The 72,089-nt window shown below is 32.0% G+C and overlaps 3 protein-coding genes across 7 annotated transcripts; 2 read left to right on the top strand and 1 right to left on the bottom strand.

The window, feature by feature from the left end:
• The first annotated feature begins 15,926 nt into the window (after positions 1-15,926).
• On the top strand, positions 15,927-43,816 carry LOC139518875 (procollagen C-endopeptidase enhancer 2-like). Of its 3 annotated transcripts, none has more exons than XM_071310527.1 (9): positions 15,927-16,051; positions 22,437-22,524; positions 33,689-33,797; positions 34,986-35,095; positions 37,494-37,652; positions 40,814-40,904; positions 41,804-41,922; positions 42,545-42,763; positions 43,083-43,816. In XM_071310527.1, exons 2-9 carry the CDS (start codon positions 22,446-22,448, stop codon positions 43,349-43,351), a joined length of 1,155 nt encoding a protein of 384 aa, XP_071166628.1. In that variant the 5' UTR covers positions 15,927-16,051; positions 22,437-22,445; the 3' UTR covers positions 43,352-43,816. The 3 variants fall into 3 exon arrangements, with proteins under 3 accessions (XP_071166628.1, XP_071166626.1, XP_071166627.1); XM_071310525.1 differs by lacking the exon at positions 15,927-16,051 and adding an exon at positions 16,208-16,543; XM_071310526.1 differs by lacking the exon at positions 15,927-16,051 and adding an exon at positions 22,130-22,229.
• Positions 43,817-49,159: 5,343 nt separating this feature from the next.
• On the bottom strand, positions 49,160-60,721 carry LOC139518874 (uncharacterized). Of its 3 annotated transcripts, none has more exons than XM_071310521.1 (5): positions 60,426-60,721; positions 57,662-57,743; positions 51,271-51,891; positions 50,493-50,578; positions 49,160-49,725 (listed from the first exon to the last, which is right to left on the bottom strand). In XM_071310521.1, exons 3-5 carry the CDS (start codon positions 51,789-51,791, stop codon positions 49,502-49,504), a joined length of 831 nt encoding a protein of 276 aa, XP_071166622.1. In that variant the 5' UTR covers positions 51,792-51,891; positions 57,662-57,743; positions 60,426-60,721; the 3' UTR covers positions 49,160-49,501. The 3 variants fall into 3 exon arrangements, with proteins under 3 accessions (XP_071166622.1, XP_071166625.1, XP_071166623.1); XM_071310522.1 differs by having other exon boundaries at positions 49,296-49,725; positions 57,652-57,743; positions 60,426-60,566; XM_071310524.1 differs by lacking the exons at positions 57,662-57,743; positions 60,426-60,721 and adding an exon at positions 55,161-55,194.
• Positions 60,722-66,573: 5,852 nt separating this feature from the next.
• LOC139518873 (uncharacterized) lies at positions 66,574-68,996 on the top strand. Its single transcript, XM_071310520.1, has 2 exons — positions 66,574-67,692; positions 68,628-68,996. Exons 1-2 carry the CDS (start codon positions 66,622-66,624, stop codon positions 68,880-68,882), a joined length of 1,326 nt encoding a protein of 441 aa, XP_071166621.1. The 5' UTR covers positions 66,574-66,621; the 3' UTR covers positions 68,883-68,996.
• Positions 68,997-72,089: the final 3,093 nt, after the last annotated feature.

The following is a 72,089-nucleotide window of genomic DNA, read 5'->3' as shown; positions in this document are numbered from 1 at the left end:
AGGCAAACACATCAACTATAAGAGGAAAACAACGAGATGACAGAACACAAAAGCGCAACACAAAAACAAACAACAATGCAACATTCATAAAAAGGAACAATTAGATAACAACTGCCATATTCCTGAATTGGTACAGGACATTTAAAGAAAATATGGTGGGATGAACCTGGTTTTGGTGCAAGCCAAATATTCGCGCTTGATAGCAATGTTAAATATACTGCTAAATTGACAACATTACATGACAGGAACGGAGTACAAATAAATGCAAAAACACCTAAGACGACAGAGAAATACATGAATTTATAACATAATAGTACACGCTACATGTTTACCATAGAATAATAACGAATTACTAAAATAATTTAGGACAGTACTCAAAATCAGCTTAATAGAATAACGAAGTGCGTGTCTATAACACGAATGGATCAACTCCACAAAAAGTTTGATAGGATAGATGTATTCAACATAGTTCCCGAACTTTGAATTATTGAGTGCACGATCATCATTTGTTATAGCAGAAAATGAAGTTAAAGGGAACGTCTAACTTCTTTTGTTCTATCAAAGCACGTCCTAAGCCTCGTGTGAATAATAAAGAAACAAGTCTTCAAGAAGAGGAACACAGATGGATCCCAAACTGATACAGTCGCCAACAACTGACGTTTTCATCACGTTTTAAGTATAATCCTTGAATATATTACACTTATGCGTATAAAAATATTTTTTTCATTTTTCAAATGTAGGCGTGAATTTATATTTTTTCTAAAACTTGAAATTAAATAATAAAAATAATACAACACGCCTTTATAACGGAAATCCTGTATACCTTATTGGTAGTTCGTCTACAAGTAATTCTCTTAACAAAATGATTTCAAATCCCCACGATTTCACATTATTCTATTGGCTAAGAAACTGCTTTATGTAGCAATACTTGCGTAACTTAACTTTAAATATTTTATGTGAACAGCTGACTAGGTAAGAACTGTATATTTCAAATCGAGTGATATTATATTTTACATCAAATTGATTATGTCTATACGTAATAAGGTAGTTTGATAAACATAATTGATATTATCTGGTTAAAGAGGCAATCAGGAAAATAAAAATTACAAACTTTTAAGTTTAATGATAATCAAAGAGAACGTTGTCATAAAAAAGTGGTCACTGCATATACCGTGCAATTTTGTATAATCAAATTATGAAATGATTAATTTCTTATTTTAAATTTACTCAAGTAACGAAATCATTGATATTACTTTGGATCAGTTTCCATCGCATTCTAAGAAAATTGTATTCTGAGATAAATAACTTTGATTTGAAATTTCTTTTATATCTTTTGTATTCTTTGGAAGAGAGCACAAACGATTTTTTTTACTGATGTGTGCATCTTTAGCTTTTTCACTATGTGTATGTACAAAGTTTTTACATATGCATCCTACAGATTGCTAAATAAGCCCAGCAGAATGATACAGATTTATATAAGTATGTTTGGTTTTTTTTTCGTCAAGACTAACTTTGATAGTAACTGAATCCTTCTTTACAACCAATGACTGTCTGATAACACCCTTTACTTGAATTACACATTTTTAGAACAGCTAATTCTAATACAATTAGCTTTTTACAATGTATTATCTTATATATTAGATTTTTTATTGTTGTCATTGACATCTGCTTAATTTAATAAGGATTATTATGCTGACAATATTTATAGACCTTTCAAAATATCTTAAAATATCTCTCAAATTTTCAATATACAAATATAACACTTAGACAAAAAAAATATGTTTGAGAAAGTATTTTCTTTTTATTTGGGAAGTGGTTTGGTTACTCCATTTGGATTTTTGCTTTGTTTTTGTTTTCATTGATTTGTCATAATCGATAATTGATATTTTGAACATCGACAAACTTTTGTTGTCTGAATACTGATATATTCTGTTCATATAAAACGTTTCATATAACTTTTTGTACACTCAGATCATTGGTGTTGATCACGAATTTAGTCTCAGTTCAATTTTAGAAGCCGGGTACCTTTTATTAGAACAGGAGTTGATCGGGCTTCATCAGCTACTCAGCTGAATTGTTTTATTATCAGCAGGGTTTATGATTACCATTCTCAGTAAGGCGGATCAGCTTTTTGTTTCAAATATTAAATTTTTACTAGTTCATGGATGGTGTAATTTTGCGTTTTTTCTTTCTTTTTTTTCATATGTGGATGTCGCTTCTTCTTTAACACCACAGTTTGGGAATCGTGGTATCATCTTATATTTTATCTTTTTTTAACATGCTTTTAAATATATTAGAAATTAAAACCCTTGATTACAGATGTGTATAGTGAACTAAAAAGTTAAACCATATGATATGTAAATTTAAGAGAATGATACGATGCTTGCATAGTTATAAAGAGACACAACCGGTCTCGCCAGTTTTGAGTTCCATGTGATTACCTTAGTTTCCGTAAGCAACTTTGATTTGTTGCTTATTAATCGATTTGCGAGGATTGAAAATAGATAAACTAATGTCGCCCTAATGTATAGTGAATGCCATATTGTATATAAATTATAAGTTATGATAACAATTCTGGTATTAACTTATATTACATCAATACTTTCATGAACATATTGTCTAAAACGTTGAAACATGAATCTGTGTTTTTAAAAATTTCTCTTCGATATCGGCTAGGAAATGGAATCGGATATGACATTGCACAATTTACAGAACATATCACTGTCACGTTACATTAAAATTTGAAGCATGAACCTTATGGCTATACAATTTAACCTATACAATAATTTGAGTTTTGTTTATGTTTTGTTTAAAATTGAATAACATAATTCTTAAGTTGAAATTAAATGTCTACTTCATGCCTATCATGGTTAATTTTCTTTTTATATTGATTACTTTTGTTGTCACCTTTGCAAATATTATATAAAACAATTTATTAAGCATGGTATGTTATATTAAGTACAGAATACTGGTAAATCAATTATTGCATTTTGTATTTCTGGATATATGTAAGTATCTTATACTATTTGTGGTGGTTCTTCAATATGATTAGAATTACTAATTGGCAGGCAGATTGGTATTAATTTTTACTTTTCATAAATGTTTTCATAATGTTTTTATTTTTATTTTTATTGGTTTTGTTAATTTTGATGTCCTTTGCATTAAAATTTTTAAACTTTTGATTTTATTTGCAACTCGAATAATCTTAACTAACGATTTTTATGCTAAAACATTCCGCCTTTGGCCGCATTTTACGAACTCCATCACCGGATAGTTAATCGTTACAGAATATCTTTTTCACAAACGACGAGAGATACATTCCAATCGTCATAACAACAATCTAGCTCTTCTTTTGTGACATTAGAACTATCACCGGGGTTGTACTCACATAAGCAACACGACTGGTGTGGACCAGGATTTACTTATCTGCACCTGAGTTCGCCCCATTTTGAGTAGGGTTCGTATGGATTAGTCAATGTTGTGTTCTGTAATATCTGTTTTGATGGCAATTTCGTAGTTAAATTTTGGGATCTGTGTATATACTCTGGTGATATAGTATAAAAAGTAAATATAAAACATGTCATGCTCAAGAGTAGAATTTTTGAATATCCATGTTAATAAAATTGAGAATGGAAACGGAGAATGCGCCAAAGAGACAATAACCCGACCACAGAGTTATAAGTTGAACATGAAACCTTATGCATATTTCACGAAACTTTAGTATCGGATTTCGTATTTACTGGGTTATTTTCTAATGGAACACGTAACAGAATGATAACCTTTTTTAGATCACCAAGCCACTTTAAATCAAACGTGAAAAATATAACAGCAGTGTTTTAGCTTTTTTGAATACATATCCTTTCATGATATGCCATTTATACTTTAATGTCATGTTTTTGTTGCGCGCCAGTAAATACAATTTAGATAAATGGTAACAAAATACTTTTCTTAGTTAAAAAGGTACTAGCTGTCAAATTCGTGGTCACCGATTTGACTCAAATTTTCATATTTAAATTATAATAATGTAAAACATTTATCCTAACTACCAAAAGTCTAAAATAAACAGTTTACAGAGCATGGGGTAGATACTATGAAGGTTCGTTTCGTGTGTATTTTAGTCCAGACGCCATCTAATTAACTATCGATTTGATCTCAGATGACCATATAAGCGATGTAAACATAAATAAAGATATGAATAGAATAAACCAACACGTGCAATAGGATTTTTTTTAGGTCTGTTTGAGTTTATTTCATAGGTTAAAAATAGATGTTTCTCATTGTTTTTAACCTTATAAGAGTGATTTTATATGGATCTAATCAGTAATCAAATGATGTACCGTAGTTTCACTTTCATTATTGACATTCTTTTTCTTTAAATAACCAGTACACGTACAATGCAGGCGTTGTCAATCTCTAGCAAGGGGTTAAATTGAAGTTGTCATGAATACGGATTTGATGAGGTAGACTAATGCACTTGCAAGTGAATGAGTAATTATCAATGTTTCTTCGCTCAATTTGACAAAATTGAACCATTTTGGATGCTAAAAGTGAATTATTATTTCACTATTTCACTTTCATTATTGATTGAACAAAAAAAAATCTTACTTAAGTTTTTTTTTATATATCTCGTAGCTAGTGCCCCTTTAAGTCTTTTTCTGAAGTTGTGTTTTATGCACTATTGTTTGTGTGTGTTTTTTTTCTTTTTACGCAATGGCGGTGTCAGTTTATTTTGGAATTATGAGTTTGACTGTCCCTCTGGTACCTTTCGAACCTCTTTTATTCACAGCAAATTGGAATCAAACCCGTTTTGTTCGAATAGGTTGATTATTTAACAAATAAAACATATATGCCAACCATAATATAAATTATATTTATTAAAGCTAGACACGACAATTTTTTAAAGCAACCATATGATGTCTGCAATTATGTGCATTCCAACATCGTTTCAATTGAGACAAGATTATTTTGTTATCTTGTACATGTTTCGAACACTTTACTTATTTTAAATTGAGTTAAGGAAAACATTTCTAGGAAAGAATAGTATAGTTCATGTAACTGTACTATTCTAACCCTCTCTAAACCTGACAGGTAAACCTTTCTTAGACATTTTACTTCAAAACAGGAAACGACAAGTGTAACATGTCGGGCAGATTCTGATTATGCTTCAGGATCACCTGAGATTGTCCCTGTGTTTTAAGAGGTTAGTATTGCTGATTCATTAGTTTCCTGTTTTCTGTTTATTATATCGTAAATATAAAAAAAAATATTTGGTATGATTGCCAATGAGACAACTCTCCACAAGAGACCCAAATGACATAGAAATTAAAATCAACAATGAGCAAAGCCCACATCACATAGTCCGCTATAAAAGGCCCCGAAATGACAATGTAAATAATTCGAACGAGAAAACTAACAACGTAAGTTGTCTTTATGGTAGTTTTTCGTTGTGTGTCTGTCCTAGAACAGTTTTGAACAGTTCTATACTATATAGCAGATTTTAGCAGTTCTACACAAGAGCAATTCTTTATGAAAGGTCTTTTATTATGAAAGATCTGGACGGCTTTGCCAATTTATATAATAACGGAAATATTATTTAGACGAATAAATAATAAGTTGTTAAATTTATTCATTTATTTATTTTCAATCAAATTATTTTTATTTTTTGTCATTTTTATTCTTTAATATTTTTTTCAAAACAGTATTCTAGAATATCATTATTACTTAGTATAAATGTTCATAGTTTTGAAAAATCTTATTGTGTGATCATTAGTTTCATAATCTGCGGTCATTGGCATATCTCAAAATTTATTTATTATACTTACAGCTGTGAAATATAAAGAAATTGAGGTTGTGTTTATTCTTTCACTATTGAAAATGAAATAGTGAAAATTTAAATCTCTTTTAGAAACGTATTAAATTATAATCCTGGGGCCGGTTTCACGAAGCTATCCTAAGACATGTCATAAGACATATCTTAGGACATGTCTTATGATCCTCTTATGACTATCCTAGGACATATCTCAGACCTCGTCTCGAAACTGTCTTAGGATCATCTTAGCTAAGACATCCTAAACCTGTCGCAAGTTCTTTAAATTTTCAAATATAAATATGATCTACGGGGAAAAAATCATGTAAATGTAGTATGTCTTACCATAAATTATTCTAAACGTATTGATTAATATAATGACATAATTTGCAAAATAAATATAAAGAAATAAAAGTAATTTATATATAAATTATCTTTAAACAATACATCAATATAAATATGAAATTTTCAATGCAAAATTAAGAAAAAAGAATATAAAATTATGACATTGTTTTGGTACAAGTAAGTTGAATTCAATTTCGACTTTATTGGTTATAAAAGGTTAAGAGATAAAATCGTGCAATTTTTATATTAATACATCGAATTTTCATTGTTGACAAATCCTGATAATCCGTCAATGTATATATGTTTTAAGCAGGAACAGGAGAATAGATAATTAGATAATAATAAGATATTTTTTTTCAAAACTAATATAAAAAATGAGTGTAATTTATATAAATAAACGTATAACTATCCTAAGACCATCATAAGACACCTCTCGCGTTGTCCTAATTTTATGACCAACTTTAAGAGATGTCCTAATTTAGGACCACTTTGTGAAACCCACTTAGGACTAAGATATGTCGTAAGACCATCCTAAGACATGTCTTAGTCCTAAGACAGCTTCGTGAAACTGGGCCCTGGTAACTATTTACACCACTGGGTTGATGCCACTACTGGTGGACGTTTCGTCCCCGAAGGTATCACCAGCCCAGTAGTCAGACTTTCGGTGTTGACATACATATCAACTATATGGTCATTTTTTTTAATAAATTTCCTGTTACAAAACTTTGAATTTTCGAAAAACTAAGGTTTCTCTTATCCCAGGAATAGATTACCTTTACTGTATTTGGTACAACATTTTTGGAATTCTTCAATGCCCTTCAACTTTGTACTTGTTTGGCTTTATAACTATTTATATCTGAGCGTCACTGATGAGTCTTATGTAGACGAAACGTGCGTCTGGCGTATTGAATTATAACCCTGGTACCTTTAATAACCATTAGCAGCCAGTTTGGTTCTATTTTGTCACATCAAACAAGGAAAAATCACTGATGAATTATTCACTTGCAAATGAACAATCTATTTATATCTATATTTATATTTATGTCGGGTTGCACAACCGTCGGAGGTCTTAAGAAGTCATATCGATGATTGATTTGATTATCTTTAAACTAAAATACATATTAAATACTGATACATATTTCCGAATTTATGCATGGTAATTTTTTTATTTTAGTTTTGTTTTTAGATTTTTTTATATACCTTGAATTCTGTTTTCCATGAAACATGATAATTTAATTCAAATCAGTAAATATGTATTTAAAGTTGGGCCCGTTTAATCAAATATGCAGCTTTACCCATATTTTGACTATTTTACCTTTTTATGTCTGCTTTGTTCACGCATCGTTGCAAATATAATGGAATATGATGCGACTGTCATACATTTTAATAAGTTGATATATTAACATTGATTCATTTTCTTTTGCCTCTCAAATGTTCATTTTTTGTTATTAGTATCAATTTCTGCGAGTTATATCTTAATCAGTTTTCTTTTTAATCCGTTTGTGTGTATATCTGAAGGTTCAGACTTTCGACTCATGACTAACCGTGCGGTTTTGTGTGAAAAGAGATATGTTATTAGGACAAGCACCATATGAAACAAAGAAATTAAAGACATCCTGGTATATCCTATAAGTGCATGTTAGGAGTCAATGGAATAAAGTCGAGATAAACCATTGTGAGTTATCAAGTTCTTTGTTTTACGTTAAAGTGCGCTTTGTTTATTAGAAGAGCTGTTCATATAACATGTATAAGAACCGTTGAAATTGTGTTGGTTTATTTTTCAGTACTTTGGTGTTAAAGGTGATCATATTTGAAACGTGTATGTAGATTGAAATTAATTTAAATTTCATAAAGGAAATAAATACAACTTGATTTAATTGGTTTCAAGTAATTACTTCAAGTAGATTAGTGCCATACGTGTGAAGTGTTCAAACTTTTTTTTTACAACCAAGATTCAGTGTACTCTAATAATTATATAAAAAAGTGACAAAATATTTAATCAAGACGTACATGTATACATAAATCTCAATAATTACAAAATTATGTAATTATACGTAATATTGTTTGGTATTGTAATGTGGGGTTAATATCTTAGTGCAAGTACTTTAAAATTGATTAAGTAATTACGAACAATCATTAAAGATTAAAACATATTTTATCAAGAAAACTGGCTCCACCTTTATGTCAAATCCTTAAGATAATAATTGATTACGTCATTTTTAATAATAATATACGTTCATACATAGTGATAGTTCATTTAGTATGAACAATATTTTGTCATCAGCAGTTAACAAATGACAATTATATGTCTTCGGAAACAAGACAAATTATATTTTATGTAGGGTCTTCAGTGACTTGATGTTTTTTTAATAACAAATTATGATAAATGCTGTATTTTTAATTGCATTTACTTTCATGGTATTAATCATTTATAAGAAAAAGGTTTGTCATTCGATTCTCGGATAAGACCCGGAATCCGTTTCAACTGTTCCATAGGAAGTTCATGTTTGTTCTTAATGTACACAAATTCTGCGACAGATAGTAGTCAAACGCTTTGTAAAGTCCATATCTTCACAAATGTCGTCGGTAATATTAATAATTTGAAAAATCTCGACTGGAGTGAAGTTATTTTCTTTTCGGGACATAAACATTTAACAAATATTTTAATATACACTTTTCATTGTATTTCAATCCATGAGATAACAGAGAGAAACCTTATAATTGGAAAACATTTCCTGCGATCCTGTTTTGAAAACTGATGTATTATTTGTTATTTTCTAGTAGAGGCAGATAAAAAATGTATCGGTGTATCTGCAAGAATTGTTGGATTTGTTTAATCATGAGTACACATTTTGTTTGAATGTTTGTGGTTATTTGAAACCATTTTCCCCGGTTTAAGCCAACTGTTTAGTGATGAAACCAAATGGGGATTTTGGTCAATATTTCAGGGTTCTTTGTGCATGATAATGCGACGGTCTGAGCGTCGCATAGTGTTCTATGGACACTTGTTCTTGTTTACAATCACATCACATTATTCCATAGTAGATCAAGCTGGTCAAAATTAAGAAATTACGTTTCCCCTTCGTTAACTTATGTGTCTCTTCAAATATATCTACATATATTATATTTAAGAAATAATCCAAGGGGGTTGAGTATATCGTGATTTTACCACGGGTTGGCCCTTTATGCAAAAGTTTTTCCCTGAACAATAGCGAGGGCTTAAATATCAGCATAAATGGACAACCCGTGTTAAAATCACGATATATTCAAGCCCCCATGAAATATTTCAATTCTAATAGGACAAATACGGCAATTCATTTAGATCGAAGCGCTCTAGGTGGCGGCAAATATGTGCCATTCCACTAAAAAAAAAACGCACTATTTAATTGGCGTAAAAGAACAGAGCAAACTGAATTAGTGACATGCTTAAACTATCTACAATAATATGTTTAGATAGTAAGGATGAAATTAAATCATGATTTACTTATATGTCTTAAATGTTTTAACAAATATGGCTTATAACACATTTGAGCTTCGCTTGTTTACCGGTTTCCTTGTTGTGATGATTTCAGGGTTCACAGGCGTGTTTTTTCCCCAGTAAAATGCTTATATTCTTACGCTATTGTTCTATGACGTCGGGAAGGTCATTCATAAAAAAAAACCATATGACGTGGGAATACGATTGGAACAGCCCAGGTAATATATTCATATTTTACCACGGTTATGTACTCAAAGCGTTTGAAGGACGTCATGTTAGAATTCATCACAACCTCTTCATCATAATAATAATCCGCCATCATCAGATGTCAGTTCAAAGTCGAGAACATGACGGTTGTTTTCCCATCGTATCGTTGGTTGATATACTCAATCATTTAATTAGTCAGGTTTTCTGGACCATTTTATCAATTTACCTTGGAGTTCGTAGTAATTTTATTAATATTTTTAAATAGCTACTTCTACTGATTGGCTGTTTAAACACTATGCTAATCTTTATGTTCGCAATAGCACCAATATCTATATTACAAAATTCTAAATTTAAGAACTTTATGACTGCAAACGTTTCTCGTACAATTGTGATATTTCTTTTGCCAAGCAGATTGTCCCAAATGTAGAACACATGAACAAATTTGCTTGAGTTATTGGACCACTTTAATTCAATTATTAATATAAAGGTTACCTATAATCTATTTCAATAAAATGATATGCTGGGGTCATTGTTCTCCTAGACCACCTTTTGAGATCATTTTATTATCACGATAACCCGGAAAATATAGTCTAGAAAAGACTAAGATTGACCGTAAGTCTTGAACAATTCAGTATACTTACAATCAATCTTAGTCGTATTTTTTTTTTGTAAAATCGACTCCTGGTGGTTAATAATTGTAAATAAAGTTGAGAATTAAATGGAGAATGTGTCAAAGAGAGACAACAACCCGACCAAAGAGCAGAAAACAGCCCAATGAAAACAATGGGTCTTCAGTGAGAACCAATAAGAATCCGGAGGCAGGCTTTTAAATGTACACTAGTTCAATGAAACACCAAACTCCAAAACTTACAGATGAACTAAAATGTAAAACAAAACATACAAGACTAGGTTATTTTGTCAGAACAAATTTAATTCACAATATGTGTTATTGAAGATATTAAATCAAATGAAATTAAAAACAAATACAAAAGAAAAACCTAGAAATAGTAAAATAAAAAAAAACATTATTAATTATATATTGCTGGGTCTTCCAAGTGCTCCACGAAACCTCTTTCTAAATCATTAACATCTATTTTATCAGCAATCAAAGACAGGCTTCAAAGTTATTGTGAAACTGCCTATTCTAGAGGTGGCGTGAATCAGATGTGGATATTTAAAAATTCAAAAGATCTTTTAGAGTACATACAATCTAACTCTCTTTCATCTTGTAACAGTATTAAAACATTTGACTTTTCTACTCTGTACACAAGTATTCCACATTCCAAACTAAAAGACAAATTGAAAGAGTTGGTATTACTTTGCTTCATAAAAAAGAATGGCCAACGTAGATACAAGTATCTTGTCTTAGGGAGGGATAAATCCTACTTTGTAAAGAATCACTCTGATTCAAACAAAAAATTCTCTGAAACTGATATTATCAAGATGCTTGATTTCTTGATTGACAACATATTTGTTACGTTCGGAGGACGTGTTTTTCAACAGACTGTCGGCATTCCAATGGGAACAAACTGTGCCCCTCTACTCGCCGACTTGTTTCTTTATTATTATGAGGCTGACTTCATGCATGAACTTCTTAGGGAGAAAGATAAGAAGTTAGCAATATCCTTTAACTCTACTTTCCGCTATATAGATGATGTTCTTTCACTAAACAATTCAAAATTTGGTGACTATGTGGAACGCATCTATCCAATCGAACAAGAGATAAAGGATACTACAGATACAGTTAAGTCGGCTTCATATCTTGACTTACATCTAGACATTGACAATGAGGGTCGGTTGGAAACAAAACTTTACGACAAAAGAGATGATTTCAGCTTTCCAATTGTGAACTTTCCATTTCTAAGTAGCAACATTCCAGCAGCACCTGCATACGGGGTATATATCTCCCAATTGATACGATATTCCCGTGCTTGCATTTCCTATCATGATTTTCTTGATAGAGGTTTGCTGCTCACAAGGAAGCTATTAAACCAAGAGTTCCAAATGGTGAAGTTGAAATCATCCCTTCGTAAATTTTACGGACGCCATCACGAGTTGGTTGACCGTTATGGAATAACTGTTTCACAAATGATATCGGATATGTTCCTTACGTCGTAACTACAATCCCCTTCCCTTTCATGAATATGACCTACCGAATTAGACTATTTACCGGATTTGTAATCATCTAAGCAACACGACGGGTGCCACATGTGGAGCAGGAATTGCTTACCCTTCCGGAGCACCTGATATCACCCCTAGTTTTTGGTGGGGTTCGTGTTGTTTATTCTTTAGTTTTCTATGTTGTGTCGTGTGTACTATTGTTTTTCTGTTTGTCTTTATCATTTTTAGCCATGGCGTTGTCAGTTTGTTTTAGATTTATGAGTTTGACTGTCCCTTTGGTATCTTTCGTCCCTCTTTAATTAGCTATTGAGGACGGGTATACCCACTAATAACAAAGGAGGTTGTCTCAGGTGCATATGAGGACAAGAAATCTCCTTTTAATATGTCGATTAATCATAGACTGATATAGTATTGGCAGACGTATGTGGCGGGAATCTATTTTTAAAGAATGAACAATACTAATGGTAATCTAATGCGGACTTCCTTTTTTATTTCAACAACATCCTTAATACTTTTATCATCGAATAACAAGATGCGTGGGTCATAAGAGATACTTATGTATACAGGGGGCACTGCGAGGTGTTTATCTTACACAACAAACATCCGAACCTAAGAGTAACATTACACCTTTCATATGCTTATTATGTCTAAAGTAACATATAGTTTATTAGCACGAAGTTGTTGAAGACCGTTTCCTTTTCCTCATTTAAAAATCGTCATAAATTGACACATCCTTTCGGTTTCAAATTAAAAAAAAAATGCATTAAATAATCAGCTCAGATCTATAGTTCCTATCCCACTTTTATGTCTATAAATAGAAAGGAAAGTATACCATTACTACTCCACCTTCTTTAATGAATTAAATATAAAACAGTAACTTTAAATGCATACACTTTTATAAATACTTAAATGTATTAAATTATACTGCCTCAGATGACAAATATACAATCAAGAGAATATCAAGGTCAGATAATCACACCCAAATGTATTTTTAATTTTAACCTACTGTATGATTAATGACAGTCTTTACATTCTTCCTTTCGTACTGAATGTATTTATTATTTCATTAAAGCATCCGGATATAAAAGTCTTAGAGTACAAGTATAAAGTAAAATTACAAAAATACAAAACTCCGAGGAAAATTCAAAGCAAAAAGTCCCGAATTAAATGGCAAAATTAGAAGCTGAAATACACTAAACGAATGGATAACAGAAAATGGCGGATTAAACTCAGTTTTAAAGCTAGCTAAACCTCCCACCTCAAATTCGCATTAAATTGATAACAATGTGTGGACAAAACAATCAGAAATAACAGGTAAACATGTCATATATTGGACGTCTGTCTTTGCTTCAAATTGCTACAAGAGTTGCAAGATTAATAACCAATTAAAATCTAAACATCCTAACAACCCTTTATTTTAGAAGTGAAATAACTATTTATCTACCTTCCTTGCGTATGTATTGTTATAATAAGTCGTAAGCAGTTGGCTACTTACGTTGTATTGATAAAGCGCTGCATTTATGGCATGTTCGCCCAATAAAAGATTTCCTGATTTTTTTGGCAATGCACATATGATGCTTTTAGTATACACACTTTTGAATCAGTTTGATATGACTTTAATTTCTTCTTTAAATTGACTTTATTTTTTGTGAAAACACTATTTTCAATGCTTGTCACTAATATTGTGTTTTCTTATTTTCTTAGATAGGATTTCAGTATTTTTTCCATCATCGTTGGTTTTTTTTTCTTTTTTTTGTGTATTTTTTTCCCCAGCAGTAATTGTTGTTGTATATTTGCTCGAGACTACTTTTCCCACTATCTATAATTAGTGGTCTCCATGTTGTAAGTGTTGTATATAACGATAATGTTGAATACTGTTTTAATTATACATCTTCGTTTCCCTTTTTATTTATGTAAACTCAAAAATTTCTACCCGAAAGAATTGGCATCTTCTCGTATGTTTAAACATCAATATTAATAATATTTGTAAAACAGTGGAATTTGCAAATAATCTATTTTCATCAATAGACTTACAAACCATATAACCTTTCATGAATGAAAATCAAGTCCTGACATTTGTACGAGCTTTAATCAATGAACTCTCTCTAGACATATACAAACATGAACGCTTTCTCAAAAGGTACGCTTCATTCATTTTACGAGCCCTGCTGAGATCAATGTCGCTACCTCCATTGACGGTCATGCTGTCTGATACTAAATAAGTTATCTTGATCTTAGGGTGCATACATTTTTAACATGAATGTGTTTATACTTCACATAGAGGTGATATGAATTCGGATAATCGAACCACAATCTTATTGATTTTATCATTAAACGGTAGGTAGGTGCAACATACTTCATAAATATCAAGATTTTATTGTTTTTGACCAAGTACTAAAATTTCAAATTATTGGTGACACGCTCCGCAACAGAACACCAGTCAGTTTACTTTAATTTTAAAGTTTGCTACCAAGAACTTGAAAAATCTTTTTATTTAAAAGCGTCATCTACAAGTTGCAGTCTTAGTCTACATACAGTTTTGTTCAGGACTGTACAGTATCAGACATAGTTTAAATTTGCATTACACTCACGCTGAGCTGACCTGCAATCAAACACGTTGTCAAATTTATTTATACGTGGTGTTTCGTCCGTCACTGGATATGAGAAGACATGAAAGATAGTGATGCAATCGACCAAAGTCCAAGTTTACTTAAATTATATTGGTTTTTATTATGCTTTTTGTCTTCAGAATCTGTTTATTGTTTTTGTTTGTTTGTTTGTTTGTTTGGTGTATTTTGTTTGTTAATATTTATCGTTTCTTTTTTTTAGTAATATTCTACACTTAAATATATAGTTTAACATTGTTACGTTGACAAAGCCATACAAGACAATAAACTTATGAAAGAAAATTGTATTTTTAGGAATATGCGTAGGAAAAGTCATTACGACAGTAAATAATGAGTTTGTGTTCACCAATACCCTGTTTGTGTGAATAATATGTTGAACTGTTTGACTGATGCGAGCGTCACTGATGAATCTTTTGTAGACGAAACGCGCGCACATCTGGCGTAAATACAAAATTTCAATCATGGTATCTATGATGAGTTCATTTTAGTTTGTAATCTGCATTTGTTTTCCCTCAATCGATTTATGACTTCTATGAACAGCGCTAGTGTTGACTTTGTACTGTTAATCAGCAACAAACAACCGACTCCTCCGAACAAATATAGTAAGAAGCATGACGTAGAAATAAAGACAACTCACATGTTTATAAATCTTCTTCATAAAATGTGTTATTCTCTATTTTTCGGATTTTTTTTTTCTAACTGTTTCATATGGTGTTGATTGTTATATGTTGTGTTTTGTTGTTTTACATCTTGGGATTGTTGTTATAGATTGTCTTTTGTATTAATGTTTCCATTGGTTTCTAACACTGTTTTTTTTTTATTTATCATTTCGTCTTTAAAAGTATAATGCTAAATTCTTTTGTTATTGAGCTAAGTTTATGGAACATGTTTGCGCTCCGTCCTATATTTTATGTTGGAGAAGGAAAATTTTATTTTGACCGTTTCAAGCATTAATTGACATGATTTTTCGTTTAATAAAAAGGATAATTAGACCACCTATTGTGTTTGCATTTTACGACTAATTTCTGTCCGTATCAACTCCTGTTGTATTTCATTCGTGTAGTTATCTACTATTGAGTTAAGACGTTTTATCAGGCTGTCATGTAGTACGTATTATAGTCACAGTACCCATTATCACATTGAGAATGGTATACACTGATACAACCATTAGTAATCCAATATATCTTTCAAAAATTCTGCCAAAAAAGTAAAAAGGTGCATCGCTTATGCAAATATAACCAAAAGAACGATAAAGACATCAAATGTATATATGACAGTTGTGAAATAGATGGGAAGAAAATTTAATTTAGTAGAAATAATGTGATGTTGAAGTACGCATTGAGGCATAACCCTACCAACCAGGTGTTATGAAGTAAATTTAATGGTATATAATACGCTCTAACAATATAACCTGACAAAAGTATGGGTACTATACAAGGAGATAATTGATATTTGATTTTGTGGAAGGTAAGCAATAGATTATATCGACTGATAGTATTCTGTAAGCAATTATAATAGACCACAGACGTTGTACAAAAAGGATGTAATGGGCTTTGTCGTTATAGATAAATTTATGGTAGCATTCAATAAGTCTGGTTTCAAATTCGTTTAAACTGTTATCTTAATTGAAGCTTAACTACTTAACGGAGAGGATGTCGCGATAATAGGCAATGTTAAAATAGTACATATAAACACTGTGTTTTAAATCGGCACTAATATTATTTTCTTACATTGGGCGAAGTTGACTTTGTATATGACACATTCGTTGTAAGTGGACACGGGTGTTTTCTCATATCGCTTTAGTTATAAGGAACCTCTTTCAATATTTATTGTGACTCGAATAGAATAAACATTGCAAGCGACAGTTGTTAAAAAAATGAAATCACATATTGACAAAAATAATTGCGTGTGACATTCCATAAAGGCGAAGACTGAAAATGATGTATGTTCTCTCTTAAGGTAAGATAGTAAATCTATTTATTGTCTAATAAGAACACATTTTAGTTTTTAACAAAATGTCAACATGGTTAATCTTTATTGCTCCTGAAGTAAGCAATTTGAAAAACTTTTTTTTCCACAATTCGTCAAATTTGTTACCTAACATATAATTGCTTATTTCCTTTTCATATAAATGTCTTCACAATAAATGTACTTGAAACAAATTTATATTAATTTGCTCTTTTAAGTTGACATTGACCGATTAGATGTAAATTTTGTAAATGTTAACTGGCATGGTACGTAGAAGTCAACGAGAAATAGTAATTATCAGAAGTATCAGTTCGAATTTGAAACATAAACAATGATTTGGCGAAAGAAATTTAGAAGCGGTTTTATCAAATGGGATCTCATTTCCTTATTTTGAGTTTCTGATAAAATCATGTTTATAAAGAAATCAAGTGTAACTTTCAAAACAAAAACTAAACCGTAAAGGTAACGAGTTTTAGTTTTTCATTTATTACTTGAATTTAGCAATGCCATGTTGTAATTGTATAAATATCAATGTTTTCCAAAATCAATCATGACCATACCGAGTCTCATTTTGACTTTTTCCAGTTGAATATCTTTGTTTATTTATAATTAAACTCATATTTTCCATACAAAACTCTCAAATGCAATTAGAATATATGATGTGTTGATTCATGAAATTATTCGTTATTTGGAGGGTGAAAGAAAAAAATACACATTACAATCATGTTAATGATAATATTTAATCAATGAAACATGTAGTCTAACAAAATGTCATTTTCTTGTTTCTTGTTAGTTTTAAACTCCAGACCTGGAAATGTATGTTAAAGTTTTGAGCGTAAATACGAAAAAGCGCTTCGGACGCTTGATATTTATAAAGTGTTATTTTCACTTACTAGAAATATAGCCAAAATCACAAAATGTGAGAACAAATATCTACAAAAAATAATTGAAACTTCAGTTTTGGGTACGACATGTTAATTGATATCTGTTAGTCTTTTGGGAACTTTCTGGTATTTTAGAATGATATTTCATAACCAGCGATATGAGTCGTTTGAATGCCTCGGTTATATTTGTCGTCGACAAAGCTCATAATAAATAAAGACAACAGTAGTATACCGATGTTTAAAAAGTCATAAATCGATTGAGAGAAAACAAATCCGGGTTGCAAAAAAAAAAACCGAGGGAAACGAATCAACTATATGAGTAAAACAACCAAATAACAGAACACAGATGACTCGTCAGAAACTAACATTTCTTTCTTTATCCTCAATTTCACTCGTCGATGAGTCACTTTTAGAATCTAGAAGCTGCATTTCTTGTCACAATGTACTAATCGGGAAAATTCATTGTCAGTTTTAATGTCGCTAATGATTTGAGACACATACAGTGTGTACTCAGGATATTTTCTGTAATCCAAACACATTCATTCATATACATTGACCAGACGTTTTTGTTTATGAATGTCAGATAGTGGCCGTGCTTGCACATGGCTTAATATACACACATCGGATACGTAACTTGAAGTTGTTCTTTGCATGTAACCTATCTAATGTTTTGGAAGTTTTTATATCTTTAAAAATTTGACGTACACTATCTAAGCTACTTGCTTCAATCAATGATAAGGGATACACCGAAAACAATAAACAAATGATAACAGAAAAATAAAACAAACGACATACTTGCATACAAATATAAGAAAAATACAACAAAAGTCATCCTCGAATATAAATATAAAAACGATTGGAAATAAAAATAGAAAGCACAACAACAAAAAAGCAAGAAATTTAGCCACCACAGAATCAATCAAAAACCATTTAAAATTAAACCAATGCTGCTACGATTTTACTAACCATAACGATAATAAAATGCTGTAATTCAATGGTTATCATATAACATGGAATATGTAGATCAATGATTCTAGATGAAAATCCAGGAAACAAATAAACAGCTGATTGGGGATGAAATGCATAAAGTGAAACAATTTTCTCATAATTATAACTTTCTTGGAAAATTTGTGCGAAATCAAAAACACAAAACTGTATATTTTGAATCTCATTTCCAATTTGGTGGTTATCATCTTCATGAGCACTGACTTTCGATGGGGTTTTTGTTGGCTATTTTTAAGTTTTGTATATAGATTTTTGGAGGGTGTTTTGCTTTTTTATCTTTTCATCGCTTATTTGCATGATTTTGTCGGGCTCTCATGACATGAGTTTTGTATCTTCCACCTTTTTTTTAAATAAAGACATCAGATGTAATTTTTACTGGAAAAAAATCAACCAAATACCGATCAATCGACAAGAAAAAAACTATTAGAGAGGCGAATTTCAAATCAACCAAAATTTTTAAAAAATCATATGGAAAAGGAAAAACAATACAGCATAAAATAATTGCGTTACATTTTATGAATTAATGGACCTTATCAAAGGGCGGAGTTGATCCATCCACAGTACATAAGTATTTCACTGGATATGTGCTTCCTAATCTTTGTTTTTTTTATGTTTGGTTTTAGGAAAGTTGTTTGTGGATTTGTGCCGTTTTTGTCTTCTACTTTTATGTTTTGATTGCCTCTCCAGAGTGCTAAGCACGGTTATTATAATGAGCTCTCGTTCCTTATCAAAGTATTGCCGATATATAACATCATAAAAAATATAGCATTACTTTTTTTAAATAAAAAAATTCTTGCGATTGGCAAAATATATGTATATAAACTCATCATAGTACAATCATTGATTTTTTTTTTGCGCCAGACGCGCGTTTCGTCTACTAAAAGACTCATTAGTGACGATCGAATAAATAAAAAGTAAAAAAGCGAAATGAATTAATAAGTTGAGGAGCAATGACGACCACAAATTCCTAAAAGTTTTGCCAAATACATAGGAATTAAAAACACTATTCGTGTGTTCTTTCGCTGTCCTATATTTTCTTCCATTTATTTATATTGTAGTCTTTTCATGTAAGATTGTCATTTTAATGTAATATTTAACATTGCCTAAAAGCGGGAGGTTTTGGCATGCCACAAAACCAGGTTCAACTCACCATTTTTTTTTTCTTAAAATGTCCTGTACCAAGTCAGAAAAATGGCCATTGTTATATTATAGTTCGTTTCTGTGTGTGTTACATTTTAACGTTGTGTTTCTGTTGTGTCGTAGTTCTCCTCTTATATTTGATGTGTTTCCCTCAGTTTTAGTTTGTTACCCGTATTTTGTTTTTTTCTCTCAATAGATTGATGAGTTTCAAACAGCGGTATACTACTGTTGACTTTATTTAACTTATTTTCAAACTTGTCACCTTCTCTATAGCTTTATCTGAGCAATAACTGATATTCACGTCATACCTATTTCTTTTATCAATACCAGAAGTATCACAATATATATTTTCTCCCAACGCATATGGCTAATCAAATTCTATTAGCCCTTTTATTCAACCCAACAGTAGCAGGATTTTACAATCAAATGAAAGAGATTTAATTTTATTTTGATATCCCAGCTACATTTGGAGAAACTCTTATGGTACTTGCGCATATTTTCAAATGTACATTAAGATTTTTGGGTTTCATATTGAGGGAATAGAATATTTAGATAAATAGCGGAATATACTTATTGCATTAGTGATTGGTAACAAACATTAAAACACATAACATTGGGTACATACAGCGCAACCGTGATATGGAACAATCAGTTGAAAACGTCCCCGACTTCCGTCTTTATCCAGATAAAAAGATAATAGATGGTATTGTTAATAGTGAGACAGAGCAGAATGAACAATAATTTGAAGGTCAATACATGCATGACCATCAAAATATTATCATAAATAATGTTGATCATTCAGCTACACAAAACGATCATAATAGGGCATGCACAATCGTCGCCATGTTAAGAAAGCATTGTTAGAATAATTATAGGATGCATACATAATTAACTTCAGATATTAAACCACGAAAAGCGCTACAAAGAAGTGGTTTGAATGTAAAGTCTTGAGTTGCATGTACAAATTTTAAATTTTCAATCAAAGGTAATTTGTTTCCAAATGAGTGGTTATTGAAATTTGATTGTGTGTTAAATGAAGTACTACATATAATGCTCAGCGACTGTGTAAACCTCAAACAAGAACTTCTTATGTTAGAATGCATTCTATTTGGATACACTAATATAAGTCAATGACCTTCACCGGATTAAATGATACAATTTCGGTTCATTCATAAACACAAGTGTCTCATAGAGTAAATATATCACGTAATCTAGTTAAATTTTACATAAATATTGAAACAAATTGTTACTATAAACATACTGATCGATTGACTTGTCTTTTCACTGTTGAATGCGACTGCAACTGTGGTAATGGGGAGCTTATATTTGCACGTTTGATTGATCATATAAAGTGCTGTTTGCTAAAATATGTATATATTTTGTGCATATTAAGAACTCGTCTATCTAAAAGTATCTGAAGTTAATGGTACTGAAAGTGGAATCAAATAGGTTTGGAGTGTAGAAACATACTCGTTTGGTGTTTTTGATGTTCTTTTCGAAAGCAAAAAAATCATCAAAGGTAGCGGTGAGTTATATTTAGGTTTTCATTTGGATGGAATTTAGAATGATCTTTTGTACATGTCAGGCGTTATAACTTTTTTTTTATTTGAGCGTCAGTTATGAGTCTTATGAAGACGAAACGCGCGTCTGGCGTATTAAATTATAATCCTAGTACCTTTGATAACTGTTTACTAAGTTTGATCATTAACTGTGATTAACAATACAGCATTACAGCAAAGAGTTTGCTATTAATGTGTCACAGTTGGTGTTAATGTGCATAGTTTTCACCAGAGTTTCTGTCCCAGAGTTTTCATTGCTATTCAGAGCATCCTCACGTTATATGAATAGGTACATTCCACAGTTGCAGTAACAATAGCAATTCAGTCAGGCGCTGGTAACACAACCTTAAAAGTCACCACTTCTCCCCCGTTGACAGATCGTGTGCCCTAGTCAGATAGCTTTTTTTTTAGGTCAGGAGTAATGCCATACAATTGTTGTCTCAGTTGACAAAACTGTACGACTTTTGATTTTTAATTCAGCAACAAAAGATATGGACACCTTACTTCATTTGAAGAAAAATCTCCAATCAAATCGGATTGTTTTAAATATATTTATTACACGACTTTGAATATTAATACAGATTATTCAATTTTCTGCATTGCATGGGGTAATATATTGGAACACTTCAGAGATGTGTGAAAGCTAATTAATATTGCAATTCTTCATCGAGGTCAATCAATCATCACATGTGCAGATTATATTTTCTGATTGATTCTGATAGATTACATGATGGACCTCATACGGTCCCACAAACAATCTCAGTCTTAATGGCGTTCATTCACGCAGGTGTTTGAATGAGCGACACAGAGGACCATATTTGACAATGGTGGTTGTGTGTATCAAAACGTTTTGCAGATTTTTATCTTAGATTTGATCGTTATCAATAGTTCTCACATATATCAGAAGTTTGATTGACAAAATCTACATTTATGGATCAATACATTTTTAAATATGTTGTCGGTAATAGATTTAAAAGGCCTGAGCGTATTTCAGTTATTTATTTGAATATTTTATTCCGATTGTAATGTTCAAATTACTCTGATATAATGGCGGTTAATTAGGATGTGAATTAGACATATATACGACGGGTAAGACAGTTTTAATTAGTCAAATTGTATACTCTTTAACACACACGTAAATATTAATATTTAAAATTGCTGAAATGCATTATATTAAAATTTCCAAATTTTTTTCTTTTATGTTTGCACTTTCCTATTTATGTTATAAAAGAGCTGTCAATTTTTACAAAAGTTTATTTGAATTTATTTTAAGTATTCTCAAATTATTTTTTCCAGCTTTAAAGAATGAGAATATTGTTTACTGACTACACAGTAATAATAGCTGAGTTCATTATTGCTTACATACTGAGGAACATCATTTTCGGTAAGATCGTTAGAAGATGTATTATTTTTTAGTAAGATAGTGTTGTGTTATAGTATTAGTGAACAAAATGTCGAATTACTGTACAGTATGTATTTTGCTCATTTTTAAAGGCCGTTTATGTGTTAGCTTCTACGTCATTTGTTATCTGGTGGTGATTTTTCCCATTGTCAACCATACCGCTATCTTTATATTTAAATACATCGTGATTTAATGCCTTAAATTCAGGAAAAAAATAGGGAAGATATAAATAGATAAACAAAATGTTTCAGTTAAAATCCTTATTTTCCTTTGTCATTAGAGCATATTAGTATTGCTACTATTGAATTATTAAAGAATAGTACTAAGATTATTTTTTGTTGAAAATCTAACTTGTAGTTATTTTTTACAAAACCCTAGTAAAATAAATATGTAAAAGTATATCTCGGAACTTCTGAAGTAAATAAAAGAATCAGGTCATTAACCCTTGAACTTTATAACGAACAGGATCAGGATATAGACGATACATTACACGCTTTTGATGGTGGTACATGTATTTCCTTTCTATAATTGACATCTCTATCTGAAATAGTACAAATGAATCTGTTTTAACCAAAAGGTAAAGATATGGATGTTGAAAAATGACGTTCAACACACAAATCATATTGGAACGAAAGAAATTGCTGTATTGAAAACCATGTTTTCTAATGCCAAAACGACTGCATAACTACAGTGAAAACGAGTGCATAACTACAGCGTAAAAACATAACAAACATTGCCATACGCGAACTTCCGAAAATACATGTAAGCAAAACGAAGTGATGTGAGCGATACAATATACTTTCAGCATCGTACATGTACACCCCCCCCCCCCCTTTCCCTCGTACTTGTGTGTAATTATGTTAAAATGCAATATACGGTCATGTTTGTATTTGTCATATTTGGAAACATTTTCTGAAGCTATACCATATCCGTTAGCATGTTTTACCAATCTATAGATGCCCTTAGTTGGAAAAAAAAGACTTGACGTGTTTAATCCGTTTGTCCTTTTTTAGTGATTGATTGTTGGTTGCTTAACGCCCAGTGGCAAATATTTCATGCATGTTCAGATCGAGAACAAGTTAACAATGAACACAATAGGTAGGTCCTGTAATAGAGGCCATCCGGGATGATGGTCGGGGATATTCAAACAGCCATTCGAAAATGAAGGTATATTTGAGAGGTACAGAAATTTTGCCTTGGAACAGGCCACCTACGGACCCCTCAAAGAGTTGTTGCAAGGGTTCTTTACGTGCACAATAAAGTATGTTTAAACTATTATAGATGCATTGCACACATCAAACTGTATTATACTTGTTTAAAAAAGACATTACGATATGTTGGAACGAGAAATATATTCTCTGTTGGCCTGAAACAGTTTCAATGAACGTTACTTCATTCAAACAAAATTCATCTCAGATAAAGCATTACATGATCAATAGGAAATTAAGAAGATGTGGTATGATTGTCAATGAGACAACTTTCATCCAGGGACAAAATGATGAACAACACGGCCGACACTCGGCTAACCGAGAGATTGGTCGGTTAATCTATATTGAGTATGCGGCTATATCGGCGGTTGGTCTGTTAATCGGGTTGGCTAAAGTCTGTTAATCAGGTGTTATCGAGAAAACCATTGAAAGTTCAGCATGTTTCATTGCATAACTTTCTAAATATATTTTCATCATAAAAAGTATTCATGTCTAACAAAACAATTCAATGTACTGAATTCAGTGGTGTAGTTATTATTTTTCTAGCTTCGATGTACGATCTGTTAAATGAAAAGGCGGGTTACTCATCAATAAATTTATACACATTTTACACACATAAAATGTAAACAAAATGACACATTGGTTAAATTTACTTGCATTCAATATTTTGAACATCAAAAAAAGAAAGGCCATATGTTTGTTAACCATATTGATATCACTGTGTGAAAAATCTACACGAAAATCTGTATTTTGGTGACATAAATCAATCTTTATTTAAAACCTTGTCTGTTAATGGGTCGGATGTATAAAACCCGGTCTGTTAATTGGTCTGTTAAGAGTTATGAATGGCAATAATCTTATTGCTATATGGGGTGTTATCAGATCAAATGGATAGGCTCAAGACGAGCGGCTAAAATATACGAAAACAACACATGAGCAAAGAAACATAACATATACGGAAACAACACATGAAATTTAAAAAAAAAAGGTAATATTAAAGTAATATTATTTTCATCCAAGAATGATCGCATATATCATGTTGATTCTGTTTAATTGTCATGAATGACACAAATTTGTCATCTACATTGGTAACCAGTATACAAATCAGAGATAAACGTCGTAATATAACTAAACATCAGTAAGTAAAATATATTGGGATGACAAAATATGAAAAATGAAGAAAGAATAATGAGTAAGATAAATAAAATGAAGAAAAAAATGACATAACAATTTAAAGAATACAGAAATAAACAATACCCCCAATCCGGACCCTCATGGTATACACGAGAATCTGGATGGAAACGCAGAATATAGAATAACAGATAAGGACAGTAGAGAGTGATACATTGCTAAAAACGAGAAAAAAATAATACTTGTTTAAGAATACACACATGAAACACCTATGACTGTTGATACAGTAACGGATTACGATGTACTTATTTTGGTGACAAATTCTAGAAGTTTACATGCGGACAACTATGGTGGCAGGTTAATGCCATTTTGCGTTTTCGCCTTTTATATTCTATATGGCGAAAACGCGAAATTGCGAAGTCGAAAACGCGAAATCGGTTTCGCGTTTTCGACTTCGCGTTTTCGACTTCGGGATTTCGCCTTTTCGCGATTTCTCATTTTCACGTTTTCGCCTTATCCCTTCGCGATGTCGCGTTTTCGCCCTATAGAATATGAAATGCGAAAACGTGAAAACGCGAAAACGCGAATGGACTTCACCGGCCACCATAGACAACTGTAGTTCTCCTCTGCACTTATGAAGATAGGAACTAAACGTAATAAAATGAATTGAAACTTAAAATAACCAAACGTAGCTGCATTTGTTCCTTTCCGTTTACTTCTTTAGAATGGTTTGTAAACAACATATGATTAAGTAATAGAAGAAAAGAACCAATTGGATGACACTGACGAATTAGGGTTTAACGTCCAGTGACAAATGTCATGTTCATATGAAAACGAGAACACGTTATATGTACCCTGTGTTGTATTAGAAAGACACTTTCAGTTGGAATTGAGAACGTACTACTTCGAACAGACACAAACATTAAGGCTGTTTGAAAAGGTCAATAAAAAATGCATGCATATTCCAGAGGCCAATCCATATCACGCTATATTGAAGTGACACACCCTTCAATAAAATGCAAAGAAAGTCAAAATAAAAATGCTCTTTCTAGGATACTGTGGCACCGTATTGTCATTTTTGTTTACTCAGGAACATCTCATTCTTAAATTTTTCAAGGGGAAAATATAAAGGTAGCAAAATTATTGTCGTGGCTAAATAACTCTTAACTGACACAATTTCAATTGTCCAACCCATTAACAGACTTTATTCCCATAATTTTCACTAAAACGTGATATTATTCACGTTATTTTACAATTATGAAATATTTACTAATGTCAATTTATTTTTTAGAACCACAGTACTATTTTTTGTCCTTTAAATGACATCTAAATTTGTTTGTTTCGCTTTTTATTAAAAAATTGCTATGCGTATAATCATAAATACTACATACTTGCGCGACGCCTTTTAGTTTTACTGAAAACTGCGCAGACTAAGAAATGTTTTTTCAAGTGCAAAATGTTCTATGATAGATATCATTTTGTCAGACACTTTTCTTTTTTTGATTTGGTTCTTATAAAATGCCAAAAATCTGTATATTTAATAGAGTTTAACATTAAATTAAGCGTTTTACTCTTAACAGACGTATAACCAACCCGATTAACAGACCAATCGCCCATATAGCCGCATACTCAATATAGATTAACCGACCAATCTCTCGGTTAGCCGAGTGTCGGCTGTGAACAAGTCAAAAGTTTATTTGAATTTTGTAAATGATTTAAAAATAAGAAGAAGTGGTAAAATGCAAATGAGACAAATCGCCACAAGAGACCAAAAGACACAGAAATTAACTACTATGTGCCTTCAACAATGAATAAACAACACACCGCGTAGCCTGTAATTATATAACTATTTCACAGCCGACACTCGGCTAACCGAGAGATTGGTCGGTTAATCTATATTGAGTATGCGGCTATATGGGCGATTGGTCTGTTAATCGGGTTGGTTATACGTCTGTTAAGAGTAAAACGCTTAATTTAATGTTAAACTCTATTAAATATACAGATTTTTGGCATTTTATAAGAACCAAATCAAAAAAAGAAAAGTGTCTGACAAAATGATATCTATCATAGAACATTTTGCACTTGAAAAAACATTTCTTAGTCTGCGCAGTTTTCAGTAAAACTAAAAGGCGTCGCGCAAGTATGTAGTATTTATGATTATACGCATAGCAATTTTTTAATAAAAAGCGAAACAAACAAATTTAGATGTCATTTAAAGGACAAAAAATAGTACTGTGGTTCTAAAAAATAAATTGACATTAGTAAATATTTCATAATTGTAAAATAACGTGAATAATATCACGTTTTAGTGAAAATTATGGGAATAAAGTCTGTTAATGGGTTGGACAATTGAAATTGTGTCAGTTAAGAGTTATTTAGCCACGACAATAATTTTGCTACCTTTATATTTTCCCCTTGAAAAATTTAAGAATGAGATGTTCCTGAGTAAACAAAAATGACAATACGGTGCCACAGTATCCTAGAAAGAGCATTTTTATTTTGACTTTCTTTGCATTTTATTGAAGGGTGTGTCACTTCAATATAGCGTGATATGGATTGGCCTCTGGAATATGCATGCATTTTTTATTGACCTTTTCAAACAGCCTTAATGTTTGTGTCTGTTCGAAGTAGTACGTTCTCAATTCCAACTGAAAGTGTCTTTCTAATACAACACAGGGTACATATAACGTGTTCTCGTTTTCATATGAACATGACATTTGTCACTGGACGTTAAACCCTAATTCGTCAGTGTCATCCAATTGGTTCTTTTCTTCTATTACTTAATCATATGTTGTTTACAAACCATTCTAAAGAAGTAAACGGAAAGGAACAAATGCAGCTACGTTTGGTTATTTTAAGTTTCAATTCATTTTATTACGTTTAGTTCCTATCTTCATAAGTGCAGAGGAGAACTACAGTTGTCTATGGTGGCCGGTGAAGTCCATTCGCGTTTTCGCGTTTTCACGTTTTCGCATTTCATATTCTATAGGGCGAAAACGCGACATCGCGAAGGGATAAGGCGAAAACGTGAAAATGAGAAATCGCGAAAAGGCGAAATCCCGAAGTCGAAAACGCGAAGTCGAAAACGCGAAACCGATTTCGCGTTTTCGACTTCGCAATTTCGCGTTTTCGCCATATAGAATATAAAAGGCGAAAACGCAAAATGGCATTAACCTGCCACCATAGTTGTCCGCATGTAAACTTCTAGAATTTGTCACCAAAATAAGTACATCGTAATCCGTTACTGTATCAACAGTCATAGGTGTTTCATGTGTGTATTCTTAAACAAGTATTATTTTTTTCTCGTTTTTAGCAATGTATCACTCTCTACTGTCCTTATCTGTTATTCTATATTCTGCGTTTCCATCCAGATTCTCGTGTATACCATGAGGGTCCGGATTGGGGGTATTGTTTATTTCTGTATTCTTTAAATTGTTATGTCATTTTTTTCTTCATTTTATTTATCTTACTCATTATTCTTTCTTCATTTTTCATATTTTGTCATCCCAATATATTTTACTTACTGATGTTTAGTTATATTACGACGTTTATCTCTGATTTGTATACTGGTTACCAATGTAGATGACAAATTTGTGTCATTCATGACAATTAAACAGAATCAACATGATATATGCGATCATTCTTGGATGAAAATAATATTACTTTAATATTACCTTTTTTTTTTAAATTTCATGTGTTGTTTCCGTATATGTTATGTTTCTTTGCTCATGTGTTGTTTTCGTATATTTTAGCCGCTCGTCTTGAGCCTATCCATTTGATCTGATAACACCCCATATAGCAATAAGATTATTGCCATTCATAACTCTTAACAGACCAATTAACAGACCGGGTTTTATACATCCGACCCATTAACAGACAAGGTTTTAAATAAAGATTGATTTATGTCACCAAAATACAGATTTTCGTGTAGATTTTTCACACAGTGATATCAATATGGTTAACAAACATATGGCCTTTCTTTTTTTGATGTTCAAAATATTGAATGCAAGTAAATTTAACCAATGTGTCATTTTGTTTACATTTTATGTGTGTAAAATGTGTATAAATTTATTGATGAGTAACCCGCCTTTTCATTTAACAGATCGTACATCGAAGCTAGAAAAATAATAACTACACCACTGAATTCAGTACATTGAATTGTTTTGTTAGACATGAATACTTTTTATGATGAAAATATATTTAGAAAGTTATGCAATGAAACATGCTGAACTTTCAATGGTTTTCTCGATAACACCTGATTAACAGACTTTAGCCAACCCGATTAACAGACCAACCGCCGATATAGCCGCATACTCAATATAGATTAACCGACCAATCTCTCGGTTAGCCGAGTGTCGGCCGTGTATTTGTAAGAGTTGATTCCCGTAGGAAGCACGCAAATTTTCACATAAATTGGAGAGCTCACCGAAAGAGCAAAATCGTGTGTGCGTTATGCGTGTATTCTTGAAGTCAATTCAAATATATCTATATTTACTTTTAACGTTTTGCTAAGCAAATCACAGATCGTATGTTTTTTTTTTTAAATTGGTTAACACACAGTAGGCGAGTGACTTATTTCAAAAAGACGCTTAGTTAACGACTTTAATGCACCCACCTAACACACGGCTGTTTTATATATCATTCGAAAGCTAATAATCTGTACTTTCTGTTTTGCCCGGTCGTAAAAAAATCGTACGGTGCATTTTCTGTTAAATCAATGTCAAAGGTCATGAATAAATATTCCAATATTTGCGATTACTAAACAAAAAGCCATTTTCTAATTCTTGTACCATAAAATTTTTCAAAAGATCATATGAATTTTATGGAACATGATACATTATTTCAAAATCAAACAAAAAAATAGAGGTTAGATACGCAATATTTACTGAAAATTGAAATTTATCGCAAATCTTAAAAAAAATGAAAAATTGTTCCAAAAGCAAAATATATCTTAGGGAATCGATATTTGTATGCTAAAAAAATAGATAAACGTATATGTCTTAGGTCAGGGAATATTTGTTTTGAATTTTAAGATGCAATTATTAATTATTGTTCATAGAACAGCCTTCTATTGAAGTGTTTGCAGTTGCCCAAAAATCTGCCATCTGCAAATAGCGATCTTTTTGTTATTCTATGTTAAGATAGCACATCGCTTATTGTCAATATCAGGGAGGTGAATGATTTTCCATAATAAAAATAGGGGTATTTAAACTTCGAAAAGAATATATACGAGCTAATTGAGGTAAAAATGTGTTTTTTACGAAGTCAAACGTATTAACTTTTTGTAATCATGTTTAAATGCAAACATGACTTTGCGACTAAATCGTAGGTAACATTGAAAAAAGTTACCTTGCTTAGAAACACTTGGCTGTCTAAAGCGGGATGTAAACGAACAAAATATAATGCTGCTGCTTCTTATTTAGTCTAAAATCGGGTTAGTAATATTAAGTGTGTTTAGAAGTTTAATCGCTTTAATTTTTTAAATAAAAGCTGCTATGAGTATTTTCAACATAAACTTTTAAAATACAAATGCAGGTCATTGTGTATGTAAAACACTATAAGCAGTTGTGAAATAAAAAAATGAAAAACTTGAATACCCTTCCTGACCTCATAAGATCATTCGCTGTTTTAGGCAGTGATCGTTTTCATGGTGTGCTGTATTTTGTGAAATGTTGTTCGTCTCTTAGACTTTAATTTTATTTTGTTCATGGTTTTAATAAGTTTATCTGATTCATGGTTTAAGATGTGGATTGTCCTTTTGGTATTAATTTACTTTAAAGACATTAACTTGCAGTAATGAAAATCGGCAAACAAATCGCCTCAAAGTAAAGAATAACGCAATAAGAAAAATATCCTCGAAAATAACTTAATTTGCTCACGGTGATGTATATATAGAACAAAATCGTTATTATGATACATTTAGCTACAATGCTTTACAATTTTAAAACCTTTGACTACTTGAATAGTGACGAAATATATCAAAGGGACATCAAACTCATAATTGAAAACGAACTGACAAAACGGCCAAAAAAACAAACGAACACGACAAAGCAACAGTATACAAAACACAACATATGAAACTACAGATTGAGTAACAAAAAAAACCCAAAAATATTTGGGGTAAATTCAGGGACTCCCAAAGGGTAAGCAGATCATGTTCAACATGTGACACCCGTCTTGTGGCTCATTTAATTCCTAACTCGGTGCCAAGCCTTAGTGGGTGGGTGTCATTCAAGGCAGATATGACGGTATTTTGGTAACGTCGATTGGAACTTATCAGTCGTCATCTGGCGAAACAAATATTTTATAATTGTCAACCAACTCGTAGTGGCGTCCATAAAATTTTCAAAGGGATGATTCCAACTTTGCATTTGAACTCCGGTTTAAAACCATGTTCGAACCACCACTTTTCTTCAAATGTCCTGTACAAAGCCAGGCATATGGCAGTTGGTATCGAATAATCTGTTTCTTTGTATCTTGGCGTTTGTTTTTGTAGCAGTTCAGTGTTTCTGTTATATCGTTGTGTTCCTCTTGTATATATATAGTTGATGCGTTTTTCTCGGTTTTGGTTTGAGACCCGGATTTGTTTCAGTTTCTAGTAAATCGATTGATGACTATTGAATAGCGGTATACTATAGTTGCCTTTATTAATAATCTTCATTGTGAGCAGTTACGCACTATCACGAAAATAAATCGTCAACATACATGCAAGCACTGGAAAAATGTATCAACTTGGAGAAATATACTCCATAAGAAGATGCCGCGAAATCGCGTTACAATTGGGCAAGTGTTTAGATAAATAGTTTCATTTAATTTCGCGGGCAGTACGTCGACTGAGCATGCAAAGACAAATTAAGGAAAAACAAAACCCTACAGTTATACGACATATCATAAATATTTCCGACTTGTTATTTTCTCAGAGGAGTTGAGGCTCAATGGAATCGGTCTCCTCCTTTAGTAGTTGAGATATGCAGGCGTTGCTATAATGTTGCTGCATATAAATTACTAATTTATAATTTGGTAGTAAGGAGTGTTTTTATTGGTTGATTTATGCTCATCTCTATTGTCGTTAAACTTGTTCTCAACCAACCCTCATCGTCGTTTTCAAGATACGTGATAGAGTAAACTATATCTGTTGAGTCTTTTATTTTCAATTTCAATGGAAATTATGAGTCCAACATTGTCACAAATTTGACACTATTCAGTGAGATGACATCATCTATATAATTGAAAGTGAAGTTTCAAGATAATGGTGCTTCATCCTCGTATGAAAAATGGACTAGTCGTTCAAGCTATTCAGGAAGTCTAGTTGTAACTAGAATCGTTGCGTATTAATGGATTTTTTTTCTTCAAAACTATTCTTATTTGCTGAATTAATGCATTTAAACAATAAACAACGCAATTTAATCAATCAAGAAGTAAAGTTTAATAATTTGTTTCCTGGTTTTGTAATTCTTTTAAATTTCAATTTTCATCAATTAATTTTCTATTTATTTTTGTCTAGATTGTCAATTTCTTTATTTTATGGTTCACATTAAATAAATGAAAGGGGTTTTCACTACATCAATATTTATAATGAAGCTACAAATCAAACAATTAGAAAAGTCGAAAGATGTTCATTTCAGTTGGGTAGATTCAATGCAGATTGCAATCTCTTAGTTTCGCCCTCTTTATTTCAAGCAATAGTATGATTCGCGCACATATTGTTTTACTTTGAATTTTTCAGATTCTTAAGAATTTGTTTATTAAATCTTATTTTGACCACATACAATGTTTCAATTGCAAGAAATGCTTAAAAGCTGTTTTTCGCAGATGGCGGTATTTGGGGCAACTGTATGAGTTGTTTTGATTTGCTGTTTGATTAGAAGTAAGCATAATTTTAGGAAATTTATGATGTCAAAAACTTCTTTGATAGTCATTACAGGGTTTTACTTAGTTTAAAGTGATTAGCAGGTGCATCAGAAAGAAAAATTTGTGTTTTTGCACATTTTATTAACTTTTACCCCAATTTCAGGAAACATGTGCTGTCTTTTAAAAACACGCTTTAAATATATAAAAATGCATTTGATTAATGACTGTTAATCTCTCTACTAAAAGTTTAAATTGTTTGCATATGTGAATTAAGTATATAAAAGTCATATTATGCAATCAAGCTGAAATCGTAGACAATATGTCCTTATTCGTTCTTGGCCTTTGATCTTGATTTGACGGAAATTGCACCGTACGATTTTTTTACGACCGGGCAAAACAGATAGTACAGATTTGTGGCTTTCAAATGATATATAATTTAGCCGTGTGTTAGGTAGGTGCATTAAAAATTAAATTTCATGGTTAAAGTCACTCGCCTACAGGGCTATATATCAATCTCAACATCTCATGTTTTGCATAGACAGTATCTCATTTTGTACGATTGACAACCAGTCTAACTGACAAAAGGGAAAACATTTGTGTTTAAAGTGTGTAATTACCGATGCAAATCAGTAGTTGGTAAAAAAACCAAAACAAAGTTTGATGAGAGATCCTACCTAGATCTTGTAAAGAATAAAAAGCAAAGCTTAAAGAAATTTACGCTATATAGAGCACGTCTAGCAGTCGGATGAAATTTTCTGTAGTGCCGTTGACATCCCCGAACTAAAAGTTGGGTTGATAAAGGGGGAAATGACTCTTGCACGAAATGCTTAAATCGGAAACTATCTACTGTCTTTTTTTTTTTTGATACTTTTTAAGTCTTTAAATGTTTTTATTTAAAACATCAATTTATGGTAGTATAAAAAATATAGTTTAAGTGTATTCATTTTCTGTTTCAGTTGAGGGCCAGACCTGTAGTGCTGTTGAACGAAATTTTACTGCCAGTACAACAGAAATGATATCTCTGACATCACCGGGATATAATGGTGGATCCGGAACATACCAAAAGTATATATCAATATCAAATACTAGTATATAACATTCAACTTATTAACACAGAAACATGCTTATAATGTAAATGATATTATAAATTCAGCTAAACAGACGACATATCAACTAAATTTTCTTAACAATTCCAAACAACTGGGAAATGACACACAGAAGTGAAACACCAGAAGATTATAGGCAACTTTTAAATTTTTGTTTTACTTTTAAACGGCCCAAGTTGGCTTGGTGTTATTTTTATGGGAAAATGCATCAATTGAAAAATCGGGCATTTCATTCGGGCATAAATACACTGTAGCTGCCTCATGTACAATGTACATTATCAACTTTTTTATGGAACATCTATTTTATATTTAAGTTTTTTACATGTAAAATTCTACACCGATGGTTATCTTCAAGGCTGTAATATAAAGGAGTAGGTCCGGTAAGGATCGATTTTGGCCTCAAATTTCAGGTTCATCTGACGAAAGATTTTGACCACTTTTTAAACACTTAAGTGTCTATTTTATTTGAATTAATTAGTTTATGTGAACGATTTTAACAGATTTAGTCATTAAAAACGACCCGATTCAAGCTGAAATATGAAAAATCTACCTAATATGCCGAAAAATGTAACTTTTCAGATGGTTTTTGGTAAAAACGAAAGTGGCCGCATCCGTGTTCATCCTCAACCTTTATATATGTTATGTATTATCATAAAATACAACTTATATTTCAATATTAAGGATGAACACGAATGCTGCCACTTTTGTTTTACACGAAAACCGTCTAAAATTTAACTAAAATGCTAGAATTATGAGGATTTCAGTAATTTAGCATGACTTAATGGTGCTAGTACCGGATATATGTGCATTGTATTGTCAAAAACAGCCCATATTTATGTAGCAGAAGCATTCTACTGTCCAATAAATAACTAAAGGTTTACATTTTAACAATTTTGTAAAACTGCTATATTTTGGGGCCAAAAAGGGGTCTTACTGAACCTACTCCTTTAAGGGTATCGTGCATTTTTATGAATACTATAATACAAAAAGGAAGATTTAAAAGTACTATGATACAAATTTTAGAAATACATATTTGAAGAAACTGTGTAATTATTATGTCGTGTTCCACTTTTAATTCGAACACTTTGAGATTCTCAATATTTCACCATCTTATTTAATATTAAAAGATGTTCCAAATTTATTTTAGTGATATGGATTGTTGGTGGATAATAGATTCCGGATCTGACGATTTACAGTTATTGATATTTCTTACATATGACATATCTTGTCCTGGCGATACTATAGCACTATACAATGGTAGGTTATATCTTCTGACATCGAACTCGGACTTCTCTTGAACTAAATTTTAATGTGCGTATTGTTATGCGTTTACTTTTCTACATTGGCTAGAGGTATAGGGGAGGGTTGAAATCTCGTTCACATGTTTAACCCCGCCGCAATTTTGCGCCTGTCCCAAGTCAGGAGCCTCTGGCCTTTGCTAGTCTTGTACGATTTTTAATTTTAGTTTCTTGTGTATAATTCGTATTTTAGTATGACGTCCATTATCACTGTACTAGTATACATATTTTTTAAGTGGCCAGCTGAAGGACACCCACGGGTGCGGTAGTTTCTCGCTACATTGAAGACCCATTGGTGGCCTTCGGCTGTTGTCTGCTCTATGGTCAGGTTGTTGTCGCTTTGACACATTCCCCATTTCCTTTCTCAATTGTATATATATAATATAATATGATTATGATTATATAAACAGAAATGTTAAGCAGGGGCGGATCCATGATTTTGGAAAAGAGCGTAATTCTGACTAAAAAAGTGGAGATACCGCCGAGCATAAAACTCAAATAAATTGTGACTGTGAAACATTTTATTTACGCCCGGGCCCTCTACGTCCAATTCCCGAACTGACATAAGTTTTAAACAAATATTTATATTTTAACAAATGTTAAAAGATATACAATGTCACAAAGATTTAATATGAATAGGAGTAAAATGAACACGTTATATATAACTTTTCTGTTGATGATTGCGGGGACAGTGTCAAATTAAATTTTACGTGGTGGATACTCGTGGTTTTGTTCTATTCGCCATAATTACAAAATAAAATAACACAATTATTGAAACGATAAATCAAGCGTACTATTACGTATAATGTATAAGTTTGGTGTCTACATTTGTAAGAAAGGCACCTTTTGACTGACCTCTAAAGTTCTAGATGAACAACAGGTTAAGGTTGAAATCAAAGGGGATGTTACCATTGTCGTTAACCCAATTTATTTGAAAAAACTGAAGGTGCATGACTCGATCCAAAACAATTATATACCCTGTAAATTATTCCTCTCTTTTCATGACAAATACAAGTTAGCGTGACTTTAAGTACGAACCGTTTGTTTGAACATTGATATTTATAATTGCATCAAGATTTTAAATGATGGTATAGATTTTAACTATAAAAGTTCAATGAGAATTAGACAATCGGTATTCATATCATATATTTAAGTCACTGTAATAACCATATTTATTGTACTCGCTTAAAAATACATTCTGTACATTTACCGGTATTGTAACAGTGTCATTTATTTCCAACCATGTCATACAACCAACAATTATGTTATACTTTTGTCTTTTTTATTATGCACACACTGAAAAATTATGCCATTATGCAATAAATGTATACCACTGTCATTTATATTTGTCCATAAGTAGGTTACATGACACTATGTAGATATTCCACTGTACAAAACTGTACCACTAGCCTATCAACACTGAGGTTGTGAGTTCGAGTCCCGTATGTGGTACTCCAATCTTAATTGACAAGGATTGTCAGTTTCAATATATGTTCATCCGTTTGAACACAATCGATTTTTCTATATATCGTATAGACAATATATAGCTTTACTTAATTTCGGTTTTGATAATTGATTGATTGTTGGTTGCTTTACGCCGCATTAGCACAAAAAGGCTATATCGCAGCGAGAGCATTCAAATATTTTTACAATTTTGATAATTGAGAGTTCCGTGTGGCATTCATGTATTTTGTTGTTTTATAGAATTTTATAGATTAGTGTGCATTCTAAAATTGTTTCAATATTTGAAGACTGTAGTGACATAAAGACAAGAGTTTTGAGTAGTTAATCTGCTAGGTCAAGTAACTTTCTCCATGCGTTAACTAATTACGGTTAAAATTAAAACCATCATTTTTCAAATATTAGAACAAAGTAGCTATACAAACTGGAGTGCATGAGTAGAACATATTTTTTATGTTACAAACTGAAAATTTAAAAAGAAATTATACATTAAAGTTCAAGGCCGAATAAGCCATTGCAAACGGTAGAATTCATAAAACCTTTTTTATAGGATGACAACGTATGTTCTAATGGAAAATGTTCAAAATAATGTATTTGGGTGCTTCAATAGTAAATGGTCCAAGTAGTTTAATCACTGTACAAAACTATATCCTGTCAACATTGGGATTGTGAGTTACTCTATCGTTATTGATTCGGATTCATTTTGTTATGCTTCTTACAAAATGTCGGTGGTTCTCTCCGTGCATTCCAGCTTCCTCCAACAATAAAAACTTGCCGCCTAGAAATATCCAACATCTAACAGTGTTGAAAGAGGCGTTAAATGTCAATTAATCAAGAAATTGAAAATATATTCTTCTGCTTTAAAAACTAGTTACTATTCTTCTTTCTATTTACAGCTGAGGATCAAACTTCTACGTTATTTTCATCGTGTGGTGCACCATCATCGCCTGTTCATTATTCCACAACACAACGTTATTTACGTGTAGAGATGCACTCAGATTCATCAACAGTCAAATCCGGTTTCAAATTAGAATATTTAGCTGCTAAAAATCATGGTAAAGACACCTTACACTTCTTTTATTGGCATTTTTTGTCTTTCTTTGTTTATTATATATAAGCTCTTCATCTATGTACTTGATTTTGGATTTTTTAAATATTTTATTTTCCAGCATTACTGAACTTCAAGATACATGGATTGTAGAAATGCGTATCATAAAAAGTAAAATCACAAAAATACTGAACTCGGAGGAAAATCATATGGCAAAATCAAATGACAAAACACATGAAAAACGAATGGACAAGAAGTGACATATTCCTGACTTGGTACAGGCATTTTCAAATGTAGAAAATGGTGTATTAAACCTGGCTTTACAGCGCTAAACCTCTCACTTTGATGACAGTCTCATCAAATTCCGTTATATTTACAATGATGCGTGAACTAAACAGACATAATAAATAAAATAGTCAACATATGGGTACAGCAGTTATCATCGTGTAACAATTTCAAAAGGAAAAATTTAACAGAACACAAAAACATTCATTGATTCGCGTGTCTGACGTCAGAAAATGTTATACGTCACATATATTTGTCGTTCAATGTATATATACAAACAATTTTAAAATTTCACATGGGCAATGTTAGCATACAGGGTTAAAAAATCACAAAAGTATGTAGGAATTAATTTCAGAAATAGACCCAGATTTTAAATAGTCCAAAAGTTATATAGAATTTATAAGAATCCACAAATAGTTCTTTCCACTACGCGAATAGAAATGTTATGTCATAATGACATATAATAGAACAATATCATACTGACGGGATCTTTTAAAGTACAGAGTCACGTTATAAGAACCAAAGAAACACAAGAAGTCGCATATACAAAACACACCAGCAAAAAATGAAAGATAATACAAACACATCGACGGGATGTTTAAGTACCGAGCCACGTTAAATGGATATCACATAAAACAATCCAACAGTAATAGTAATATTAATAATAGAACAAAGACAAATGAAAGAACAATGCGGTGCCGAAAAATTAGTACCGTTTTCAAAAGCTGTTACTTTAAACAGTGACGTTGTTATACATTAATCGGCCAATGACATCTATGAACATGCTGAGGCATAATTTTGTAATATTCGTTTTTAGCTCATCACTTTGCGTCGTCCGTCATTAGCTTTTACAAAAATCTTCTCCTCTGAAACTACTGGGCCAAATTAAACCAAACCTGGCCACAATCATCATTGGGGTATCTAGTTTAGATATGTGTGGCGTGACCCGGTCAACCAACCAAGATAGCCTCCATGGCTAAAAATAGAACATAGGGGTAAAATGTAGATTTTGGCTTATAACTCTGAAACCAAAGCATTTAGAGCAAATCTGACACGAGGTGAAATTGTTTATGCCCTGAAATTTTTCAGATAAATCTGACAACCGGTTGTTGGGTTGCTGCCCCTGAATTGGCAATTTTAAGGAAATTATACCGTATTTTGGCTATTATCTTGAATATTATTATAGATAGAGATAAACTGCAAACAGCAATAATGTTCAGCAAAGTAAGATCTACAAATAAGTCAAATAACTAAAATGGTCAGTTGACCCCTTAAGGAGTTATTGCACTTTATAGTAATTTTTTACCAATTTTTCCTAATTTTTTCTTATCTTTTACAAAAATCTTCTCGTCTAAAACTACTGGTCCGAATTTAACCATACTTGGTCATAATCATTATTGAGGAATCTTGTTTAAGAATGTGTGCGGTGACCCTGCCAACCAACCAAGATGGCCGCCATGGCTAAAAATAGAACATAGGGGTAAAATGTAGATTTTTGCTTATAACTCTGAAACCAAAGCATTAAGAGCAATTCAGGCATGGGGTGAAATTGTGTTTTGCAAGTCAATATCTATCTGCCCTGAAATTATCAGATGAATCCGACAACTGGTTGTTGGGTTGCTGCCCCTGAATTGGAAATTTTTAAGGAGATTTTGCTGTTTTAGGTTATTATCTTGAATATTACTGTAAACAGCAATAATGTTCAGCAAAGTAAGATCCACAAATAAGTCAACATGACCAAAAAGGTCAGTTGACACCTTAAGGAGTTATTGCTCTTTATAGTCAATTTTTAATGATTTTGTAAATTTTTGTAAATTTTAACAAAATATTTTCCTCTGTAACTAATGGGCCAAGTTCATTATAAATTGAGATAATTGTAAGAAGCAAGAATGTTCAGTAAAGTCAGATCTACAAAGGAGTAGGTCCGGTAAGGGCTGATTTCGGCCTCAATTTTCAAGTTCATCTAACGAAAGATTTTGACCACTTTTTAAACACTTAAGTGTCTAATTCAATTGATTCAATTAGTTTATGTGAAAGATTTTAACTGATCAAGTCATTAAAAACGCTCCGATTCAAGCTTAAATATGAAAAATCTATCAAATATGCCAAAAACCGTCACTTTCCAGATGGTTTGTGTCAAAAATGAAAGTGGCCGCATCCGTGTTCATACTCAGCCTTTATTTATATTATGTATTATCATCAAATACAACTTACATTTCAATATTATGGATGAACACGAATGCGGCCACTTTCATTTAAGACGGAAACCGTCTTAAATTTAACTAAAATGCTAAAATTGTGAAGATTTCAGTAATTTAGCATGACTAAATGATGCTAGTACTGGATATATGTGCATTGTATTGTCAACAAACAGCCCATTTTTATGCAGCAGAAGCATTCTACTTTTCAATAAATATCTTAACGTTTACATATTCACAATTTTCTAAAACTGCTATATTTTGGGGCCAAAAAGGGGTCCTAATACCTACTCCTTTTATCATGAATCCATCTGTGTCCTTTGTTTAATATGCACATAAACCAAGGTGAGCGACACAGGCTCTTAAGAGCCTCTAGTTTTTCTTTCTTGATAGTGTTCGAAGATTGAGTTGAGTAAAAGAGTTCTGCGCATATCTCTTTTGCATCAAAAGGAATAATAAATACATTTCGAATAAAATGATGTCCGAAAATTTTAGGAATGTTTTAACTTGTATATACACCTTCAGATATGTAAATCTAGAGAATAAACCAGACTTAATCCTGGATAAATGATTGAAGTGTTCTTAGAATAATGTTTGTACATGACAAGCTTTTGTTTTCTAAAAAAAACTTAAAAAAATCACTAGTACATATGGTTGTTTCTATAATTGTATTACCTAATTTCAGAGGGAAAAGGTTGTCAAAACCGAGAAGATATCATTTTAACTGAAAATTTTCAGTTTTTATCTAGTCCCAGTTTTCCAGAAAAATATCCAAGGTTAGTTTCTTTAATAAATGGTTTAGAATTTACTCAATTAATCTCAAGTGTTATTAGATGTTCTTTCATATAAAATAAAAAAATAAAATACTGTAAATTGAAATTGAACGGTTGCTTATTCCTTGAAACCAGTCATTATATCCTATACGTGGTTTGTTTTCAAGAAGAGCTAGGCAGTGTTCCATGCCTGCTAATGCAAAATAGTCCTTATTCTATTAATCGCAAATTATTGCCAAACTTTATAGTAAGGTTGCATAAAGACCAAATAACGCAACAAAATACCTGTTTATTTTAATTATGCCTCACCTACATTAGAAGAGGCCTGAGGGGGCATTATGTTTCTGGTCTGTGCGTCTTTTCGTCTGTTTGTTCGTCCGTTCTTTTGTTCGTCTGTTCCGCTTCAGGTTAAAGATTTTGGTCAAGGTCATTTTTGATGAAGTTGAAGTCCAATCAACTTGAAACTTAGTACACATTTTCCCTAAGATATGATCTTTTTCATTTTATTTTTAAGTTAGAGTTTTTACTCTAATTTCACGGTCCACTGAACATATAAAATGATAGTGCGAGTGGGACATCCATGTACTATGGACACATTCTTGTTAGGGTATTTATTAATACCGATATCATTGAAGAGCTTTTCCAGGATATTTATAGTTGTCTGTTTTAACGTTATTTTGAGTAGACATGTATCATATAATAATTATATGTTGTGTTTGTTGTACTGTTGTTTGTCTGTTGGCCCTTCCCTTTTTCACCATGGCATTATCAGTATATTTTCGCCTTATGAGTTTGAATGTCCCTTTGTTTTTTTTTCACCTCTCTTTTAACTTTCAATTGCATTCAAAAAGACATGATTAATTATATAAGACTATCAATACACACTAACATTTTTGTTTTAGTTCCAGCAACTGTCGATGGAATTTGTTATACGAATTTGGTGCAATAGAAATAAATGTTATACTTGGAGATATCGAAGATGGAACGTCGTGTGATTACGACAAATATCAAATATACGATGGTAGGTTTTACATAACTGTTATAATTAACATATTCAACAAATAGAACGTACAATGTACAAAATTAAATGGTGATAAACTCCACATAGCACGTACATGCAACAAGCTTTACCCTGGCATCGGGCATCTATTGTACCAATAACATGTATACAAATGAATAATTTAAGTCTCCTGGTATCCTGCTATCAGTATTATGATGAAGGAACGGTAAAATAACTGTTTATGTCACAGTTTATTTTGATGTCATCATCAAAGTCCGCGTTCAAGTCGTGCCATTTTTGTTCAAAGAGTCAAAGACCACGGTTAGATTTTAAAAAAAAAGATAAAATTACAGCACCAATTTTATATGTAAGGATATAAACGATACATTTTAGAATACTAGTTTGTTAATTATAGAAAAAGTATATAATTCATTACATTTGTATTTGCTACGAAACACAAGATATGCTAGACTGAGCGAGCCTTGTCGAGCCTAGCTTTTCTTCTTGTTTGATTGTGATCGAATACATGAACTTCATATTTGTCGACAATGCACACCGAGCTAACCCTCAATTTGACGATATGTTAATAGTATTTTAAAAGCATTGTGAACATTTCACTATGATAATAGTTATTTAATTTTAGGCGAACATCGTTGTGATTATAACAGAATGTCAGTGGTATGTGATGAATATCCCGATACAACACCTTACAACTATACATCTAATAGTACATCAGTTGTTGTAGCATTTGAAAGTGATGGTTCTGTCAATAGACGAGGATTTTTGTTGCGGTATAGAGGTATACCTAATCCTACTACCACTACAACGACGTCATCAAATACAACCGAGAGTAATTCAAACGGTTAGTACTTTTACTCACTGTTGAAGGCTTTTCGATGACCTATAGTTGTTAATGTCTGTCATTTGATCTCTTGTGGAGAGTTGTCTCATACCACATCTTTTTTTATATCTTACTTGTTATATGTCAACTAAAATGAGTATACAAAGAGAGGTAATTCAAACACAAATTTCAGAATTTTAGTTTCCAACACAAATACGGCCTGCATAATATTTTCTTATTGCAACCGTATTAGACGTCTTTCTTTTTTTTTTTTAACTATATTTGTATTTTGTTTATTGCACGAACAATTGTCTAATTGCCTGTGTTTTGTTTCTTTCAGATTTTATAATTACTGCCGAAATATTATTAGGTCTAGTATTTGGATCTCTTGGGCTTATATCATTCACTATAATAACAACAGTATGCATTGTGATGAAACTTAGAGTGCCTTTAGAAAAGACTATTTCAACAACTCCAATCAAATCTGTACAATCAAAACCAACCATTCAGACAATCAGTAGATATAATAACAATACTCATACTAAACCAGCAATAATGAATAACAAGGCGGTAACAAATGGTGTCCCCAGGAGAATAGCAGCTTGGTAGCTAAACGAATCTCCTCTAAAAATAATCAAAGGCATTTGGTTTACTATCATGCGTAACTATGCTTTTTTCACAAATTATTGAGATATGTGATGAAATTGTGCTAGAAAACACTCGACAAGCTGTACATTCCAGACGATTAAAAACATAAAGGTCATATTTAAAATATTAATAAATGATGTGATCGTACTCGGTACAATCAAGCAAATTGCTTTTTAAGACTTGCAACAAGTTTTATATTTTCAAAAAATCTAAGACGATAGTATACTTTATTAATATTTTGTTAATGTGATTTGGAAAATAATAATTGGTAATTATTTTACACAATATACTGCTGATGTAATACGCGTATTTTTGTACTATGAATTGTCATTTTTGTATTTTTATATGTGTTGTTATATCAATTCCTATTTATTTATTTATGTACATTGTAAATTTTTCAAGTTTGTTATTAAAGAGTTTTTATACTATAATATCTTGTAAGAATTGACTTCGAAGCGATATCTTCGTATTTGTATTTTGAAAACTATTGTAGTTAAACTTTGTTCGTGTTTAGGTTTTTGTCATGGCGTTGTCAGTCCGTCAACGGCTTATATTTTTTTATATCCCTTTTGATATCTACCACCTCTCTTTCATTGAACGTGGTTTTCCCGGTTATTTTTAACTTCGTATTCCCGATACACGATTGCCTTACACAAACATATTAATGTTCACGTTGTTGAAATGTCTTTAATCCCCGAAATCTATACTATTAAACGAGAAGACCTCATTTTTGGTGTCGCTTCTCTTCTTTCCACAATTAATTGATCAACACGCCTCTGTGTCCTATAGGTACAGTACATAGTGCCATTTGTCATCCATTCATATGATTATTCAGATTGACTTATTTTTGGAGAAAAACGAGAAAAAAGGCATCCGGATATTGTCCCGTCATTGGACGAAATTTTAAGTAAGATTAGACTTCCGGTTTGCGTTTTTCTGTATACTTTGAACGTACATATACAAAGAATAAAGTGTATTTTCAGAATTCTATCTGCTATCATTTTCAAGTTTACTATCCACGGCAGTCACATAGTTTATTAAATAGAGAGGGTCTGTATACTATATCAATGACCACTATGGATCGATTAGTAAAGTAAATATACATGTACACTATATCTATATATAGTAATGAATGTTCATAATATACAGATAAGCGCTAAAAATATTCATGTGAACTTTCGATACCTTTTCAGAAAAGGCATTGGACGAAATTTTAAGTAAGATTAGACTTCCGGTTTGCGTTTTTCTGTATACTTTGAACGTACATATACAAAGAATAAAGTGTATTTTCAGAATTCTATCTGCTATCATTTTCAAGTTTACTATCCACGGCAGTCACATAGTTTATTAAATAGAGAGGGTCTGTATACTATATCAATGACCACTATGGATCGATTAGTAAAGTAAATATACATGTACACTATATCTATATATAGTAATGAATGTTCATAATATACAGATAAGCGCTAAAAATATTCATGTGAACTTTCGATACCTTTTCTGAAATTCTCCAGTCATTAAATCTTTTACAAAAATCATTGATTACAAAAAAAGAAGATGTTGAGACAACTCTCCACAAGAGACCAATATGACACAGATATTAACAATTATAGGTTACCGTACGACCTTCAACAACGAGCAAAGTCCATACTCAGCTTTAAAAGGCCCCGAACTGACAATGTAAAACAATTCAAACAAGAAAACTAGCGGCCTTATTTATGTACAAAAAATGAACGAAAAACAAATATGTAAACAACCACTGAATTACAGGCTCCTTACTTGAATGTTCATAACATACTAAATGTATGTTCATATTGAAATTGATAGAAAACCAAAAAATGGGAATATTGGAAATAAAGGAGGAGGGATAAACAAAAAAGCATTTTCCTGTCCCCAATAACCTATGACTTATGATACTTTTGCTGAAATTCTCCAGTCATTAAATATTTTACAAAATTCTTCCAACAACACTTTACATACTTTAAACTACGCTTTTAATGCCCGCGATTTCGCGGGTGTGTTCTAGTAAATAATGATAATAAAACCAATTATATGTATACATATCATAATTCTTGAATTACTACTTAGTATATCATATCAACAGACATATCAACTTAAACACAAACTAGAGGCCTGTGTCGATCACCTAGTGTGCATCTTTTACAATGAATATTTCACAACAGCAGGACTAGAATAGAATTCATGAGTTAGATAAATTTTCCTCTCAGGACAATCACTCCTGTGAAGAGTCTATTAAAAATTTTGGCAAAATTTGACTTAATTGTAGATCTTGTCTTTATGATCATTTTTATATTTAAAGTGTGTATATACTCTTTAAACGTTTAAGTTTCAAAATAACAGGCACAAACGTAAACAATTGGTAAGAATCGTCATCAAAGAGCAATAAGAAGTCAACTAACGATTCAGACCTATTGACTTGTGTGTTGATCAAGTATTGCTGATCCATTTCGTTTATTAAAGTTTCTACCTATCTATGTTAGTTTTTTTATATAGTTACAGTAGATAAACTAAAAACACTTGGTAAAATTCATCATTAAAACGTAACAACTCCACTATAGATCGTCAGACGTTTGAAACCATGTTGACTAATTATTTGTTTAAATAATCCTGTCTTACTGATCGCATTTGCTGTAAATGAACTCATCATAGAAACCAGGTTGAAAATTTCGTTTTCGCGCCAGACTCGCGTTTCGTCTACAAAAGACTCATCAGTGACGCTTGAATAAAAAAAAATGTTATAAAGGTCAAATAAAGTACGAAGTTGAAGGGTAATGAGGACCAAAAATTCTTAAGTTTTGCAAAATATAGCTGAAGTAATCTATTCCTTAGGTAAAAAAAGCCTTTAGTTAGTATTTCAAACATTCTAAGTTTTGTAAACAGTTAATTATGTAATTATGACCATATCAATGATAATTCATGTCGACACTGATGTGCTGACTACTGAGATGGTGATAACCTCGGGGAATAAAAATTCTACCAGCAGTGGCATCGACCCAGTGGTTGTAAATAAACTCGGGTTGTTGTTCTCTTTGACACATTCCCTATTTCCATTCTCAATTTTATCATCATAGATACCAGCATTGAGATTTTGTAAATGCGCCAGAAAAGACTAAAAAGTTTTTTCTATCTTTTATAATACTCATGATAATAGGCAAACATTTATATAAATGATAAAATAAGAACTTTAGGGCAATATCTCCAATGAGAACACATTTGAAAACAGGAAAACAACTTTCGTATTCCAGACTTTGTACGGTCATTTCCGTATGTAGAAAATATTGGATAAGATCGTGTTTAAACGTATACAGTGATGAGTCTTAGGAAGACGAAACGCGCGTCTGACGTACTAAAAAGTAAAATCACAAACATACTGAACTTAGAGGAAAATCAATTCGGAAAGTCCATAATCATAATTTATAAACCATAATTTATAACCCTGGTACCTTTGATAACTATTTACACCACTGGGTCGATACCACTGCTGATGGACGTTTCGTCCCCGAGGGTTTCACCAGCCCAGTAGTCATCAACACTTCGGTGTTGACATGAATATCAATAATGTGGTCATTTTTATAAATTTCCTGTTTACAAAACTTTGATTTTTTCTAAAACTAAGGATTTTCTTATCCCAGGTATAGATTACCTTAGCCGTTTTGGCACAACTTTTTTATAATTTTTGGATCATCGATGCTCAACTTTTTACTTGTTTGGCTTTATAAATGTTTTGATATGAGCGTCACTGATGAGTCTTATGGAGACGAAACGCGCATCTGGCGTACTAAGTTATAATCCTGGTACCTTTAATAACTCTATAGCTATACACACCTCATCGTATGACAGTCGCAAATAATTTCATTATATTGATAATATGATGTGTGACCAAAACAACCAGACAAAACAAATATGTCAAACATTGGGGGTACAGCAGTCAACATGGTGTTATACTCTTAATCACTATAAAACATACCTATTTCAACATAGAAAAAAACAAAATAACATGAAGACACTCTAAAGACAAAGCACATAAGGTCAAATAAAAGACCAGGAATCATACCACAAGAACACAATGGCAGGATGTACGAAATATGCCGATATCAAAATTGACAAAACATTAAAGGTTACAAATTTACGAAGCAAAAAAGAAAAACAACCCCACTATAACACGTAATTATAATGATAAACAACGTCAGTACCTAGAATATATACTTGAAGACGATAAGGGATTATTTGTGAAGTTGATACGGAATATTTATCAACAAGGTCTTGGTATCTTCAGATGAACTTTTTCAGAAAAAAACCTGGTTTATCAACGTTCTGATAAACCTGGTTTATCAACGTTCTGATAAAACACTTTACGTTTGGTAAAGTATGAGTAGCTCCAGAATACCGAGTGAGCAAGGAGATTTATATAACATATTAGGTTAAGTTGGTTTATTGTTGCTAAGATGGTGAAATTTGTAATTTGAAAATCAAAAATGTCTCATTTATCATAGACTACTAGAACACACCCGTGATATCACGGGTCCGTGATTGAATTAAAGTATATAACTATGCGCAAGCCTTTTGTCTTATTTTAGTATTAGTATTGTCATCTGTTAAAGTCATGCCGATTATAAGATAAACAGTTTTTCTCTGCTTTCAAGTCTTTCTGTTTGAACCCGTCGAACTGGAACTTATCAATTATTGGTAGTATTAATTATTTGGAAAACAAAAGGTCCTGGAATGGAGTATTTTTTAATCAACAGCATTGTCCTATATAAGTTATAAGTAAAGTTGAATTCTTTGCCTCGCTGTTTTACGTCATGCCCACTAACAAATTGAAAACTGTACCTATACGCCTTATTTTTAGTCCAGATTTTTAGTATTCGTATTGTTATCTTAGAAAGTCTAACTGATTAAAATACTACAATAGGTAACAATTTGACAATTTAGTAGTGTCAACCCTGTGGTTATGACCCGTGTATATAGCATATTAATGCTGAATACAACGTTTGGTGGTGCGCCTGTCAGATGCGGAACGTACAGATAAGGTAATAGGTAACAGGTGAATATACTATTGGTATCGGTAGCGGACTCGACCCGGAACTTCTGATTATTGGCAATATTAATTACGTGGAAAACAAAAGGGCCTGGAGTGGTGTAATTTTTAATCTACACCTTTGTACTATATTAGTTATATATAAAGTTGAATTCTGTGATTCGTCGTTTTAACGTGATGACGGCTGACAAATTGGACCTCGTAATTTTAGTATTATAGATGGTAATTAGACGACCACTTTCGTCAAATTCGAGGTACAAGTGTAAACACGAGTATTAATATGGGCAGAATAAATCAGATGCTCAATGTTAGGAATTTGAAGAAAAAAAAATGCTTATTTCAAATATTATCTTAGGTCCTCTTTTCGTGTTATAAATTAAACAGTTCGTTGTGTGCGTTCCCAGTTGCTAAATTCCTTCATCTGCTTTAAACAGTTGGCATTGACTTATATTATTGAGGTACCCAAAGTAAGCTCTTTGTACATAAATCATTTGATATTTCTCTGTGCTTTCGTTGTGGTATTTCAACAGATTAACATCATATCTTTCTATATGTTAAGTAAATGCGCTGAGAGGGGAGGGGGGATTTAGTAGATTTTTACCTCGAATAAATATTGTCAACCAAGGCGAAGTCAATGTTGATAATGTTCTTGTGAGGGGCAATTTTCTGTTGTATCTCCCTCGCAGCTATGTGTTATTTTTATAAACATCAACAGATATTTGTTTTTATTATAAATTGAAAATAAAACCGTAACTTCATGTTCATTGTCCCCATTTAGTGTCTTTATGGAGTGAAATAGACTGTCTCCCTCGTATAAACTTATCAAAATCTGGTATTTCAACGAGAGTAACAGTTGTAGACTACGATCACCTGTGTTTGTTTTCAAAGCGAATTTTTCACTCTTCATTACAAACAATTATTGTGGTTTTTTGTCTTTGACCCTTTTCTTTCCAGGGCCTGTTTTATTATTATTCAAGAAAGCTGATATCTCGAGTTCGTCTTCACACTGCCTTTTCCTATTCAATCATTATGAAAGTAAAACTCGAAATCTATTATACTAAAGTATTCAGTTCATTTTTTGGTCTTTGATTATTCGTATGTATTTTTGAATCCTCATAGACTGGAAGCCCATCATTGGCTCGTCCGATTTCATCCTGCCAATGGTAAACGTTTTGAAATATACTCAGTCCACACAAAACTACACCAATCGATAATATAACGGCGGCTGTGATCGCTGGAGTTGTTCTCATTTTCATAAGCACATAACACATCATTGCTGAAATAGATTGAACATTAATTTAAACCAGAGTAATCTCGCTTAGAAGCAATATATACAAACAGGCACAATGTATTCAGTTCACACTATAAATTAATATTATGTAGATATTGGGTATTGATTGGCGTTTCACTTTGTCATGCCTTTTCGTGCAATTTGACCGTAATATGTTTGTGTTTTGCATTCTATTAGTGGTACAAATGTATCGGACATAACTGATAAAGTCCGGAAACACTTGTCAAACGATATAGAATAATGCAGGACGTGTTACACAGCATATGAACATATTTAAACTTGTGATGAATGCAAACAAAATATCATTTGAATATATTGTCGTTGAGATCAGTTTCTCCAATTGTTTGTGAACATGGTCGGCGTCTGGATTATCCAAATACCTTAGGAAGGGATATGTCCATACTTATATATTTACTGATCCATACTTGTTGGCTTGATAGCTGACCGTCAAGAACGAAAGGGTCAATAATGTATGTCTATTATTCGTTATATTATAGAACATATTCGAAACTTATCAAGTCTTTTAGTTCGTTAAATACATATCAAGTTCATTATAAGTGGCCGAGTGGTCTAAAGCAATGGACACAGTGCAGACGGTGTTGTCTCGATATCCCAATATAATGCGTCTGAATACCGGCGAAGGATGAACAAAAATGATCTTCCGCACATTTGCAGATTTAACATTGTTAAGCTGATATTGAGGGTAATTAAGTGTATATGTATATATGGTTCAGTAATGAAATTGAACTTACTAATCAGAAAAGCTGGGACGGATATGAAGAAACCTAAAATTGCAACAAAACGACTACTAGAACAATCTGTTAGATATTTAGCTGCCCTGGAAAGAGATGTAAATTTTCATTTTCAACGCAAAATGATATTATACGATATATTAACCTTATTTTTACTGAAATGTTTAATACAATATTTTCTTTTTGTTAAATAACGATTTATGCAATACTTTTAGCTAAAATAATTAACAATATATTATAAAGACATTCTTTTTAGGAATGTGGCATCTTTGTAGATATCAATTATAAGTGTCGTACATGCGTTTTCTCAGTCTAGTAGCCTACCACGTCCGGTCTGTGTTTTGTTACTAGTTTTTCTGCTTTTTCTCGATCTAATGAGTTGAGCCCTTTACAACTGATGTTTATGGTTTGTTAATTTATTGTTCTGTGTTGTACACCACTATCGTAGGTAAGGGGAAGATTTTGACGCCCGCTAACATGTTTAACTTTGCCCAATATGTATGTTCCGAGTCAGGAACCTGTAATTGAATGGTTGACGTTTGTTGCTGAATATTATATTGGTATTTCGTTTACTGGTTTTTTTACATGCAAGTTTTCTCGTTTGAATTTTTCACATTTGTCATTTCGTGGTCATGTATTGCTGATTATGCGGTAAGGGTTTCCTCATTGTTGAAGGCCATATAGTGACCTATTGTTATTGAGTCCTATAGTTATCAAAGGTATCAGGGTTATAATGTCTAAAAATTACTTAGATATAAAAAACACCCCCCATAATTACCTTTCCTTCCCATTTTGAACAGTGAGTATTTTAGATGCAAAGAAAAACTGCATACAACAAATCATCATGGAACACATATCTAGCGCGAACACAAACGACGCAAAAGCTGACGTCACTTCCAGGAGATCAGCATATGACTTAGGTGATGATAAAAGTGAAGTGTTTTTAGGATGACCGACATCATTTTCAGTAATATTGAGTATAACCTGTAGTGTTAAACCACAAAGCACCAAATTGGCAATACAGAGAATTCCAAGACTGTTTATCATTTTATGAATATAGGAAATACTTTGATTAATTTTAAAGTCCTCGACGTCATTATTACTGAATCTATCTTTTGAGATATCGCCGCTCCTTTTAGATGCGAAGCTAGGGGGCTCACTCATTTCATCCGTAGCAGTCAATAACAGAGCAGGCAGACGATTACGGCTATCATCTCCACTTTTCTCTTCATTCTTTTGTATCACGACCTCGAGGAGGTCTCGATTTCTACGGCTGTCTGATCGAATGATTTCCTCCATTTTAACACTTTGTTTATGATTGGCCAACCATTACTTGCCGTTTATCGTCTTACATTTTATGTGTTGATATTTAAATTGTTTCACATCGACTGTACCTCATCTGAAATAAATTTACAACCATATTAAATTGCAATTTTTCCTTTTTACATCGATGTATTACTTATATAATCCATTGTGGGGCCTCGGATGCATAGTTATCTCAGTAGAGTAACTAAATCACTCGCTTGTTAACATTGAGGTTTTTAGTTTGGTCATCCATCGTGGCAAAGTCCGTTCGGCTCCGATCTTATTGGACTAGGATAGCAAGTTGTAATGTCAAAGTCTTTTGTGTTGTGAGAGATTTATAAAAAATACCCTACCATTTCGGGTCGGTGTTTTTGTTAGATGTTATCTACTTTGTATTGATCTCATGAGTGATTTATCTGTACTCGGTAATTGATTGGTCAAAATTTGATTATCATGACGTCAAATTTTCTTTATGTGTTCTAAATTTTTCTATTGTGACGTCACTAAAAAAAGACGACCATGTCTGAAGACGTCACATCTATAAAGAACATTTTTTTCTTAAAATCTTTGGAAAGGAAGGATAGAAATCATTCGAGAGCAGCACTATAGCTTGTGTATAAGGTATTTCCGCTTTCAACAGTAAGCCTTGAAATTTAGATATTTATAGAATAACTAATCGAATAATTCAAATAGAGAAAATATTCAACGAGTGACCGAACACCACATTAGTTCACGAGTGCGCGTAGCGCATGAGTTAATTATCAGTGTTGTTCGGTCACGAGTTGAATATTTTTTGATATTTGAATTCTTTAATTATGGCACCCTCAACGGAGTTGGGGTGACATATTGTTATTCTACGTTTCTTTTTTTCTTATTCTTCCACACACTTTGTCCACGCTATTTCTCGGAATCGAATGGACCAATGTTGATGGAATTGTACCATAATGTGGAACACCATGTGAAGTTGTGCAGCTGACTTTGGAATGTGCAAGATGGCCGCCGTTACCATGGAAACAGAACAAATGTAAAAAATATTTTTTTGGTTTTTGGTGAATAATTTGAATATTCCTGAACTGAAAATCATCAAATTTTTATATATTGTTGGTGTCCACCATATAGAGGTTTGAGATGATTTTGTGAATCTTTGGAACTTCTATGTTGCCATGGAAACTAAAATATGTTTGGCATTAAACCCTATGGGAAAAATCTTAAAGTAGTATTTAAACTCTTAATATGGTATATCCAACCATTGAAACTTAAATGGTATGTTCCTTATCATGTGCCAATGTGGTAGGTGTCTTTGGAATTTTGGAAATGGTCACCGTTACCATGGAAACAGCAGAAATGTCCAAACATTTCAAATTGCTCCAAACTTTCTGAAAATTTGCAAACATGTTAAGTGGCTTATCAAGAGTTGGTAATCGACTTTGGAATTTCCAAAATAGCCGCCGTTTCCATGGAAATAACACAAAATTCAAAATGCTCCAAAATTGATTAAATTTTACAACAATGTTGATAAACATCTGTAGATGCGCTCTTATACTTTGGAAATTTAAAAATGGATGCTGCTCGCCTGGCAATGGCAGACGAGGGTGCCATCCGTTTTTGCTTGCAATTACAAATCTAGTTAGTTATTCTTTTTATTACATTGGCAAATGACTTTTTTTTAAGAAATTAATGTTAAACATGTAAGGAACTATATCTTTTTTCTACAATTTGTTTTTATCCTCCGTTATCGGCGTCTTGTCAACGCCTATTGTTGTATGACGTCAGAGAGTGAAATAACCACGTTAATTTCCCATGTGAAATTATCGGTTTTTATTTAACTGGGAAATCAATGTAATTCATTGCAACCAATGTAATAATAATCGAGTGGAGAAATATCATATCATACGTGTTGCAGTGGTAGAATCTATATATTCTTACATTATTCATATTCATGATATTCTGTGAGCTTCATTTATCAGGTGAATATGATTTGCATTTTTTTTTTTAATAAAAAAATAGTTTGCACGAAGTACACGAATAATGCGAAAATTAAAAAAAAAATCTTAACCCTTGGGCTGCTTACACACAGACAAGACGTAACATGTATAATTGAAAATGTTGACGCCATATATATATACTTTGATATTTTCTTATCAAAAGCGATTTTGCGCTATTTTTCAAAAAAAAAATGCGGAGTACTTACTCCACTGATTTTTATTAAATAGATACCATAAGATGAAGAGATGTTTCAAAATTTATTATTTATAAGGCAATTAATTTCGTAAGGATAGTTCTTATTTTCTGATCGGTGATGAGATGAAAACTATGCAAACTTTTCCAATTTTATTTTGGATAGAATTCAGAGCAAACTTTTCTAATAAATTCTTGCTGATGGAGGGACACATAAAAGAGGCACGAAAGATACCAAAGGGACAGTCAAACTCATAAATCTAAAACAAACTGACAACGCCATGGCTAAAAATAAAAAAGACAAACAGAAAAACAATAGTACACACGACACAACATAGAAAACTAAAGAATAAACAACACGAACCCCACCAAAAACTAGGGGTTATAAAAGATAACAATAAGCCTGAAAAATATTTTGACAAATTAGATATAAAAACTTGTGGTATCTATTTCATACAAAATCGGGCATATAATAATTTAAAAATACTTCTTTTTAAAATGATTTTAGTTGAAATGATTTTTTTAGATTGAACTCACTGTTGTCCAATATCTGAAAGTGTATGTGCGACTTTTCAGACGGCTCTTTCTCTGCTGTTTTAGCACTGATGGTTTTATTTTACAAATACGTATGTGTATAATTGTTTAAAATGTATAAGACCTCGGATTCTTATCTATAAAGGTGTTTTAAATTTGCGTGAAAACTGTTGTCCATTAAAAATTATCCCTAGCCCATCCCCCTTTTTCCCCTATGTACATAAAGGGTCTATTCCTTATGTGTATGACATTTTAATCTGAGTGTTATTTGATTCAGCAGACCTTTCTGGAATGAACATTTCCCGGCATCCTTTTATCTGCCTAGACGGAAAAGTGTGTATTCATATAAAAAACGCCACTGTACAGAAACGTCGAAATGACGCCCTTGGACATTTATAAAATGGCTAGACATAGGAAATGAAAACACCCGACTCATATGACTGGTATGACGTTAGAATGTATATATAAGGATCGTTCGTCTAGATTTCCCCTAAAACTAGCAAGTTTTAAGAATATACATGTATTTTTAAGATTAGTACATTTGTGACAGGTGTAATCCAATCGTTTGATGTGTTTGAGCTTTTTAATTTGGGACTTTCCTTTTTCTCGAAGTTCAGTATTTTTGTAATTTTAATTTTGATTACAACCTACCCTTGTATGCCTCCAGGAAGTCTTCCTTTCAACGCTAATAAGAAAAGTAGGGTAGATAAATTTTAATGGTGATATTCTATTAGCTCTCTTATGTATGGCTTATGCATGATAATTATATATTTAAAGGTTGCTTTGCTTAAGTGATGACATAATCCGTATTTAAAAGTACTATATAAATGCTTAATATTTCAGGATTTTCCCACAAATTAAAATATTTATATAATATCTTGTTATTATTTTCATTGTTAAACTATACTAATATATCTACTTTGTATGCCTCTCCCTCTGGTGCTAGTACTGGTCAGATAAGGGCATATTTTGAAATCATTTTTATTTTATCCACTCATTTTGATATCAATAACAGTGTATGGGATTCCGAATGAGTTTATTAGAGACGGTCGTTTTAACTAAATAATATGAAAGAATAAAAATGTATATATAAAACAGTCACTGGCTGCCGAAATTCTTAAATTAAGAGAGACATGTGAATCAATTAGTAGACTTCTATTAGACTAACTTCAGTGAGAATTCAATGCGCCTTTTTCTTTCGCTAAAAGAACAAAACTGTAATAAAAAAAAATACAAAGAGTTGCCTTAAATAGCAATGTTGTAACCTTGACGTCTACTATCTATCATCACGAGGATCTTTTTGGGGCTGTCAGGGATGTATAAATACACAACCACAGATTTTAAATCCCTAACTACGTTTCAAGAAGCTTTTTGATTTGCCATTTGATGAGGGACTTTCCGTTATGAATTTTCCTCGGAGTTCATGTATTTTTATTATTTTACTTTTTTCTGATACTGAACAGTCCATCATGTAACAAAGGAGTAGGTCCGGTAAGGACTCATTTTGGCCTCAAATTTCAGTTTCATCTGACGAAAGATTTTGACCACTTTTTAAACACTTAAGTGTCTATTTCACTTGATTCAATTAGTTAATGTGAAAGATTTTAACTGATTTAGTCATTAAAAACGATCCGATTCAAGCTCAAATATAAAAAATCTACCAAATATGCTGAAAATTGTCACTTTACAGATGGTTTTTGTCAAAAATGAAAGTGGCCGCATCCGTGTTCTTCCACAACCTTTATATATGTTATGCATTATCATAAAATACAACTTACATTTCAATATTAAGGATGAACACGAATGCGGCCACTTTCGTTTTACACGGAAACCGTCTAAAATTTACCTAAAATGCTAGAATTTTTAAGATTTAAGTAATTTAGCATGACTTAATGGTGCTACAACCCGATATATGTGCATTGTATGGTCAAAAACAGCCCATATTTATGTAGCAGAAGCATTCAACTGTCCAATAAATAACTTAAAGTTTACATTTTAACAATTTTGTAAAACTGTTATATTTTGGGGCCAAAAAGGGGTCTTACCGGACCTTCTCCTTTGGTTTTGGTATTTATGGTATATTTTAAGTCTTTGTGTGAGACTTTTTAGTTATCGAAAGGAAATAACAACTTCGCTATTGATTTTTTTGTGTAGTATTATTCATAAAGACGTGTTTATGAATTTCCCTGTCAAAAATAAAGTTTGATAAACACGTCTTTCGTCAACCAGATTTTGTGTATAATAATTGGTTTTTACCATCGTCGTCGTCCCCTATTGCCTTTTTTTTATTAAAACTGTCTGACGACTTCTTGTATTAGATGTTGTCCCTAAATGACTATTTTTATATATTACATTGTGTTTAAGTTATTGCATATTATCTTTACAATAATTATTTATAACAGATAAAGATAAACTTTTAATAGCAAAAATGACCAGTCAGACATCAGTAAAAACACTACCGAAATCTTCAGACGACTCCTTCTTGCATGTTTTTACCTTTAACACAGATTTTTACCAATGTTATGGGTTTAGTGCCTAGTGTCTGAAAAACTATAATCCGATACTAGTAGATAGAGACTTAAATATAAAGCAAAATTATCTGCATGTCGAGATCTATGTTTGGGCAAAAACTAAGAAATATATAGAGAGCGTGTCACAACAAGAAATTAATCAGCAATGCAAATTCAACAAAAAATACCCAGATTTTTGTCATAGATTCTATTCTAGCTCTCTTTGTTGGAGAGTTCACCGTTGAAGATCTACAACGGTAATGATAAATAACAAAGGCTCTATCGAGCCTCCAGTCTAGTATAGTTGTCTCGTCCGCAATTTCACCACATCTCCTATTTAGACCTTATACATGTACATTACATGACACCTTAAAACGACGTCTCACAAAAAAAGTTCTTGCAAGATTACTTTGTAGTATTACATGTATATACTAAATATGTAGCAATAACAACCGTTTGGTATTTTAAAGGCAAACAATAGTCAGCCAAGTTCTTTCTTTGCTATAACTGTCCGTTGTCTTAATATTACCCAATGTGTTTACTCAAATCCGCAATAATGATAAAAATCTTGAATATATAACGAACTCGATGATCCCACGATAAAAGAATAGATATACTTTCATTATACATACATGCACTTACTTTTTAATCCACTTATAAATTGAATGTTGATCTTAGGACAATTGTAGAAGATATACGTAAGTTTTTTGCACCCTTTTCTTCCCTGCAAAAGATAAGATATCATTAGTTTATTTATCTCAGATTCAGTTATTATATCGATTTTCAATCTGTGACATGAAATGTCAAACAGATTTTACATCCCAAACTACTTTTCAAGAAGAAATACGAAAGCTCATTAAATGAAATGGATTAGATGTATGAAACATGTGGGAGGTCAATAAAATGAAAGTCAGTAGTAAAACCATTTTAGATTTGAATTGTGCTAAATATTTCTTGCATAAAATACAAGGGCTGACTGGGGTAGAGAAACGGGCAAGGTTGTCTCTGGACTTCTCCCTTCCGACATCAAAAACATCCTACTGTGGGCTGGGGTGGGGGATGTTCGATTGGTTTTTTGAAATGTATGCATACGCAGCCAACTTCGGTACAAATTGGGATGTTAAGTTAAATCCGACACCCTGTGTAGAACGAATGTCATCGGATGTCCTGTATTGAGTGTCATGCGCTCTGCACGTCAAAGAATACTCGAATGGTATTTTTTTTTCAAGCATGGTAGTAATATGTTATTATATTACTTCCAAGAGTGAAGGAAGATATTTCTACAATGTTTGCGGTTGTGGACACTTCAATTTGAAATTCAAAACTCTTTAAATTTGTGATTATTATTTTTGTTATAATTAAGATATCCAAAATATGATCATGATTTCGAGGTTTACGTGGAACTTGAAATGGTTTGGACCAAGCGTAAATGTTTATATCAAAATGTCGTAAAATATTCATAGCCCTTGTAATGTAATGCAAAATACTCTCTCGAATACAATTCTAAGATTCTTTATGATAATTTCTATGAAACTTTTATCTTACTTTGTATACACCCCAAATGTGACTGGGAATAGAAATATGGTCACAATTTGGTTTTCTTCCGATCGGCATGCAATAAAACCATTTATAAAGTTGGGTGTTCGTTTGGATGTGTAGGATGTACAAGTACGCAGCCACGTCCGGTATAAACGGAGACGTTAAATTTGATGTCTCGAGTAAAGGTAGTATCATGCTTTCTGCATGATAAGAACTATTGCAATAACTCTTTGAGCGGTCCGTATGTAGCCTGTTGCATGGAAAGTTTTCTGTCCCTATTCAATATAATACTCTAATTTCCTGTGACAGTCCATAATTACTAGACTGACTCTATTACGAGACCTAGTACTTATGATTGTTTTTAGAGATAGTTTGTTCTACATGTAGCTCTTCCTGGACAATAATGAAATATTTGCAACAGGACTTCAGGTGACCAACAATCAATCATTAGTGTGTAATCAGATAAGATTACCGACACTTCATACTTAGACGTGTACTGGTATATAATTGTTCAGTTTCAGTGGTTTCAATCATTTTGGTCCTTTAATAGTTCTTATTTGTTGGGGTCTTTTTTACTTAAAGTGTTTTGAGATATTTTTTCAGTGACACTACAGTTAAGTAAAAGTAATGGTAATATTTGAACCTTCTTTTTTAATAAGTGTAAATAAGCATGATTTTTTTTTAAAATAAGAATAATAATTGTAAGGCCCATAGTCATGTCACATTGTATCTTTTTTAACAAAAATGAAGCATAATTTGTTTTAGATATATATGAGAAATTGCCTTGATTCCTCATCCAAACTTTGTCTTTAAGGAATGCTGAGGAATATAAAAATTGTAATAATTTCAAAAAGCGTCAAAAAATTAAAATTATATATAATCAGACTAAGAAACATCCCAAGAGAACTACAAAGTTGTGAAAAATATGTAAATTAAGTATACTTCATAATCAATATCATGTCTTTCTTTTTGTGTGATATCCTTTGATTTACTTTCCTAACAGACAATGATGCTTGGTGAACATATTGGGGTCTTTTTTAACATTTTTTAAAGAGTTGTCTCATTGACACTCATGCCACATATTCTAATAATATTTAAAACTAAGGGCGGTATACCTTCACCAGCTAGGCTCGTGACACTCATACACGTGAAATGTAGTAAATACATATATCCAATTTGCATGTGTCTATTTCGTTTAAATTCAGTAATATAAATGTTCTTTTGTTGTATACTTATGCAAGTATTCATTTTATTAGTTATTGCTTGACCCTTATATATGTAATTTTGTAATAAAGATAAAATTATGTAATATTCAAATCATTTACTTTGACGAATAGATTGAAACAAAATGACCTAGGCGTACAAGTATTTGAGGATTGTCTAATAAAATGAAAGTGTAAAACATCAGAGAAATAGCACGAAAATATAACGTTGATATAGTTACATTCAGAAAGTAACCAGAAATCCACTGTCAATTTCGAGAAAACCATACCAAGCTATTTCAACATCACCTAAAATAAATGCCTCCAAAACTCTTTTGACAAATATTTTTAATAGATCTTGATTAAAAGATAACAACAATAACAGTGTAAAATAGATATAGAATTTAATACATAAATAATTTGTAAATTGTCATTTACCTGTAAAATGCCTCAGTTGATAACACCGCCATGTACAGTTAAATCGATGGTGTTACAAGTGGTCGATAGTGCACGGTTTACTTGTTAATTTTTATCATAAAGGCAAAATAGTCAACCATAAAGGATAATATAAGCTTAAATTTTCTGCCATTTACTGAATTTTAATAAATATGTCTTTTTTACGGCTAAATACTATTATAAATTAAAGAAAAGCGTGTGGCACTTACTGTGTATTAATTCCTGTTCAGACGGCACTGCTCACAGAAGTCGTTTGTTTCTGAACAGTTCATCCAAATTAATCGCACAAAATTTTCTTAATTGATTGAAAACTATATTTAAAAATCAACATGAAAACACCTGTTAATTATGTAACGGTATCACCACAAGAATGTCTGACATAGTTGACACATACCATGTGCACCTTAATACCTAGTTATTATTATATTGTATTTTCAGTCAACATAATCGATTTCTAAATGTGAATAGTGTGCAACATTTATTATCTTGGTTTCAGGTTGATATTACCTTTAGCGTCTTAAATGATTCTTTTAATACTTGTTCAAGCGCAACGAATGTGCATTCATATCAAAAGATGTCATCTGTGTCTGTACAAATTTTATTATCGCATCTCTATTGATAAATATTTCATTTAAAACTTGTTTATTACATAGTATAATATTTTGCATTAGTTATTCATTCTATCGTTTCATGTTATATAACATTCTGTAATTTCATGCGATGTTCTCAGATTAATTAACGAGCAGGGTATTATATATTTTCAATCTGAAAATGTACATTTTTTTTAATTCGTGCATATTTCGTGGGATGACAGAAAACGTTATAAGTCGTCCTGGAGAAAAGAAAACATAAGAGGATTGAAAACAGGCATGTTGCTAGTCAGTTCAAAACGGAAGTCCTTGCAGCTGAAGTAGACATTTTCTTAATACTTTAATCCCTCATGTTGATAGAGAATATACTATTTTAAACTAAAACTTGGTTTCGATAGTAGTTACCGATATACCTTTCAAACATCAGCTGTCTGTCAACTGATGACGTTGGGGTTATCGAGGACTTTTCACACAAGTAAAAGCCAGTCATCAATACAATTAAAACACGTGATTGCATTAATCTTTTTGCATGCTTTACGAATGAAGAAATTGCGTTTATGCATATTTATGACTGTAGTACACGTCAGTATCGTAATGCAAACAGTCAGTACTTGAGAGGAAACTAGCTGATGATTCAATATAAACTTAAGAAGATTTGGTATGGATGTCAATGAAACAATTATCCACCGAAGACCAAATTGTCGCAGATGTCAACATGTAGCAACTGCATGCCACCGAACGACCAACAAGAAGTCTGCTAGAAAATGATTATTATACATAAATGTAATTTACATTAATTTGATACATGAACATCAAGTGACAACAAAAAGTGTCAAAGTTCATAGGTTATTCGAGTTCATATTCTAAGTACCAACGGTTGATCCAGTACATAGTTTCAAAAGTCTCGTATATGTTTCAGTCAATTTGTAAAATCAGTGAAACAGATCTGTTAAGTGATTTTATAAAATAAACAAAATACAGATTCACTGATTTGATTCAGGGAATGTAATAGTCAAAATTTTATGTTTAAATTATTCATTGGGGAAAAGACAAAAGACTACAACAATAACACTAAGCATGTCCATTCTATTTTAATACAAGGTGTTAACAAAAAAGGATGAACTTGTGAAACATATTACTTCAGACCCACAACAGAGACAAAGCAGACTCAAGTCAGTAGTGGTTGTCCTTTTTTTTTTTGCTGTTTCTCATATTTGTTTTTCGTGTATTATTTTTTCATAGTTTGTTCCTATGTTGTACGGATACATCACTATCTCAGGTTAGGGGAGGGTTTGACGCCAAAAAATTCAAACCCGCCACATTGTGTATGTGACTGCCCAAAGTCAGGAGCCTAGTATTCATTGGTTGTCGTTTGTTGCAGTGTAACATATTTGTTTTTCGTTCATTATTTTGTTCCAAAATTAGGCCGTTATAGTTCTGGTTTGAATTGTCTTACATTTGTCATTTCAGGGTCTATTATAGCTGACTTTTGAGAGTTGTCTCATAGGCAATCATTCACACCTTTCTTTTTATATCATATTACTGCTGTAATGTTTTTATACCGATTCCGAATGTCAATCGCGTGAAAGGAGACTCCAAACTTCATGAAATGATATTGCCTGGCTACCAAACATACAATTTTGATCAGACAATTCACAAGGAATAAATTTGAGGTGTCGGATTGACCTTTTTAGCACTTTTAGATGTTTCTAATGAACTCTTTATTTCTCAACATATGACATTTTCAGTAATAGAAGTCATCCAAATAATTTACAATCTTGTAAACAAAATTTATTTGTATAATCTATACTATTAAACGAGAAGACATCATTTTGTGAGTCGCTTCTCTTCCTTCAACAATAAATTAATCATCATGCCTCTGTGCCCTATAGGTACCATGTATTGTCGCATTTGTCATCCATTCTTATGATTATTCAGTTTGGGTTATTTTGGGAGAAAAACGAAAAAAAACTGCGTACGGATATTTTTCCGTCATTGGACGTAACTTTAAGTCAGACTAGACATCCGGTTTGCGGTTTTTTCTGTACTTTGTACATACCAAATACACGTTATTCATAGTCTTTAGTATGTACAAAGTACAGAAAAAAACGCATATAACTTTTGATACCTTTTCTGAAATTCTTCAGTCATAACATCTTTTACAAAAATTCATCGGGTCACTAAGTATATTAACTGATAGAGAGGGTCTATATAATATTAAGTTTGGGTTATTTTGGGAGGAAAACGAAAATATAGGTGTCCATCATTCGTCTCAACTCGGCCAATTCCGTACCCTCAGGAAAGTAGCGGATTCTACCGAGGATTGCCGAATGAGGTGTCCATGTATTGTTTCCGTCATCGGTCTGATTTTTTGAGAAATATAAAAGACTTCGGCTGCCCTTAAGGCCTGTTTTGAAATTAATCATAATTTGCACAAGTACTTTGGACAGAACAATTATTTTTTGCGTTTTTCTGTATGCTATGATCATACATATACTATAGATAAAGTGTATTTGCTATGCATATATATTATTAATTCCAATAGTTTTCTTTCAACGGCGGTCACTGAAATATTTCTGTATACTACATACATATATACTATATGAATAAATTGTATCAATTTGCTTTAATATACTATAAATACCAATAGTTTACTGAGGTGACTTTTAATATATCAATGACCGTTTTATATAGTAATTATAGAATATATATATGTATGTTCATAGTATACAGAAAAACAGAAAGAATAAAAATCGGTAATTGGTAAAAGGGGGGAGGGCAAAAACAGATGTGCCCAAACCTGGAATTCTCCAGTTATATTTTTTTTTACAGTTTACATAAGCTCTGACTATTTCCCCGCGATTTCGCGGGTGTTTTATGGTGATATTTACGTTTCTAAAGGTGTGAATATGATTTGATAGAATATATTATCTAACTTCCAGTCAGTGTCTCTTCATTCTATTAATTATGCACAATCCAAGAAGTTCTATTATGTGGAAATATGAAAATATAAGTGTTCCTGTCGAAAAGCTAAGAAATTATATAACAGCAGATGTCATCCAAACTCAATATGAAACAAAAATAATAAAGTGTAGTCTGTATATCTGTCTTTTATTCCTTGTCACTTTAGAATAGTTAAAATATGTAGTCTACTAATATCTATAAAGTCATCATGGTCTACAATTGCGTACGTCGGACGTACGTTTTTTTTTTTTAAGAATCAACAGAAGCTTGAATCGAAAAGGTTTAAAAGGCCAAAAAGAGTACGAAGCTGAAAAGCACCAAAGACCAAAATTCAGAAAGTTTTTCCAAATACAATCTATAATTAAAGAACCTTAGTGAGCGCGCTCACATACCCACGCCTCTACATTGTCACTGGACAAATAAAATACATGTAGCTCTAAGAAAACTAAGAAAAAAAATGAAAGATAATTTCCTGTCGATATGCACATCTACATACATTGTTGTATGTCCTTATTATCTAAAAGGTTTCATGAAATTCTGTTGTGAGGTTTCAGAGGAGATTTGATGAAAAACTGTTGCAGTAGTATATTGAGGAGGTTCAAAGGAGATTAACTTCTAGAAAAAAAAAGAATCATAATTTTCTGTCGATATGCACAACTACATAGCATGTCCTTATTATCTAAAAAGGTTTCATGAAATTCTGTAGAGTGGTTTCAGAGGAGTTGCGATGACAAGAACAGGACTGACGGACAGACGGGTCAAAAACATTATACCCTTCGCAAAGTATAATAATTTCCAGTGTACAAAATGCTTAGTATTTTTATTTTGTTGTAAGGAAATTTATTTCTGATATTGATTTTGAACTTTTTTTTTATACTATCTCAGTGTTTTTTTAGTGATTTTCTAAATTATTCAATCTGTATAGGATTTTTACAAAATTTATAAATTTCCTGTAACATATAGTTCTAAGTTAAAATGGTTATCCGAATTGTCCCTATCAATTTTCCTTATATATATCGTTTACTATTTTTCGACAATGCATCTCGTTTACAAAAGAAAATATTGCTACATGTTTTCAATATAAGAAACGTATTTTTTTTATTCGCACTTACCATAGACTAATACTGTTATATATTTAGATTTGGACTATAGACAATGTCAATAATAACACTTCACATACTGACCTATTACCCTCTAAAGCAACAAGGAAATTTCTTAATCTACATAAAGTCAGTTAGAGGAGTATGTTTATTGATTTTTGTTATTGTCAAACAGACGAAAAGTTTCAAACTTTAGAGAAACAAACAATTAAACACAAGCCATGAACATTCCTTTCTTTTTGGAAAAGATAAACAAATGGGTTTGTTTGCTTGCCATTTCATGAAGTCTGAGGGAGGGAAAGTTTGGAAACAACAGTTCACAAGATTCGTGTACGGAATCAGTAACACGGGTATATAGCAACTAAAAAATGTCGAACTGTAAACATTCACGATTTTCTCAAGCAACAAACTGAAAAAAGAATGAATTTCCAACACATGATATTAATTATTTTCTATGAATTTTGAAAGTTTAGAGATGGTATTGTACAAGATCATTGTCTTCAGAAAATAGCTTTGCGAGTTAAAATATTTTGTCCATTTGTTCCAATATATTATGTCAAACTATCATATGGATTTTTAATGATATATCCACATCGACAGCAAAAAGATATCTGATGTAAAACATTTTGTTTTCTTTCTTGCCTAGCAATGCTTTTTAGCGACATATCAACTCAGTCAAATTATGCAATGGTTCATCAGATATTTACGAAAACTTTGAAACAAACTTCCCGCTCTGTTGCACGTTCGGATTATACGAATGATAACAGTTAGACTTCATGATAAAGTATTTAATGTAAAAAAAGTAAAATGTCACAATAAAATATATACGGCGCATGTTTATAAAACATATATTATTTTGCTTTTCGTTTTGTTTCTATCACATATGCCTGAGTACAAGGAACATGAAAAATGACGAGTGAAAGTAATTTTTGATATACGCAACCCGTAAAAAAAAAAGATTCAAAATAAAATATATAGGCATGTTTATAAAACATGTATATTATTTTTCTTTTCGTTTTGTTTCTACCATATATGATTAATAGTTGCAACATGAAAAATAAGGAATGAGATAAAATTGTTTTGAGGACTGACTATTTTGATTTCAATAGCAATTATTAGTATATCTAATCACGTTTCACTACACGAAGACTATATACATTTTGATTTGTTGATATCAAATGATAGACAACACACAACCGTAAGTAAAAGTAAAAGACCATGTAGTCTCGATAATCATTTAACTACTTTTAATCCAAAACTCTGCCAATCCTGTATTTAATATATAACTTCATTTAATGGTGTTTGTGTGTATCTTTTCTCAAAGTACTTCAAAAGAGAATCTAAGTATTTAAAATAAATATCGTTGTCTTCCAAAAGATGGGCTGGACTTTTTAAATTGATTAAAGGATAATTAAGACATCTATGAAAAGATTTTTATGAGATTTCTTTTAATCTTTTATTTGTTTAGCTCTATCTAGCTATATTTTGTTGCAAATTTATTTATACATCACCATTTCGGGCCATTCAAACGTCATTGGGGGTAAACAACTAACGTGCAAACATAGGATACAAACATTGGAAAACATGGATGAGTTATCAATTCTGAATCCGCCAATCGCTTTTAAACAACACCTCAAAATTTACTTTTCTTGACGGTCAAACAAGTACTCCGCCTCTGTAACCTATAAATTCCATTTATATCACAATTTGTAGTAGACAGGATAACGCCATCGACATTGGAACATAGAAAAATGGCACAATTTATCAAATTTCTATTTCTTTTCGGACTTCTTTGTGTTGATGCACAGTATATTCCCCTCGGTGTAAGTAAGAAACAACCAACTTGTAAATATGAATTTACAGTTCCAGATGCAAAGGGAGCATGTTCCGCTACATCAACAGCCCTAGAGCAGAAAATAGACAATGTTAAACAAGATTTGGACAGAACTCGTCTCCAATATGTTTCTCAGAATAGTATTGTGCAAGGAACTTTAGCTCAATTACAGACAGACACTAAAATGTATGTTTCAAAAGTGAATGATTTGAACGGAGAGCTTCAGAAAATTAAAGGACAAGGTGTTAATCCTGGACAGACTAGCGGAACAGTTAACCAGTTAATTCACGACACAAAAGACTTGCTGACCAAGGCTGTGGGTGACATTAACGGTAGAATATTTAATTTATCATTGGAATTTCAGCGAAATGCAATAGAGGAGTCAAAGGTTAATTCTGCAATTCAAAATCAAATCAACAAACAAGCTGTACAGTTAGCAACGGCTGAACAGAAACTGCTAAATTTGGAAAATATGATTAAAAACTATAAACCACCAACTTCCGGATCCCAGCCACAACCATCTTCAGGTCCATCCAGTGCTCAACTGAACACTCTGCAACAGAAATATCAGCAACTAGAAAATGATTTGAAATCTGTCGACACGCTACAACAACAACAGTTTACAGGACTCTCTGACAAGACCAATAGAATAATGTCGCAGTTACTGAACCAGTCCCATGACATTGACGTCGTTGCACAAGCTACCAACCAATCTGTCGCCAGACTGACCGCTGCAGAGAAAATGATCCAAAGTACCAAACAAGACTTTGATAACTTCAAGAAGGCTACAGATCCCCAGATAAAGATCCTTTCACAGGAAGCAAGCGGACTACTAAGTAATCTTACCAGTATTGAGAAACAGCTACAACAGCTTGGCATAAGGCTTATGAATGTACAAATGACCTCTATGCAGATGAAGGGAGATGTAACAAAAGTAAAGACACAAGCTGATAACCTGTTACAAGAAATTACCAAGCTGACTAGCCAGGTTCGTTTTTCTTTTCATTTACATTTTATAATCAAATACCTGTATACAATAAGCTGCATACGAATATTTCTTTCAGGACACTTATATATAGCAGCTTACCTCTTCAGGACACATATATATAGCAGCTTACCTCTTCAGGACACATATATATAGCAGCTTACCTCTTCAGGACACTTATATATAGCAGCTTACCTCTTCAGGACACATATATATAGCAGCTTACCTCTTCAGGACACATATATATAGCAGCTTACCTCTTCAGGACACATATATATAGCAGCTTACCTTTTGAAAAATAAAGCTGCTGCATTGAACAAATTTTCATAAGATAAAGAGTATTCTAAGCATTTAAAATACTTTAAATGTAACAAATCTTCGGATAATTTTTTTATAACTGCATGAACTTCAAATATTATGATGCGTGGATTTTTCTATGACTATATCTCATAAGTGTTAACGTATTTTTTTATGGGTATATACAATCAAAATTGTAACCAAAAATGTAATTCGATGCGATCGCTAGAAGTAAAGTCACTTCTTGGTGGTATTTTTTCTTTCAACACATTTGTAGTTATTTTTATTCCTCTCATTAATAAAATAGTAAAAAGATGTTCGTTCAACTAAGACACACAAATATGCAACCTTTTTACCCCATAAAATTAAAATAAATCTTTATTATTTTACCAAAACATTACTTGTTAGCTATGTTTTAACACATTTGCAGATAATTATTTTAGTTTATACATAATTTCCGTCTTCGTATCTGTGTCGGTACCGTGTTGTTATACCGTTTATAATAGCACTGAAATATACAAAAATATCATTAAATGTTTATTCGTGAAGTTATTACTCATTTTAAAAAATATGTTTTTTCTGTTTTACTAAATGGACAATTTACAATATTTTTCACTTGTCAACCTTTAAATGTTTTTCAGATTTCCGCTCAAGCAGGGGAATTGTTGGTAGTGAAATCTGACCTTTCCGGACTGCAAGGACCATCTTCCGGTGGTGGAACCATCAACACAGTACAGCTCGTCAATACCATTAAAGCACAAACACAAGCAGATATACAGAAAGCACAAAAAGATGTCAAACAAGTCCAAAACATGGTTACTACACTTCTTACCCAAGTTGCGATGCTCTCGTCAAAGGTGAACAAACTGTGCCCACCAACAACGCCAAGCGGTTAATTTGTTTAAAACAAACAATATATACAATATTCGAACAATATACACAATTACTGCTATGATGAATTGTGAGAATAATTCAGGCTTGTTCTCATAGCTAAAGTGCTAACTTAAACAGATTGTTTTTTTGTAAATAAATTCTTTCAAAAAATGGGTTTTAAACGGTGGCGGATGCAATGCTAATGAAAGCTAGAAAGTACGATTCGCTTTTACGAATTGAGTTTTTATTTAATATACATTAAGTCTATATGCAGTATAGGCAAAATATAATGTTTTAAGCGTAACTAAACATTATATCATGCATTATTTCAAGCCGTATAATATTTCGAAGTGGCATACCAAATTATTTGATAATTTGCTCGAGTAAGATATTTTTTATGGTTGTGACTTTATGATTCATTCTATTATTTTTTACCGCTTGAAGTGTTTTGTTTGAAGTTTCTTTGATATCTTTATGGTTATGTGTAATTTATCGTCATCGGGTCTTATATCTTAGTAAAGTCTGCTTTTCTCCGTCGATTTTACTATGTACTAGTTACCATATACCTGCTTTTATTCCTGTAAAATCAACAGGGGAACATGAATGAAGATGCCGAGGAAGACAACATCGTCAATATATGTCATCATGTAAAGTCTTGTCTCCAATCGTCAGCATCTATTTATAGATATGATCTCCGGTAAGGAATATACTTAGCCTAACTAACTAAGACATACACCATGTATCATATGACAACGTTGTGTTAAAAGCATACAACTGATATAAATATCTGGTGCTTTCCCTGAAATGATACTTAGTGTATGTAAAGACTGACTCATCTTTTCTTTTTTTGTTTACTTAACAAGATAACAAAAGGGAAGATGGATTGCAACTACAAAAAAAACGTTAACTTCTTTACATGCTTGAATTACATTTGTGTCTATCCCAAGTCAGGAACCCTGACGTAATTGGTTTACCTTTGCTGTATCTTAATGTTCTTGTCATTTATGGAATTTTGGTTTTTGAAAGTTGTCTGATTGGATATTGTTGATCTTCGTATCAGGAACATGAATAACAAAAATAACCAACTCCGATGTAAATTCAAAACGGGAAAGTCCATGAAAAACTGACATTATCGAACAATGAAACGGGAAAGTCCATGAAAAACTGACATTATCGAACAATGAAACGGGAAAGTCCATGAAAAACTGACATTATCGAACAATGAAACGGGAAAGTCCATGAAAAACTGACATTATCGAACAATGAATCGGGAAAGTCCATAAAAAACTGACATTATCGAACAATGAAACGGGAAAGTCCATGAAAAACTGACATTATCGAACAATGAAACGGGAAAGTCCATGAAAAACTGACATTATCGAACAATGAAACGGGAAAGTCCATGAAAAACTGACATTATCGAACAATGAAACGGGAAAGTCCATGAAAAACTGACATTATCGAACAATGAAACGGGAAAGTCCATGAAAAACTGACATTATCGAACAATGAAACGAGAAAGTCCATGAAAAACTGACATTATCGAACAATGAAACGGGAAAGTCCATGAAAAACTGACATTATCGAACAATGAAACGGGAAAGTCCATGAAAAACTGACATTATCAAACAATGAAACGAATAGAAAACTACTGTCATATTGCTGACTTGGTATTACCAAGTTGATACATGTATTTTTCGCGTAAAACAGTTGGTTAAATCTGGTTTTGTAGCTATTCAAACCTACCACTTGTATTAAACACTTTACCCAGGATCTAAACAAGAAAACAATACAATAGAGACTTCCATTTTCGTCGCTATATATCTGGCATACTAGTGAAGGTTTGAAAAGCTACTTGAGGTTATGGATATACTCAAACTAGACAGGTACCCAACGACTAAAAAATATATAAAAAAAATGTATAACCATAACTTCAAGAAGAACTGATCTACTTCTTTTTTTCAAAACATCATGACAATTTACCTCCATATTGTAAGCCATCGTAAGCTAAATTTATTATAGAATTGATACAACCTCAAGTATATAAAAGGTTCAGTCTCAGATATAATAGTTATATGGCAAATAGTTACTAAAGTGACAGAAATTTATTTTAATGATTGATTGATGGCTATTTGTTTAACGACTTACATATTAAGGTCCAAGCCAAGGTTGACAAAGTTTTTCGAGGGATAACAATTTTCTCTATCATTCTCTCAGCTACAATGTATGTGTTATTAAATTCATTATTCTGAATGTTTTGTCAGTTACATTTATTAGAAAAATAACAAAAGTAAACTCACTGTCATATTGTTTTTGTTAACAGTCTATTAAAAATGTTAGCACTTTAACACTGTCTTTAAAATATTTACATTATCAATTTCTGGTTGGTCTGTACGAGAGGGGGGGGGTTTAAAAAAGTGTCTCCAGCGATGCCATGGGATAGAGTAAAATTTTTCCATCGTATCAACCAATCAAATTCTGGCATTTTCACGTAAGGTAACTCAAACTATTCTAATTTTCATCCAAGTGCAACTTGTCAAAAGACCTTTAACTTTTAAATAAATTGCGAAACTCATGTAAAAGTCGTATATACATGTATCTTCAGCAGTGAATGATACTTTTTAGTATTGAGTTTTAGGAAAGTCAAGTAGCAAAAAGATATTTTCTGTTGGTTCAACAATGTTGAACAATCAGCTGTTTTACTTGTTTATACTAAAATGGTTCGTTTGTTCTATTGGCAGAGTTCAGCAAAACTGAGGGAAAAAAAAACCAAAACATCACACAAACACACACAGAAAATACATTAAATAATAAAACCGTAAAATAACATTTGTTGATATACATACAAATAAAGAAAAATATACGATCATTCTGTGATTAAGTGTTTTATATTAAAAAAAACAGGGGAAAGGTAATGAAATCATTGGTTTTAAAATGCTGCAGCGATTGGTTTGACATTATCTAAAAATGAAACTACATTGTAGCTGCATAAAAGGTATGCGTCACCTGTAAAAAATAAAAGTAATCTTCATTAAAACCAATAAGCACATTTAAATAAGTTTTCTTATGCTTCTGTGGCAAAAGTTTTATTCAGAATTATTTCAAATGGTCGATCATGAACTAATATACTGGTAAATAGGTGTAAAGCATCCAATACTTATCTAGATCTTTGATTGATTCTGTTAAATCAATTATCAAAATTAATGTAAAACACTATATGAGTAAACATG

Source organism: Mytilus edulis, chromosome 4, assembly GCF_963676685.1.
Source record: "Mytilus edulis chromosome 4, xbMytEdul2.2, whole genome shotgun sequence".
In the NCBI taxonomy this organism is placed as follows: domain Eukaryota; kingdom Metazoa; phylum Mollusca; class Bivalvia; order Mytilida; family Mytilidae; genus Mytilus; species Mytilus edulis.
This window is presented reverse-complemented; position numbering and strand designations above follow the sequence as displayed.

What these genes read in the sequence shown, in the direction of transcription:
- LOC139518873 (XM_071310520.1), top strand. Translation starts at nt 66,622, where the DNA reads ATGGCACAATTTATCAAATTTCTATTTCTTTTCGGACTTCTTTGTGTT. An exon ending in TTACCAAGCTGACTAGCCAG is followed by an intron (nt 67,693 to 68,627) that starts GTTCGTTTTTCT and finishes AATGTTTTTCAG; the next exon opens with ATTTCCGCTCAAGCAGGGGA.
- LOC139518875 (XM_071310527.1), top strand. Translation starts at nt 22,446, where the DNA reads ATGAGAATATTGTTTACTGACTACACAGTAATAATAGCTGAGTTCATT. An exon ending in TTTAGCTGCTAAAAATCATG is followed by an intron (nt 37,653 to 40,813) that starts GTAAAGACACCT and finishes ACCTAATTTCAG; the next exon opens with AGGGAAAAGGTTGTCAAAAC. An exon ending in CAAATATCAAATATACGATG is followed by an intron (nt 41,923 to 42,544) that starts GTAGGTTTTACA and finishes ATTTAATTTTAG; the next exon opens with GCGAACATCGTTGTGATTAT.
- LOC139518874 (XM_071310521.1), bottom strand. Translation starts at nt 51,791, where the DNA reads ATGGAGGAAATCATTCGATCAGACAGCCGTAGAAATCGAGACCTCCTC. An exon ending in GTTCAAAATGGGAAGGAAAG is followed by an intron (nt 50,579 to 51,270) that starts GTAATTATGGGG and finishes ATCTCTTTCCAG; the next exon opens with GGCAGCTAAATATCTAACAG. An exon ending in CGTCCCAGCTTTTCTGATTA is followed by an intron (nt 49,726 to 50,492) that starts GTAAGTTCAATT and finishes AATCTATTTCAG; the next exon opens with CAATGATGTGTTATGTGCTT.